This window comes from Colossoma macropomum, unplaced genomic scaffold, assembly GCF_904425465.1.
Source record: "Colossoma macropomum unplaced genomic scaffold, Colossoma_macropomum, whole genome shotgun sequence".
In the NCBI taxonomy this organism is placed as follows: domain Eukaryota; kingdom Metazoa; phylum Chordata; class Actinopteri; order Characiformes; family Serrasalmidae; genus Colossoma; species Colossoma macropomum.
The window spans coordinates 52,621,762-52,693,850 of record NW_023494792.1 but is presented as its reverse complement, the minus strand read 5'-3'; the positions used below and the strand labels follow the sequence as shown (position 1 = coordinate 52,693,850).

The 72,089-nt window shown below is 41.0% G+C and overlaps 1 protein-coding gene across 1 annotated transcript; it reads right to left on the bottom strand.

The window, feature by feature from the left end:
* Nucleotides 1-15,261: 15,261 nt before the first annotated feature.
* Nucleotides 15,262-53,675, bottom strand: hmga2 (high mobility group AT-hook 2). The gene is made up of 5 exons (XM_036577564.1): nt 53,339-53,675; nt 51,348-51,434; nt 46,039-46,089; nt 26,911-26,943; nt 15,262-21,443 (listed from the first exon to the last, which is right to left on the bottom strand). Exons 1-5 carry the CDS (start codon nt 53,453-53,455, stop codon nt 21,408-21,410), a joined length of 324 nt encoding a protein of 107 aa, XP_036433457.1. The 5' UTR covers nt 53,456-53,675; the 3' UTR covers nt 15,262-21,407.
* Between the last annotated feature and the right edge of the window lie 18,414 nt (nt 53,676-72,089).

Below are 72,089 nucleotides of genomic sequence, written 5' to 3'. Positions count from 1 at the left end.
TCTATTAAATGGCGCGAAAGAGAGCTCTCAGTGAAGGCTGGCGACAGACACCCGAGAGAGAGAGAGAGAGAGAGAGAGAAAGAGAGAGAGAGAGAGAGAAAGAAAGAGGGAGAAAACAACCCATTGTTTCGCACCTGTTTCACTTTTCATGTCTATATCTACAGTAGGCCACAAATCTCCTGGCTGACATGGGTGGAGGTGTAGTCCACGGGGGCAGCGCATGTGGTAACATTCACCTCCACATAAAGGCTTCAGCAGAGACCATAACAAAGGCTTCAAAGTCTGGGGGAACAACTCCTCTCTGCAGACGCCGCAGGCGCCCCGGTCATCAGCTTGTTTGACCTTATGCACAAGAACAGCCATGTACAGTGTATTAACTGCTTAACAAAGATAACTAGACATTTACATAACAGCTAGGCTAGACTGCGAGTGTAGAGAGAGCACATCCATTAAAGCAAGTCAAACAAAAATAACAAACAAAAATAAACAACAAAAATAAAAAAAATATTTCAGAATTGATATGTCTCCACCTTTCTCTATATTTGATGAGCCTAAGTAATATAGTTTTCTTGCAAAAAATCACCATGGAGGAGATCAAATGTAGTCACTTGTGTAATTTGCTTCCATATAGCAAGGACAGTTAACACCTTTCACCCTCCTCTTTTTTAGAGTTGCTTAGATGTAAAAGGGGAAATCTACTGCTTTTTTATTTCTGCATAATTCAGTCACTAAGATGTTAGCAAAGTCATTCAGAGTGGTTTGATGTGAAATGATGCATTGTGGAGAAACTGACCAACTTATGAATTCTTTACGGCGCCTGTGATAGGATCCAGGGGTCGCAACATTTACAATGCGAATATAGTTATTTTATTTACGATCCAAAATGACCAAATTTTTCTTTGGGGACTATTTTGCTTTATAATGCCCTGCATGTACCTCCACTCCATGAAAGTTTGAGGCCAATACCTAATCTCAGAACTATTGTAAAACAGTGTCTCAGGCATCAGGCAGCGTATTTGTAACCATTTCATGCAATAACATTCTGTGAGGTAGATTTTAGAAGCATTAAACACTTCACACATCTGGTTCTTATCACCACCACTGTGAACAGTTCTGACTCAGTACGTTTCTCTAGAACAGAGCATTTCACATCAAACCACTCTGAACAAGTTTGTTTAGATCTCAACCATTTAATTATGCAGAAATTTTGAGAAATTGGTGCAATTCCTCTTTTCAGGTACTTAACACATTAATAAATGACAAAACTTTCAACCAATTACCACTTAGCGACTGTCTCTATGTGCTATTTTCTTCACTGAGAGAAGGAAAAACTCCTCAGAACAAACCTGCAGTGAGAATGGAGATGGCAGTAAATTAGTGAGAGTTTTTAGGCCGAGAAATGGTGGAAAGGCGTTACTAAGGAGCATTTATGCTAACTTGGTCATCTACAGAATGGTGCTGTTTTATTTCAAATATGAAAATGTTTTGACTTCACCTGTGTGGAAGACCACACTTACATCCGTGGCCGGGAGTCCAAAAGAGCACAATTGGCCTTGCCTCTCTTTAGGTTGGTAGGATAGCCCTCCCCCCCGCCCCCATCACTCAGTGCAATGCTAGTCAGCGCTGGTGTCTGTTAGCTGACGTAACAGAATTGGCGGTTAGTGTTCTCTACTAAACATGTTTAGCGGTCCAATGATGTTGCATTAGCGCCAGTTTGAAAAGATGCAGTGGCGCTTCACATGACTCGGAGGAAGCCTGTGTTAGCCTTCGCCCTCCTAACGCTGGTGGTATCGTGTGACTGGAGGAGTCCTAACTAGTGGGTGGAATTGGATACAACTAAATTGGGGAGAAAATTGGAAAAAATCTCAAAGAAAAATAAATAAAAAACATTATTAGAAGCCTAACACTGATTGCATGTTGGGGGGTGGTCACAGATTAATTAATTTGCTGTTAATTTATTCATAGCCAGGATAATTATAGGAGACAGTACTATGTATGTTATGTAGAAGCGAAACTATTATAGATCATTGTAATACTGCACAGCACTGTAAAAATCATAGTTTCTCACAGTATAATTAGATATCTTTTTGTAATGGCTAACGAGTGATTGTTTTCCACACCCTTGAAAATCCTAAATAGTTCTTAAAGGGTTCTTTAGTAAACACAGTGGTTATATATATAGAACTGTGAACACTCAAAGAACCATTTGAATGCATGGTGCAAAGGTTTTTTGGCATAGTTAAATGGTTCTTCTCTTTGATTGAAAACCTGTTGTATTTGGTTCTTTAAAGAAAAAAATGTTTGTGGCTTTTAAAATGGTTCTATGAAGCACCAGAGGGGGTTGTGCTATTGTTACAAATCACAGAACCTTTTTATATGGAATCCTTTTGTTTAGATTGTAGCTAAATCAAAGACAGTGTATGTAAAGGGATGTGTTCATTTGTTATAGGTAATCCAGTGAACTTTTCATCTTTAATAATTTGGTTTAATTCAAAACTTGGGTGGGAGATTCTAGGCCTGGTGGGCCGGAGTCCTGCACTTTTTGGTGATTTCCCTGCTCAGACATTCAACTCATCAGTTAATTGCCAGATTATTTGGTGGCTTGAAGGAGGGAAAACAGCAAACTGTGTTCATAGCTTCTAGTTTCCTAACCCTGATCAAACATTATAATGTATTATTAGATATAACTGAATAAAAACAAATACATTCATTTGTAACTAGAATGTGCAAGTATGACAGGCACATACAAAATGTCCATGTGCAATGTGGCCTATATGCAGATATGTCTGCCTTTTCCTTATCATACTCTGAGTCCCTTCAGGAAGAAAACCACTGCACGTTTAGAAACAGGCAGCTTAATTTGCTCGGTCACTTATGATGATTAGTAAAGAATAAATTTCATCTGTTTCTAGAGATACCTCCACTGCATACCACCAACTTTGTTATAGTATTCACGTAGCAGTTGCAAACTCCAGTGAGTGTTAATTCTGATGAACGAGAGCACTAAGCTGCTGCTGGATTAGCAAAAAAACATTATCATCATCTAGGATGTAATTTTCTATTACATAAGGGTCGCAGAAGTCAGCTGCTAAACTAGCAGCATTTCTGTTAAGTAGCAGTTGTAGCAGTTCACAACAGCAAGATAAAACCTAAAATGTGTGATATATACAGTCACATGCCAAAGTTTGGGCACATCTCGTCATATTCCATTTTGTTGGTGTTATGCACTAAAATTTGTAGAAAAATTCTAAATTTAAGTTTGTTCCCTATAGAGGATTTATAAACCATGTATTGGTGAAGTAAACATGATTATACATCTTTGCAGCCTTAGATGAAACCATGTGTGAAGAAAGAAAGAGAGTGATACTTAAGAAGAAAAGAAACATAGTCTTCATGGACAGGTGCTGAAGCTGGTGTGTTTTGAGTCAAAGCGTTCTCTGTAATCGACGGTCGACAAAGTGGAAGTTTATAATTTTCATATAACAGAATAATACACAGAAGCCTCAACAACTAAACATGAAATAAAAATGTTCAGTATTTAGTGTCTCTACCCTTTTATTACAGCTTTCATTGCTTGTTTTTCAAAGAAATCTGCATTTTTTTCACATTTGAAAAGTTCAGTCTTAGAAGTTGGTTGCATTTCTGCTTCTCATGATCAAAGTAATAACAAACATTCAGTGATGTTGAGGTTTGAGGGTGGTCAGTCCTCTCAGAGAAGAATGGATGGAAACACCTGTGGATTTTGTCTGATGGGGACAGTTTTGGTGGTCTGCCATGGCTTGCATGGTTCTTAGAAGTCTCCTTTTCTCTGAATCTTTTGATAAGAAACTTTTCACTTATTTTCCTTGGACTTTCTCTTTGTTTGTGCAAATCTTCTGTCTTATCTCTTCAAAAATATCTCCTGAGACATAAATAACTTGCACTTAATGGCTGTTTTGACTGGAAATTAAATCAGTGAAGGGTGGTCTCTGACTTTTGCAGTGTGCTTGTGTGGTGCAGTTCATGAGACACTGTAATATTACCATAAAGACAGAAGTCCTGTAATGTGTGGTGTTGTTGCTATTAGGTATGGACCGTGTTCAGGCATTCATCGTGAAACCCTAGATCTGTCCGGCTCCTTGCGCAGGGAGCTCCTCGCGTGCAGGACAGCGGAGAACACAGAGCTGAGAGAGATGGAGGCTCCAGCCGTGCGGTCTTGTCTGGCCGCCAAGTGTGTGCTTCGTTAAAATGAGGTCATTTACAAACCCAGAGAGGAAAAGGGTGGGTGGGGGAGGGGGTGGAGGAGGGTGGCAAAATGAAACCAAAATGAGTCACAGAGAGTGTGATCCAGAGAAGTTAGTAAGAGGAAGAGAGGAGGAAGAGAAGGAAATCGTTCCTCGATGACTGTACAAGTGTGGCCAAGTTGTATGTGGTGGCACGCGAGCCCACAGCCGGTGACGGTGGGATGAGTCAGGACTACCCGCGTGACTCAGGGGCAGCATGTCCCAGAGCAAACAAGCCGGCCAGACACACCCTCCAACAGGAGCACTCATACACACACTCAGTGCAAAAATATGAAGTGTGACTCATATACATTTCATAAATAGTCTAATTCATAAACACTTCATTGACATGCAGCCGCTGTGGAGTGCTTTGGAATCACTATCCAAAAGTTTGGAATCACCAATTTTGTCTCAGATACATGCAAATTCTAATATAATGCTAATATTCTGTAACTTCAAATTATTTGTAGGAAGTTGTAAAACAATTCTAGATGTGTCTGGAATGATGAAGGGGGCTTTATTAAGGATGCACGACTGGAATTGGCCAAGATCGGAATCGAACAGGTGATCAGCAATTATTTTCATTTTGGCTGATCTGGGTTGCAAATTTATGAGAAATAACGTGAGCCAGGCTCTCTATGTAAATGGTGCTGTTACAGATATACCAAAACGTCATAGCATAATAGTAGTACAATAGCCTGTCACCTCTTACTTTTGATGTAGCACTGGATTTGATTCATGTTATTTAAAGAAACAGTTTGGCAAACTGTCAAACTCATATGATTTTCCACTTAACCCAAATGGAGTCAATCAGCCAAGAGATGTTTGGTGTCCAAATTTTGCTTCTTTAGTTTAGAACTGGAACTGCTAGGCTAATGTTGCTAACAAACGCTGGAAATCAATTGCCACCCAAACTGTTTCACTAAATGCATGCCATAAATACAAACAATATCATATCCAGGTCTTAATTCAAGTCATGCAGACGAATCAATGTGGTTTACAGCACAGTATGATTCACTATGAACTAAAAAAACAAACAAAAAAAAAAACTTTTCTGTATGACAAATAGAGCTAAAACAAGGTCCAGCCATTTCAGAGAACCAGAATCATTTCTTTCCTGAGCACAATTTGGTATCATTCTGCAAAAGACAACCAATGACAACACAGGGTACTGTAGGTAGAGAAGGTAAGCAAATGTAGTGAGAAAATCAATAAAATGTCCAATTACAATTACACTTTCTGCAAAATGACCCGTATACTTTTGAACTTGAATATACACATGAGGAAATGTGTCAGGATGCTGGACCAACCCATGATTCCCCAGATCCACTTCTTAGTTACAAAAGGCATGATAGTAAATGAGCACAACAGAAATAAAAATAAACAGCGCTTACATCAGATTTACTTTTTGAAGCATCATCTGTAAAAATGTTCTTGGAACAGCCGTAGATTTTAGAATATTCCACTGGAGACCTTCCTTATAACCATCAGGTGAAAATTGATCACCACATATGATGTCTCTGTTGCTAGTTTGTAGTCCATTGACCAAAGCTACAGTTTTCATGTGTCTGCATCAGTACAAAGTCAGGTGTAAACAATCAGACCACCTGTAGATTTCTTTGTTCTTTGGGGGAATGTAACACCTCATTTTGTAGGTTTAGCGTTATTCAATATGCAGCTTCTGATTCTATTACAGTAAGCAGGCTTTAGGTGTTACTGTGCTAATGCTATATACCTGTAAAGAAATCAGAATTAGAATGGCCATAAAAAACCATCACCAGTGCATATCTAGACAAAATACCTGTATAACATCAAGAATGAAGTTATTATCAATTTACCACCCAGAATGCCTTGTAAAAGATAAATAGTAATCAAATCTCATGGCAGATAACATAACAAGAAATTACTATAAGCTAATGTACTATTTGTCAATTAAAGTTGACATGAATTGGAAATCATAGCACTTTTTTGACATATTTGTTAAATATGGTATAAAGCAGGGTCTCTGGTCTAGCTGAGCATTTTCATCCAATGGTGGGTGTAGTGGGAGGTGGAACTGAAACATGATGTTATCAGACAATATTATTTTTTTATCGAAATTCAAAGGACATTTACCGGTGGGCAAAAATCGATACAAGTTGGTCAAAATTTGGACTTTTAAATATATTATATGAAGAATCATGCTTAATATGACCAGGGAAATGAAGTAACAAGGTAAACAAAAGGTAGTTGATGGACTTGAAGTCAACTGGCCAAAACTTCATGACACTTCTATATAACTAAAGAATAACTCGGTTTACATTGTAGTGCATGTAGTTACTGAATAGTAAGCCTAATGCAAAATAAGCCTGTGGTTTTAAGGGGTTAATAACTTCTTGTTGAATACAACTCCCAAAACATCATAAAATACCCTATAGTTTTTAATCCACACTGTATAAGTTATAAACAACCATTACTATCAAGACAAGTTATTCCAAACTTCTGTCTGAGGCACAGAGAAACATTGCCTTCATTCAGTTTTGGTGAAGCTGCTCTGAATCACTGCCCTGCTTTCACTCCCATTAATGTCAGCTGTGTACAGTCCGCAGGCTCATACACAAACACGTCGTCCTCATCTGATTCAGCTGTTGGCTCCACACACCCGCCGTTAGAGCGATATAAACACTCGTGCACACAAACATACACCGCCCACCCCTACATTCATTCAGCCCCATTCATTCCAAACACGCTCTAGCGTACCTGCAGCTGTCTGCAGTGGTGCAACACACCCACGTGGACGGCAGCCCACGCTCAGAGGCTGGGTCCAGGCGGCCCTGTGACACACCAGCGGGGGAAACCCGACACGCTCCGGTCCCTGCCCTGCGGCCGCGGTCACATAGCCTGAGGTTTTTGATGTGCTGTGACTCACTCACACAGTTGGACTCCAAAACAAAGCCACAGCATCAGGTTATGGAGAAGCATTCGGTTCCTACGAGCCGTCACTGCCGTGCTACTGTTTTTAATGAATACCTACAAGTGACTCACTCAGTCTTATCAACTCTAACCATTCATCCCAGCTCAACTTACATGATGATTCACTCTTGTTTCTTGATACGGATACTGAGGATTCTGTAATAAGCAGTGTCACTGTTTCATTGACTCCGTTTTGGAAGCTGTAAGTTGATCTGCTCATGCTGAGGTTATTCTCATGCATTTAGAATGGCTTTAGTCTATTGCGGTATCGAAGCATGAAAGGCGGTGTGAATCAGGACACCGGCCAGCAGGACAAAAGATCTGAGTGTCCTTTTTCAGGGCTTTTTTATTTTTATCCATATTGTTTTAATCTATTCTTTTTTATTTTTCCATTGATCAGGTGACTGGTAAGCAGACATCCTTTTTCCTGTGTGGGACGAGGATGCTTGAGAAGGAGAGAGAGAGCGAGACAAAAGGGAAGGAAGAGTTTTTGTCATTTTATTGTGAAAGATGGGAGGAAATGGATGAGGAAAGAGGAACATCCTCTCTCAGATACCAGTCATTCATCTGTTTCAGCAAAAAAAAAAATCTCATCTTCTTAGATCTCCTACAGATGTCTTCTGGAGCCTTGTTCTAATAGGAGGGACTATATTTTGAATTGTAAATGATGAGATGAGCTGAGATGAACAGGTCAATATGGGCTTTTTGATGCATGTATCCGCTTTGTTTCATGTGTTTGATTTAGTCCCTCTGTAAGTATTTTTATAGCTCGATGCTATGACCCTGCCAAGGGCCAGAATGACTAGCCTTCACCCTTCCCCTGTTGTAGGATAAGGCAGGAGCAAGTTCTGGCCTTCTTCACGGGCAGACACCCACACAAACCCTTCCAAACACTTGTCTGCAGGAAGCGGCCAGACGCGAAGTGGCCTCGGAAGAGGCCGTGACCTCAGTGCTTGGCCCCCCTTTGGACCCCCATCTCTCAGACACTCAGCAGAAGCAGGCAAGCAAAGACCAATGACCCATCAAGCAGCCACTACAAAGCTCTACTCTTAATCAGACTTAAAGACATGGGAAAGGCACTTTCACACTGTTCTCCAAAACGCTCTCTGTCATCACAACATTTCGGGGGGCCCCCAAGAGTTACTGAGACCACTTTCCTCTGCCGGAAAGAGCCGGAATCAATAAAACATCGGGAGGAATTTCATCCTAAGTGCGTGATCTTTCCCTCCTCTGATGGCTCCTCGTGGACCCTCAGTATTTCATCTTTTGCTAGCAAGCTTCAAGCTGCATCGAGGGAGCTTCTTTACCACATTTTTCCTTCTGCTTCAAATTGCTGTAGCACGTGCAGGACTGTGGCACCATCAAACCAGACCTAAAGCACTTCTGACTGTACGTGCGGTTTTAAACTTGGAAATCTCGTTTGTTTGGAAGTGGCTGGAGGAGGTCATGCACGTGTGAGCTGGGCAAAGCGTGTGTCATTCCGCGCTACTTATTGTCTTTTTCTGTCCTCCCTCAAGGAGATACAGAACTCAGACTTCCTGAATGTCCAGAGAGGGATATTGAAGTTAAATATTTACTCAAGAGGCTGGGAAGTGGTTCTAGAGGGGTGTGTGTGCATGTATGTGTGTGTATGTGCATGTGAGTGGAGGAGGTTGTATCCTATTTTTACACCACCAACTTCAGCCCCTGTTTATCATGTAGTGAGGCCCCCTGCTCATTGTTACTGTCAATATCAGTGTAAGTCACTGAGACTGACGATTCTGCACAGGTTTTCCCCTACAAGCCCGTGTGCATTGAAGCCCACTCTCAAGTCCTATAAAACACTGGGAAGGTGACAAAGATGCTGCATGCATCTGAAATCTGGGCCACTGTCTCCACATCTAATGCCAATGTTGCAAAGGCAAAACAAAACCAGACAAGCCTTAGCTACCTAAATGCCTTAGCTTCCTGACCAAAATTCCAACCTTAACCATGACCTGCAGTTGTGCTGAGGAGTTAGACCTGTTTGTTTAATCCTTTTTCGTTTGTACAATACAGCTTATGACTGCAGGAGGGCCTATTTGGATGAAAATGCTAGAATATTATTGATAGAAGAAAATTATTGATCGTTCTAGCTGAATTAGTTTTACTAAAGAAGGTGAGGTAGTGTAGTTTGTAATTTTAGCTGGATTAGTTTTACCAGGGAAGGTTAGGCAGTGTAATTTTTAAGAGATTTGAGGAACCAATTCATGCCAGCTCAGGTATTTCCCCAAATTACTTAATATTACAATGAAGGCTCCAGGTTCAGCGAATTATCGAACGTATTCTTATTTATCAGACAGACATTGCAGATTCATACAGGGTTAAAGTGGAAACTGGAACTCACCTTCCACTCTGTCATGGTAACGCAGTATCAGCAAGGGTCTCTGAGCTAGCCTTTTTTTGCTCAGTGACAGGTGGGAGGGGTAGGTGAAACATGATCACCTTATTCATAATCACTCGAATTATAGTACTTCCTCAGGTTAAACCAATTCAGCTTGATTCGACTTTAGTTTCATAGTAGTTAGTGAATAGTAAGTCTCATGCTGCGTTTACGTTGGATAGTCTATTGTTTTCAGTGAACCCACAACAGAACAACAGAGCTACAACTTTTGCCTTCAATCAAGACAGTAAAATAAACTATTTTTGCTGGTAACACTGTCTGCTTCATGCTGCCATCAGTTGCATACCGCTTTGAAGCATGGTATAACTTTTTTCAATGCAAACATCGGAACACAGCATTGCACTTAATAACTGAATAAGGCCATTGATTAAGGGGTTAACTGACCTGTTCATGCTCCGCTCAAACATTTGGTTTTTCATAGCTACTGCTGTGAGGTTGAACAGGCTTTACAGAACATTGACGAAAATCTTATTCAACTTAATACAAAACTGGAGACAAAGTGAAACTTAGTGTTTTTCACCTTAGCAACCACCTGGGATACCATGACGATGACCAAGCGAACATCTTAGCAACCACCTGTGAAACCATAGCAATGGCTAAGCAACACATTAGCAACCACCTGGGGTATCATGACAATGGCCAAGCAAACATCTTAGCAACTACCTAGGATACCATAGCAACAGCCAAGCAACACTTTAGCAACCACCTGGGATACATTGGCAATGGCCAAGCAACACTTTAGCAACCACCTGGGATATCATGGCACTGGCCAAGCAACACCATAGCAACTACTTAGGGTACCATGACAATGGCCAAACAAACACCTTAGCAACCACCTGGCAAACCATAGCAATGGCCAAGCAACACCTTAACGACTCCCTGGATACCATATAAACAGCCACGCAAATACCTGGGATTCCATAGTAATAGCCTTATAATGCCAACTCAAAGTTTGTTGACAAACTTTTCCCTTCTAGTTGCAAATGATATTTTTTTTGTATGTGAACTGTAAAAGGTAAAATTGATGCATTGGATGTGTTTTTGTTTTGTCATGTAACATTACTATGATGTCAGATTTGTCATTGCCATTTCCAACCAGTCAGTTTTTGACTAGCTATAAAAATACAGCGGAGCTTGGTAGTGTAGCATTTAAATTGGAAACTCAATGTGGTGTAGCAACTCAAAACAAAGATCGGTACAATTTCTCATTTTTTGAATGGCTTTTTTGCTGGCATTCCATTTAGCTCATCCTCTTACCCCGCAACAGAATGCATTTGTGGGCGGAGCATGAATACATCAAATATTTTTCATTTGTATGTTACACTTTAAAGCTGTGGAGGGGGCTAATCTGTTAAAAGTGCTGATAACTAACAAAGAGGACTCCGTGTTCCACTGTTTCACTCTTGTGGGTGGCGGTGGTGCCTATGGTGGCACATGCGCTGCAGCAGCACAGTGCATGAATGCTGAGCCCCAGCCAGCACTCAGCAGCAGCTGCACACAGACACACAGAGCAGGAAGTGTGTTTTATTTGCTCAGCGGAGAGGACGGACATCCTTTAGAGTGGAAGATACAGGAAACGGCCAATTAAGTGCATGTGCAGCTCACCTCAGAGAAAGAGGGAGACTGCATATCCTCTCAGCACAGACATATATTTTCCATCAACATCTTACTTTTTTCTTTCCTGTCAGAATTCTACAAACAATGGCGTGTTTAGAAGAAATGGGTTGCGAGTGCTTCTGTAAATGTTTAACTAACTGCTAAGCTTAATGTTTAATCAGATAATCAGCCATAGTGTGGAGCACGGACTCAATGCACAAAGACATTTCACATAGGATTTCATTCAGCTATCTCTGCAGGTTTATAGCAAAATTAGAATGCTTGAAATCAGCATGCTTTACACGTTTGACAAAGCTGAAGATGAAGGTCAGGGCATGCTGTGATGTGAGTCCTTTTGATGAAATTCAAGAGCCAGCTAGAAGAGCTCTGAGCATACACAGCACAATCAACCCGAACCCCATGATGAAAAACCCGGAATGGATTTATTTCATTTCTTCATAAACTTGAACACTTTGGTTCTCTAGGGTTGCATTTTGCATTGATCAATGGATTGGGTGTAAATATATCTACATACATCTACATCTACTGTTTAAAACTATTTATCTTGGCAATATGTGGTTTTGATGCAAATAAACATGAATATAGTTAAAAGTACCAAAAGTAGTTGATATCTTATGAGCTGGTTTGGCTCCAGATTTCTTGTGCACCCTCCCAGCTACCACATAAATTTGTTAATTTCCATGACTCCGGATTTAACATGAAGCACTGATTATCCAAACCAAGTACTGAATGATGATTACAATTAATATTGAACTTCCTTGAGGAGATACTTGGAAAGGGTTTAACAACCACATTGACATGTAATATTACTACTTATTGTGTTATATTGTATTGCGGCATCGGCACAGAGACATGGGGGGGCCATGATTTCCACCACAAGAAGTGCTCTTCATTAAACACCAAGGCACAAAGGCACATACAAAGCACTGAACTCAGAGGGGAGGTCACCACTAGCCACCAACCTTCACGTGGACCAACCCCCAACACAAAACAACCACAACCCCAGACACAATCAGCCACAAATAATGCACTAACAAACAATGACATTATTCCTTATTCCTTAGTTGTTGGAACAAGTGTCGATGTTTGACCATATTCTATGGCCAAAAACAGTTGTTCAAGTTTATAAAGGGTTTGATAATTACCTGATGAGCTGAATCAAGTGTGTAAGGATGGGTAAAAGGGTAAATGTGTTTATATGAAATTTGAGTATGTACGTCTTATATTAAGTTGTTGCAATGTTTACCAAAATTACTAAGTAGGTTAGGATTGAGGAAAGAACATGAAGGAACAAAATGTTTGACTTTGGCACAGAAAATCATTTTTGTTCAGAAAACAATTTCTTTTTACCACCAGTGGTGCTATAATACAGTGGCCTGATGGGATACATAGTTTTAGTGACATTTTGTCTGAACCAGGCATAGATATAGTGCTCTAAACAACATGCAATTTTGAAATAAAAGTATCAAAAGGTTCTTCGGGTTCTTTTGAGCGATGCTATAGAGGAACCACTTTTATTTCCCTGCCTTTAATGGAGCGTTCTTAAAAAGCAATGGGCCTCATTCACCAATATAGTTTTTTCTTAAATTTGTTCTTGAGAAAATTCCTAAGAAAAACTCTACGTAAGATTTGTGACGTGTTCTTACACTGCAAATTGTTTGCACCTTTGTGCTCTTTGTGTGTAGATTCTGTTCTTACCTAAGAACAAATCACACAAAAAAAAAATCCCATTGGTGAATGTCAGAATCTTTGTGAAAACTGTGTAAGTGGGTTTAAAGAAGAAATTTGTTCTTAAGAATAGTTTGTGAATGTGGCCCAATGTTTGTAAATGAGGTGTGGAGTGTGAAGAAGCTTTAAAGAGTGAAAAACCACATAAGAAGTGAAGGTTCTATATCAACTGTATGTCCAAGCTAGGAAACATTTAGGAACCTTGACTTTGGTTCTTATGAGTGTAATATGTAGTATGTTGCATGCAAAAACTCTGAATTTATCTTTCGGTTCTCTGATGTGTTTAGCTGAATGTGAAGAGGAAAGTGGTTCCAGTCTCTCCTTTATTGCACAGAGATGGTGCCTCTTTTCATGGAAAAGAGGAAGAGGTGGAAAGAGACCACCTAAAAATGTGGTCATGCTATAGTGGTGAACTCCCTCTCCGTCCAGACAGCAAGTTTGTTCCCACCTCCTCCTCCTCTCCTCCCTTCCTGTACCACTCTTCCCTCTTTTCGCTTACCAACCCCCTCAACCCCGGGTCAGTCGGGAGGAATAACTGAGTAGCTGTACGATGTGTGCTGCCACTAACGGCGAACTCCAGAAGGGGGTGGGCTGCGTGCGTACTGGTTGGAAGTTGGAGGGGTAGTGGGGGTTTGAATGAGTGACAGATCTTGTCATTGTGTAGGGAATGGCAGGACTTTGAAGTGGGGCCGCCCTCCCATTCGGAGGGCCCGCAGCAGAGCAAAGGTCAGCAACTCAGGGGTGGGCCCCCAGATAGAGGGAGGTAGAGATGTTTCTGAAATGGGGGGAAGTGGCAGGACAGCAGAAGGGGGAAAAGTGCAGGAACAAGTAATCACATCAGACCCTGTACCTTCTCTTGTTGGCAGGTGGGAGGCTAGGGGTTGGGGGGTCCTCTCTCTTCTGGACATGGAGTCCCTGTGGTCTGCCCTTTAATGACTTCATGAAAGGTAGCCTTGACTTTCAGAAAATAGGAAGTCACCTTCCATTTCAGATCAGCAAGGTCTTTTTTCAAATACACGTCAGTCTTTTTTGTCCAGCCAATAAAATAATCACAGAACCCTGAAGAGGTGGAGTTTACTGTCTCTCATTTGACCAATCAGATCATGCTCATAAATCACTGAAACCAAGATTAAACAAATGGCAGCTGAACAATACGGCCACAACCATGCTTACAAGTGTTTTGGGGTTTAGAATAGAGCTGATAAGACACAACCTTTGGTCCCTTATGCAAATGCCTGCCTAAAAGCAGAAGTGGAAAACAACTTTACTATACTATGTCTTTTTCAGTATTTGTAGTGGTTTTTTTTTGTTTTTTTTTGATTATTTACAATTTTTGAAGATTTTTTTACTTCTTTTTTCTACTTCTAGCTTTTAATCCCACATGTTTAACCCATACTTTACAACACTGAATTCTAATTTTGAGAGTTAAGTAGACTTAAGCATACCTGTCTGAGATTTTTCAACAGAAAAGCAGGTGCTTGCTGCATGCATATTTCCCCTCAAAAATATGAATCACATTAACCATTACTTATATTACTTGTATTTAGGTTATGCATACTGTGTCTATATATACAGCTGTATGCAAAACTTTGGGCACCCCAGTCAGATTATATGTTTTGTTGATTTTCTAAGTTTTGTTGATTTTCTACAGAGAGCACACTTCTGCACATTTTAATGCACAATTACTGCCTGCTGATTTTAATATTAGGAAACAATACACATTTTTGTACAATACAAATGTGCACAAATGGCACATTTTAAATTTGTATGTTAAACTGCATGTTTCAGTATATATTATACACTGTATATGTACAGGTTCTATTGAAGTGGTTCAAACTGGTGGTTAAAAAATATTTCCCTTTTTCCCTTTATAAATACTTTGTGTTGTAGATGTAGTAAATACACCAAACAAGCATACTTACTACCATACACTGAAATCTGTTATTTTTTTAAAATTTTACATAGTCTGAGATTTTTGTCTATTTTTTCTTTGTTGACTGAGCAATACAAAACTATATTTATCGTTTTTGGGGGGGCTGTTTTCTCAATATCAGTTTATCTAATTTTCTAACAAATCTAACAATTGTAAATAGAGAAGTTGATGCGTACAGAAAAATATTTTCAAATCATTTTTTCCCCAAAACCCCCAAAAATATTAATATTGTAAATGGCCTTTCAACAAGTAAATATATATGTTGTACTGGAGAATGAAAAAATATCTCTAGGTTTCTATGAAAGGATTTCTTCACAAATAAAAATAAAAATTCACAGACAACAGTATTCACAAGCACCCATTTTTATTGTGCTGAATAAGGCGGTGAATATCTATAAAGAGAACTTTTTATTAAAATTTTTAACAAGCAAGCAATTTGAAGTGTAATCATAGACAGCAATACTAGGTGAAACAGAGAAAGCCATAAATGTTAGAAAACATTTGAAGTTATATATGAGGCAGAGGAGGAAGAGAAAGCAACTGTGAAGTGCCTCTTTTCAACCTCCCCTGCCCACAGCCCACAGCTAATGAAACTACATAACATTGCATAATGAGAAGAAAATGCTTTAAAACGAGTCAAATGTCCAGTCTGACTGTGACTGAGAGGCAGAGAGGAACAGTCTTATAAAATGTATCCCCCACAAAAATAAACTATACATATATATATGTATATATATATGCACAAAAATAAACTATAGATATAGGTATTTGATACATGTATATCTATAGAAACAGTATTGAATCTAGCATTCATTTGAGCCCAGCTTGGCAGCTTGGACAAAAACGCATTATATAAGAGTGTAAGAGTTAGTTCAACACTGATATTCATTTATATCTAGTTGTTCTCCCTGGACTCAGCCACCTGAATTTAAGCAGATATTAAGTTTGAATAATGAGGTAAAAAGAGGCCCTCTTGGAGGTAGTAATGTGTATTCGATTGTACTAGAACATGTTATCATGATCATGAAGATACAAAGTCAACTTCATTAAGACACCCACAGTTGAAAGCACATGAACAGTGGCTCCCGTGGATACACATTCAAACCAACAAATGAAATCAAGAAAGTACTCAAGAAAAGTTTTGACATTACCTCAGCAATATACAATGTCAGATATGTGCATCACAGTGAATTGCCCTCATCTTTTTTTCCTTAAAGGAGCGAGCATACTTCTCGCAAACAGATGTCAGAGCAAAGTAACGTTAAAACAACCTAAACTGTAAACTGCCTAACATGCAGCAAAAATTCTGCAAATGCAAACAACAAAGCTGCATTTGCCATATTTCAGTGCACGGTACATTTGAACCGTATGTAGTGTAACCTATGGTGTTAATATACTGTCAGTGATGTTTCTGCTCTGTTGAATGGTGTTGTTTCAGGCTATTTCCCTAATTACACTATTTTGCTCAGCTGAACATCGATTCTGCAAGAAGTATGCTCCCTGCTTTAGGATTAGTTGAGCAGTAGATGATACTGCAGATAGAAGCTGGCTTTTTCCTCTGATCTAGAACCATCTTCATCCATCACAACAAGACAGATTTAGAGATAAAGACCAGCTTCTACCAATACAGTGCAGATCCTGCATTAAGCTACGTTCACATAAACTTTAGCTGTTGCATTGACAAAAAATTACAGTTATTACAAGGAGTAGTCTTGCAGAGCTGGACATGATCTCATAACAAGAACTTCAGGAGACAATAGTGAGAAAATTTGGGCTAAAGCTGCATTCGACTTGGCTCAGAAGTGGAAAGCGAGAGTTTGGACCTGCATCAGTTTGAACAAACTGAGAAAAACACCTTCATGAAAGCAAGTATTGTTAGCAAGAAGCTAGCCAGCTAACTTTAGTAATATGAGTGATACGTTACTTCTCAAAACAGTGAATTTTAAGGTCAGTGTTATAGTTGAACCAACATTGACCGATCTAAAGCAAATCTCATTTAAAAGTGAAGACATGGTTCTTCATTACTGTTGACTGTGCGAGCAGCCATGTTGATTTGACATCGTATGCTAAGCTCAGAGATAAGAGCAGCATCCCAACTTTCCGAGTTGAAATTCCCAGTTGAGAGGGCATTTTCTTTTGTTTTTCCTACCCAGAGGCGGGAACTTTGAGCTTCAGTCGAATGCAATGAGAACGTAGACTTATTAGGTTGAGAACAGACTAAACATGAAGTTGCTAAACCAAAATCTAAAACTTTGTGACGGCGGGGGTCAAAGCAGGACAATAAGCCTCTTGTTATCTCATAGATATAACGTAATGGCTCAAAAGTCACCCCAAAAACAAAAATGTGTGCGGAGAACACAGTACGTGTTATACAAAAAAAAAAAATATTGTACCAAGGGAGGAAGTTCAGTTAGTTTTTTGCTAGCTAGCTTGTTTTGCTAGGTAGCTTGTTTTGCTTGTGTTTTCAACTGCACTCCAGAGAATGGATTACAAGAATCTGGGGTCAGTTTAAGAGGGGGTGTACCCTTGTTAGAGGCAAAATCCATTTAGTTTAGTTATCTCCAGACATGGAGTCTCATTACAAGATCACAACCGGACCGCGAGACTGTACAAGTACTTTCTGATGAATGTGCACCAACCTGCAGAGGTACATGACACATTTTTAAACCGTATTTTGCCACTTCATCCACCTTAGTTGTTTCATAAAGCTGTTCAAAATAGAACATGTGAACGTAGCTTTAGTTTCAAGCTGCCAAATGGCAATGTTTCCAGAGTTTCAGTGCCTGCTCTCACACAGATAAGCTACATTTTCAGCCACCACAGATGAAATGCACTGCTGCAGTGTGGCCAGATCTGAATATCGCTGAGCTGCTTAGTAGCATTACAGTGTTTGAGCAAGGTTCAATGTTGGTTTGCAGCTGCCACCCAAAAGGTAGGCGTCCCATGCCGCTGAATTTCTCAATCCAAAAGGCATGGCCACAGTTCCACTAGCTTTCTTTGAGGCTCTACCTCAGGCCCAGTTGAGAATACCAGTTAAAAACGTTTCAAAAGGTTTTTCATGGTGATAGGCTGAAAAAGGTGTAATTTTTTTTTTCATAAAACAAAAAAGCATTACATATACACCTGTTTGAACCATATAATGAGAACAGAAAATCACATTTGTGTAAAAGACACAAAACTCGCTAATCAAGTATATCTCAATATCTACTAATAAAAAAAAAACATATTCATGTATGCAATATACAAAACCCGAACATATATATATTTTTTAACCTGAAAAAAAGTTTCAAGTTTTTTTTTCTTTTTTTTCTTTTTTTTCTATTTTGAAGTCTGTCTTCTCCCCCAGGTGAATTAAAACGAACGCGATTAAAACTGTAGTGTTATGTAAAGCACGGACTCTTGTGCAGTCCTCGTGTTTTATCAGCATTACATCGTTTGAAATCATACGAAAGAGACCAGGCAAAATCATTCATTTTTCAAGACTGGAGGTAGGTATTTGTCAATTGATTATTAGTCCATTTTTATCTCTTTTTTTTGAGGTACATATCTGAATAGTACATAGCTCAGGATAAATCTAGACTAAAAACTCAGAGAACAAAAAAGAAAGAGAGAGGGGGAAAAAAGAGAAACCGGAGCAAGAAAAAAAAAATATCATTTAGAGTCATATAAGCCCTTGATCCTTAGAAACCATTGAGTAAATCAGTACAAAACATATATTCAAGTTAAAAACGTAAAACAGATGTCCCAGTCGCAGAGAAAGAAAAGTGTTACAAATGTCAGGTAAATGAAAAGGTTAAAAATAAGGAAAACAAACAATATCAAAACAGTACTTATTCCCTTAGCTGCTTGATGAGTTCAACACAGAATACAAACACACCTCGGATTTCAGTCGTCACCTGCCCGACTCTCACAGATCGTTCGCAGAGCTTTTTTTTCGCTGTTCCATCACGCAAACATTGGTTACAAACGTTCAGACAAGGTTCTTGTTTATTTTTTGTTACGACATTGGCACTCACTGCCATCCCCCTGCTTTGTAATGAGTAGTTTATAGCAGCGTGTGTCTCACGAGCTGGTTTGCTGGGTGAAGAAATCGGAGGTAGCTTTGAAAACGGTGAGGAGATATTGCATCGGCGACAGTGCGCACGCGCAGTCTTCCAAGGTCATGCTGTCACTGCGGTTCAGGTATCTCGTGTGTCTTGAGGTATAGTATGGTTTTGTTCCTGTGGTTTTTTCGTTTTCTTGAGGTTCAGTTCTGGAGTCAGAATGAGCTGATATACTTCCCTTTAATCGAAATTGTCAGAAATTAAGTTTGTCTTTAAAGCTATGCCTTAACAGAAAAAAAAATCAAAACAAACAAAACAAAAACAGAAAGAAACTCGATAAAACAATTATGTACACGTAAGATGGTTAAGAAGATGCCAGGGTTATGAAAGTATGTACAGTAGATTGCTGCATAAATTGTTCTTTAGTACTGTTGGAGAAACGTGTCTCGCAGAGCATCTAACAATTTACAGGAGAACATAGTGTCTGTTTTTGAAACTCACCACCAAAGACAGAAGGGGACCAAAGATTCAATACCAGAAATGGCTCTCAGAGTTCATCCCCTGCAAATGGCCCTTCGCTAAACACTGCCCCTAAATAACGATTGTCCATTTGTAGCTTAGCAATTGTACGACGAGCTTTCTGAACTTTATTGTATGGTGCAACGTCATGTGTGGGGTTTTGGATACTCTGTTTTATCTGTTTTTTTAACAGGAGAGGTGTATTTTGCAGAATAAACAGTGAGGAATGCATTAAACTTGTCAAAAATCACACACATGTCAAAGGTAAGTGGCTAAGCTAGCTAATTAGCAAGGCTGGCTAGCTAACAAACTCTTTCTGAATTTATTATCATATGTAGCTGAAACAAATTATGAAATTAGTACATTCTAACAAACAATATCAATGTAGCATTTTTTCTGGACTAAACCCTCGATATAAGCACAAAATACCATTGAACTTTATAGGGGGGCAGAGTGACAGCCTAATCACTGTTTGCTACTTAGCTTATTGAAAACTCCATAGTTTGATCTGACGGCCTAAAAGCTTATCAGACGTAGAAACACTATTCCATTACTACTAATTATTATTATTAATAATAATAAAACATGGTGAAAGTGCTTATTTATCTGCATTAAATGCAACCACTATTTAACTTAAATTCATAGATATGTAACCTTGTACTATCTTGAATGATCTATTTTTATTTGACCTTTTAATTTGGGTCAATAAATGGGAGATATTACTAGAAATTGTCTGAAATGAAAATGCAATCGCTCATAGGTGTTTTAGTGTGTATAGAGCAGGGGCCAGGAACCTTGTTAACCAGAAAAAGCACAAAAAAGAAACCCTTTGAGGAATTTTTTGAAAGTGATGCACCAAACCACATATTAGGTGTATCTGGGCATCTATTCCAACTTAGTTTTCCAAACAGCAGCTTGTTTAGGTATTTATTTACAAAATATAGGCCTAGCCATCATATGCTTTTCACTGGCTTGTTATTCTTTTAATTGTATAGGACTTCTTTAGATCACCCAGTTTTAGTACTGCGGTACATTGTCTGTTAGCACTTGTAGTGTAGCACCACGTCAATAAGTGACTGTCCTGAACTGCTCAGACTTTAAGCACCCAGCACCTGCTAAACACCCAGCTTGAAGTTTTCTAGCAAAGGAATATGACTGTTTAAACTATTATTATATCTTTTCATAGCTAACTCTGACAAGTCAATGATATTCTAGCCAATTAACTTAATCAGCTGAACTCAAGTTACAACCACATGATTCTGATATCACAGGTTCCCGCCTCCTGCTATAGGGGAAAGACCTGAGAGCAAAAAAAGCAGAATGGTCCATTTCTCCTGTCTTTGGTGGTGCGACACTGAAGTGAGGGGGTTTCTGCATGCATGTGTGCACTTGCGATGGAGCAGATGTGTCTGTTTGAGGCTCCATCACAAATATAGAAACGGCTGCATGGTCTGACTTTTTGAATGACAAAACCAGACAGTTTTACTTTTTCCTTCTCCAATGTAGCCTGGAATATCAGTCAGACAGCGACCGTGTGTGTGTGTGTGTGTCAAGAGTGACAGCGGCACATCCTATGCAGCCAACCCCTCCACCTCTGTGCTACAGCAGTTTGGAACGCGGAGGTGGGCAAAAGCAACGTGGCTCCAATCGTCATCTGCGCAATGTTTTGCGGGTTTGTTTGTTTGTTATTCCTCCCGGGTTCGTGCTCTGAGGTGTTGTGTGTGCTGATCACAAAAACAAAGCCAAACCAAACAAACAAATGAGAAGAAAACAACAACAAAAAACAAACAAAAACAACAAACAACAAAATAAACGAATGAAAATGATCGACTTAAACGAGAGTGGAAAGTCAACAATAAGTGGTCAAGGCAGTCTTTTCCCTTGGAAAGAGCTGACAGCTGGATGAGGTAGAGGTAAAATGCTGTGGTTGTTTAGTCCTCCTCTGGCGACCCCGCCTCCTCCTCTTCCTACAAGACACAAAAAACGGCCTCCTGTCAGTCACCGCTATCTCAAATACACCACAACAGCACTCTCTGGGGCATTCCCAGCCTAGGCTCTAGAACAGCGGTCAATAGCTCTTGTCCTGGAGATCGACTTTCCTGCAGAGTTTACTTCCAACCTGCATCTAACATGCTGCCTCTCTCCTTTATCTAGACCTAATGCATCTGATCCAGCCGGTCAAGACGTTCATTAGCTGAAGCAGGTGTGGTAGATGTGGAACTAGACTTCACAGGAAGGCAGATCTCCAGGAACAGGGTAAGTGACCACTGCTGCTGGACAGATGAAAACAGTAACTAAGATATGATACATGATGCATCCAAAAATATCCAGACACCTTGTCTAATGAGTGAAATCAGCTACTCTAGAGTGCACCCAGAATGGGACGCTGTGGAGCAGCTACACACGAGCCTAAGGTCACCATAACCAATGTCAAGTGTCGGCTAGAGTAGAATAAAGCCACCCAGTATTGGGCTGTGGAACAGTGGAACTGTGTTCTCCGCAGCGATGGAGCTCCATCCAATATCTTTGGGATACGTTGGAGTGGCTTTTATCATCAAGAATGAACTGTCCAACATCAGTAGCTGACCTTACTAATGCTCAATCAAATCCTCACAGCAGTGTTCCAACATCTAGTGTAAAGCCTTTCCAGAAGAGTAGAAGCTGTTACTTCAGCAAAGGGGGACAAACTCCCTATTCATAGTCCTGATTTCAGAAGAAACATTGGACAGCAGATGTCTATAAACTTTTGGACATGCAGTTGTATGCAAAGGATTGGGTGGCCCTGGTCATATGACGTGTTGTTGATTTTCTACATGAAAATACGTAAAACATAAAATAATCAAAATATAAAATGTGGCCTGTGCGAAAGGTATAGCACATTCTATACTTTATGTTTTATTTTTTTCTAATATATTAAACTCAGGAAATAAAGAGAAACTGTTCAGTAAAAGTTGCAGAAATATGCTATATTTAAGTTCTTTCTCTATAGAGGATGTGACAACTTAGAAAATCAAAACAGCATGTAATTTAACCAAAGGTGTTCAAACTAGTATACATGCCTGGTCTGTGAATTTCAGTTTGCTTAGAACTGATTCAGGCCATGCAAAATTCCTTTAGACTGAAGAAGGAGCCTACCAGGCTTTTGTCTGCTCAGAGCCATACAGATCTTCACTGTTTTGGTTTCCTTGCTTTTTTTTCCCCTGCATTTTTTTCCCTCATATATTCAACATTCCCCAGCTGCTGCTGAGATGACCACCATTGAGAGTGAAAGAGTGAGAAATGGAGGAGAGAGCGAGAGCGGGAGGAGAAAGAAAGGCGACACACGGCTCTGGGCACTTTTCAGAATGAAATGGATTTCATTTTCCACATGGCTTCATTTTATTTAGGGAGGCTAACTGACACAATTTATAACCTTCTTCCTTTCCCAAGTCACCGCACAGCTTCCATTCATAGGAAGGGCCGCGGCAAAAGACGGTCTGCATTATATGAGCCAAGCTCTGTTCAATAGTGCAACAGATACTTCTTGTAGCTGTGAAGAACCAACTCAACACCGAGGAGATAGAAAAGGCAAAAATAACAGGAAAACTCTCAAATTGTGCCCCCCCCAAACACCCCAACACTTCAGACTCCAAGATGTGGCACCACTAAGGAAAGAGACTATATCTGTAACTGTAACCAAATTGCAGCAAGCAAGCATTAAACACCAGCACTCTTTGGGGTGTTGGTGGGGGGTGCATATCACCCACCCCAAAACACAAGATAATTGTGGGGCTTGCAGGATGGTGGTTGAAGAAGCATATAGCTGAGTTGCAAAAGAGCTGGTAGATCAATTATTATGTTGATGTCAATGAGAAAAATTTTAATTGAAGCAAAAACAGACTGTTGTTTTGTTTTGTTTTAATCAGTAATGACAAAAAGAAAGAAGCACTGACCTGCCCTGGAAGCATTTTCAACACTTCTTTACTGTACTGTGATCATTTGTTGACTTAAGCAATAAAAGTTATTATTAATCTTTGTTTGTTCTAATTATCATCATATTTATCATTATTCAGGATTTTCGGTAAATATTTAAAACATGGATCAGTCCAAGAATTTTGGTGACACAATAAAGGCAACAAAACTGAATCTACTGAATATGTATAATATTCCCGTTTATGATATTATGGTATTGTGTTTTAATAATGACATATAAAAAGTTCTATTTTTCACACACAATGTAAAGGAAAGCTGTTGAACTCTAATAGTGCAGAATAATTGAGATACTTGCTACAGCAACGATAGTAATGATGAATGAAGCTTGTAATGATTTCTCACATATTAGTAGAAGATAGTCAATTATGATTTGAATTCAGTGAAAAATTATTGTTGTGCAAGACATTGATATATTTTATCACTTTTGACATTAAACAAATGGAAAAAAGACATACGTGCAGACTTGAACCTGTTGAAACAGAAATTAATCCTGTCAGTATAAATCATAGCACAGCTGTGTAATTAACTATGTAATCATGTAGTAATATCTATGCAACATAAATCAAAGGTATATCAAAACGGCAATAATAACTCAAGACTAATTAAAACACAGTGCTAGTTAAAAACCTCTGGAACAGGTTCTTGCTGGACAGCTCTGTCTTCACTCTGGGACCCTCTCCCATGTAGGCTGGGGAGGATAAGGGAAAGCTTATGACCAGGCATGTTTCTAAAGTCCATTAGGATGTTGTCCTGGATAGGAAGAAAGGTCAAATGGTGGCCTCTGGGTCAGAGCTAAACTCCCTGTTCACCTATAGATTCCTGCAGAGTGTGTGTGCGCCGAGAGAGCGTCAGCAACATTTTACAGGCTGAAGCTCCCGTGCGTTCCCACACAGCAACAAATCAGGCCACAGTTATGCATTCCCACCGCAAATTGGTCCGCACCAGCGAACAGAGGGAAAGAGGGGGAGAGAACTTCTTACCTATTCATTACTTTCCATAGGTGCCTTTCCACACTAGATGGCCTGGCTTTGTGCGATCTGTGCTGGAATTTTTTGATATCCTCCAGCTGAACTCAAAGCTACTTTAGTTCCACTCCCTTTTAGGCCAATGTCCACCAATATAATTTTTTTTTTTTAAATCATCCAGTATTCTCTCAGCCAGCTGTTTTAAATCATGATTAACCTATTAATAATATTATTTTTCTTGCCATTCATTTTCTTAGAATCAGGAATTAGAAATAAATAATTTTTCATTTTGGTAAATTCTGAAAAGAATCAGAATTTTTCTCTTCTTGCCCAAGTCTTCCATGCCTGGTTTGTAAACAGAACAAAACAGAAAAACAGCTAACAACATTCTTATGATACAGCCTTATTAACATTAAATTAAAAAAAAAAAAAAAAAGAACAAACCAGTCACTGTTGTATTTACACATGTTTAATTGGAACAGAATAGCAATTATAAATCAGCTATTATCAGGTTAACAACATTTAAAAAAAAACTCTCTCTGGAAGTTGAAAGCATTTTTGGTTGATTTAGGTCTGGCTCAAATAATTCCAATATTTGAGGATTCAGTTATTATGTTTGTATTTATTTTCTTCGAAATAGTATTTGAAAGCTTTGTCTTTTGTTAACATTTTAGACTCAACAAGAATTCTACAACACTCTTGTGGTTTCCTGACAATTTACAGAGTTTGAGGCTTATTTATCACCGTTTAAATGAAACATTTTATCATAAAACAAGAAAATGGCAATTGCTTGATGACGCATGTAATATTAGGCTATGAAATGTTATGTCATACCCAGGTAATGTTAGCTAAATACAGCTACATACCACCTACACTTATGTCACCCCAATGCCCCTTTTGAAAGATTGAAGTACGGTAAGTTAGTGAAAGACATTAAAATGGCAAACAAAGAGAAACGGCCAAAAGTATTCAGTCACTCAATTAGCTGCAGAGCTGAGAAAAGGAGATAGCAGTCTAGCTAATCAGCTTAACTTATTCCTTTAAAATATGCATGGCCATAAATCTACACAAATTTAGTACAGGACACTGAAATAATTTGCTGAATTGACATTCCTGAACAAGATGTGTATTTGTTTATCAAAGGTATTTTACTCAAGATGGAACTGTATTTGGAACACTAAGTTAGCAATGGAATATGAACTTGGCTCCATTCAGTAAACTAGCAAAACTACACAAACACATCGATGATAAAGATTTTAAAAGATTTACATCTTGAATTTCTGCATTCACTGCTATATAGCTAAGCAGAAATCTAGTCAGACTCATCTGTCTCCTTATCAGACATAACATTAGGGTACATCAGGCTCTCTGCATCTTTAGGGCGTCCATTATAAAAAACAATGTATAATGTATAAAACGTTTTTTTGCAAATCTGAAATGGAATACTTCGATTAAAGCTTCAAATTATGGTTAATTGTAAAATGTAAATCAACTGTACTGCACTCATTTCATAGTATCAAAGGCTGTAAAATGCTGTTCAGCCCTAATTTGATCATTAATTTTCGATTATGTTCCCTGAAAAATGAAGAGCTTCATTTCATTTGAATATAACAAGTTTTGGAGAATAACATCTGATGTATGATGGAAAATGTATTTATTTCCCCATCTAAGGTAGTATTAATCATAATATAACATTGATATTTTCCCACCCCAAGCAACATATGTTCTTGAAAGTAGTCTATAATGCGTTTTGGAATGAAACCCTTCAAATATTGTTCTTTTACATTTTTCATTGTTGCTCCCTGTTAACTGTTTCAAGTCTGTTCCAACACATTTGCCTATCAACAAATATGTTTCCTTGCTTCAACAACTTGATTCAAGCTAATCTGTGCACTGTACATACAGATCCAGACCTTTTGTTAAAGCATGGAAGGAATTTTGTCAAGAGTCATCTCGTCTGAACTAATCCTTCAGGACAGATTGCTTATCCATCTGTGAGGGCACGTAAAGAGGACGAGATGGTAGAAAGCAGGGATTCCACACACAGTAGTAGCAGATTTACACTAGCCTTAAAGATCCACCATGCAGGTCCCTCGTCAGGCAAGAGTTATGCTGTCTCCTCAAAGGCTGGGATCTTTGCGACCTTAAAAATCCAAACCGGGGTGCCTCTCCTATGCATCCACCCTGACACACACACTGGGCCCCCACATCCTTCCCTGATAGACTGTGTACACCTGGATTCTGCATCATAGCAAACGTTTTGAAATATGGACTGCCTTCGATGAGTGAGCCAAGCCCACACAGGCCTGTACAGTCTTCAGCATGATCTTCAGTTGTGGTCTGAGACCACTGTGACCAGTTTGCATGGTTTGTTTTGCACTTTAACAGATGAAGGGCTAACATAATGTGAAAGTTATGGGCTAGTGTGAATGTGTATGGATACTCAAGTTGAAAGTGAAAGTGTTGGTGAAAGAGAGTAAAACATCAGGTTACTTACCTGAGCAGGCTTTTGTTGGACCACTTGCTGTGGCTGTAAGAAAGAGAAAACAAGAACCACAGTTAAATAAGACCTTCATCGTTGTTGCACTTCAGTATAACTACCTACACCACAGAACATTCTGTCACTCGTTGGCGACGAAACTGCACAAATCGATACCAGCCACCCTCAGGACCCTCGCTCACAAAAGCCTCAATGGCCTTCTATGGGGCACCAGCGCGGGCAAAGGGGTAGAAGGTGGACGGGGCCGAAACACAGCAGTGCCTTCACAGCGGGCGAGAGAGGGGGCGAACAAAGCTCAGATTGTGCCCTCCTAGCATTACATCACACCCGCTAAGCACTGCCACCCCACAGGAAGTGCCTCTAAGACCCAAGCCTGACAGCTGAGGAGTCTTCTGCTCCTCCAAGAACCAGACGGGAAAAAAAAGCCCTGAGAGTCCCCTGTGTTTGCAACCCAAACCAGCCACTGCGTAGAGAACACACACACACACATACACACACACACACTATGCTGGATTGTTGGGAACAGCTGGTGTTTTTTTGTGCCAGCTCCTGCTGGAATGCTAGCAGGCTGTAACACAGTAAATGTCAACACCGGATGGACCTGGGAGAAGAGAGTATGTAGCGATAAAGAGAAACTGGGAAGACGATGCACACATTCCGCAACGCAGGGGAGCAGGCGGATACACTCTGAGAACCACCAGCCAATAAGAAACTGATAGCAGCATAAAGAAAGTGTAGTTCAGACACCCGTCTAATTACTTGCATTTATTTACAAATACCTCCAACAAACGGCTAAAAGAAGAGCAATATGTACAGTACTGTGCAAAAGTCACTTATTTAATTTCAAGTCCATTAGCCCAAGTACAAGTTAACCCCCCCACATGGCCCGGGCCCGCCATTGGGACCAAAGTTTGATTACACGCTTCTATAATCTAAGAATAGCTCAACCAGTTTGCACTGAAGTCGCTGTAGTTATTGAATAATAAGCCATAGCATGTAATAAGACTGGGATGTTAAGGGGTTAAGCATATATTAAACAGAAAAGTACATTTTACAGTATTTAGTATGTCCACGCTTTTCCTTAATTACAGCTTTCATTCTTTTTGTAAGACTTGCATTCAGAAGTTGGTTGCAATTTCTGCTTCTCACATTGCAAATAATCTTAAATACATCTACTGACGTTAAGGTCTGGACTGGACTATGTGGCTGTTTTGTTTTCTTTATCTCAGTAATGGCAGCTACACATTCTTTCAGACCCATAGCATCAAGTTGTCCTCTTAGAGTGACCTGTGGTCTAAAGATCTGACTCAAGAGTAGAGCCGGATTTTTCCTCCTATTTCTCAAAGATGAAAACTTCAAGTACTGTTTAATAGATGGGGAAAGTTTTGGTGGTCTACCAGGTCTCACACAGTAGTTTGAAGTCCCATTTTAACAAATGAATAACTTGTACATAATGGTCGTTTTGACTGAAAATGAAATGAAATAAATTAAAGGGTACTCTCTGACCTTTGCACAGTACGCTATACAAAAAATGCTGCTTGACATTCAATTATCTTTGTTATCGCAAGCCATATTGCAAGAGAAGGGAGTAAACCTTCCCAAAAACAAAAGTCAACACAAGAAATATGTTGCATTCAGAGGCTTAAGGACAACTTTCACCTGGCAACCCATTCTATTCAGACTTATCCTGCCTCTCTTTGGTATCCATCCCTACAGGCCTTTGCATGCACTATTTTCCTTACTGACAGGCCAGGCAGACTGTGTCTCTGCCTTTGTGTTGGCTAAAGCTGTGGATTATATGCAAGGCTAACTGCCTATGAAGACTTGTGAGTGATCTAATACCTGCACTGTGCTTTCTCCCAGCAGCATCATGTGCCACTCCTTGAACTGCAGGACACCACTTATTGACCCTAAATGGCAAGGATGTCACAGGACGCCTACGCATCACCAAACACAATAACCTTTCCCAACTGACTTTTCAGGGTGACCTTATTCCTATGATGGTCTTCCACAGATCCGCATTGATAAAATGAACCCACAGCCTCCAAGACATTACTCTTTCATTTGTCCCTGCCTGAATGTTTACCTTAACTGAAAAGAATTCTTTAACTCACAATAAACCTGTCCCCTGAGCCGAACATTGCCAGTTCTATACAAGATTAGAGCGATTCAAAAAAACAGATCAGTCATTAAAATGGAATGGCCTTGGAGCAGAAAAAAGAAAAAGACTTTCACAAGTTTTACACTTTTAACACCTCTCGGAACTTTGCAAAGGCAAAGCTGCATGTGAAGAGTGAGTTCCTTCAGCTCTCTTCCCCATCACTGGCTGTGGAATGGAGCTCAGGACAAACAGCATTTGAAACTAGAGCTCTATAGGTAGAGAGGCCCCCTTTTTCTATGGCTCAGGACATTCCCTCCACCCCTTCCCCTTTCAGATCCCAGCCTCTCTCACCCCTCTCCCCCCACTGGCACAAAAGGGGAAATCTCAGCATTGTCTTTCACAAGGCTGAGGCTCCACTTTGAAGTTGCTTGGAACTGACACTCCGAATCACTTCTGGGTGCTGTGTTAAGACGTGGGCCAGGGCGGGGCCAGCTGACCCCAGCCCCCTATCCCCCCTCTCCGCCACTACCACACACACCGTGTGAGGCCAGTGTTGAAGGTATGTTCCCAGAGAAGCAGGAGATCAGCAGAAGGAGCGCCGGAGGCAGCCACCCCATCGTAGTTGAAATCTGAGCTCCGAGCAGGAATGCACCCTGTCCCCCCTTCCCACTCTTGCCACCCACCTATCATTGGAGAACCTTCCCCAGATTGACTTCCTCTCAAGATAATGCAATACAAATCAATACAACTGCCATTCTTGACCAGACGTGCACATATTGAATGGTGGCGACCTCTACAAAGTGCATGTGTCCGTCTGGCTAAGCCAAGCTACAGATCCCACCACATTAGTGCTTGTGAGTGACATCCTTTGGTAGAATGAATCCTATCAGATGACATCTGAAAAGGAAAATTCTCACATGCTATTTCTGTCACAGCTGTAAATTTGGGGTAATCATTCCGAGATCCACTTACCCACCAAAGTTCCAAATGTCTTAAGTGCACATTTAAGTGGGAGCTTTCCTGAGGTGGCACATCTCGTCATTGAAGAAGTCACACACAAACACCCAGAAAGCACTGGTCAATAAATGGTCAGTGGTGATAAAGTAACACATTTGCCCTTTCACAGCTCTACACCCCCACTGACTGATAATGGGACCTGCCGTTTAACTGGAGGAAACCATGCTCACTGATCAAAGGGGAAATAACATGTGGGAGATAAAAGCTAATTATCTTGTGAGAAAATGTGCTGCTGTCGTTTAACTAGCTTAACTTGTGTTGGCTCTTAATGTGATTGGCAGCCTTTGGTGCTCCTGTGAAAGGACTCTGCAGGTTCAGTCCTGATCACACCTGCCTCTCTGGGAGTGCGTCTATCTGCAAATCTGCAAGCATGTGTAACATAAGACACAAGCTAAAATCATCAGTGGTTAAAATGGTCAAATATGTATGTCTGGGCCTCAAAAACAGGCATCTTGTTAAAAAAAATAAACATTATTCACACAATTGTCTGCTGTTTTTCATTTCTTACATTTTAAACACTTTCACATGGTTCTGAGGATTATACAACAGGCACACAAAAACATCTGAATAAAAATACATTTTATACAAAATCCTGTTTAAAATATGTGGCTTGTTAAAAAGTGGGTATGCCAGACCATTTACACTGTTAAATTTTAACAGCCTTTCCTTTCAGTAGGTGAACATTTGTCTAATGTAAATGCTTGTGTCTGTAAGTGAGCAGAATTGCTTCTCTGAGAGCCAGTAACAGCCATTAAAGTTTAATGTCAACCAGAGAACACTGCAAGCACTCAAATATTATTTCTAGGTACATGAACATTCATCATTCTACACAAAACTATTAGTGTGCATAACAAGTAAGAGTGACTGTTACCTGTATTGCTGTGTAGCATTTAACCCTCAATATACTAGGCCAGTGGAGAACCCACAGGGCATGCTAGGCCTTCATAGAAGGCCTAATGATTTGTGGGAACTAATTTGTTAGCCATCTGGAAGTCCTAGATTCATCAGTGACTGAAAACACAAGCGGGTTTCAGTCATTTGTTAGAAATGGAAAACAGTGGCAGCTCTACGCCAGGGCTCTGCTACAAAGAGTCTCTGTAAAGCTGCTGCATACAAGGTAAAGTATAACTTAACATCTGTTACAAGGTGTAATAAATTTGCAAGCTTCAAATGTCAATGTTTAATCTAAAACAGCCAAAACATGTTCATGTCCACCAGCATGTAGTGCTAACATGCTATTAAAAATCCCATAGGGGCACTAGCAGAAATGAACAATATTGTATCGTTTTCTTTTCTCTTTTTTTTTTTGGCATTTCGAGTTTTAAATCTATTGGCCTAAACTGAAGGCCTAGCTATAACAGTCACAGTTCGCCACTGTACTATCACTGTACACTACCAACTAAACTCTTTTTCTTTTTTTCAAGTTCCTAAATCTAGCCTTAGTACTAGATTTATTGCAAGAATGATATAAATGAAAAAATTGACTTCTGTAGTGGTCTGTGTCGAATCTGTGATCGCGGTTTCATACGCAATATTACTAAAGAACACTAGACTTTTAGCAGTGGTGTGTGAGTAGTGTGAGTTCCCGAGATTTCCCCCAATACCAAATGGCTTGCCACAACCTGCTGCATTGGAAATAAGTGCTACAGTGAATCGTTTCCCAGCCTACAGTGTTACGCATGCCTTGCAACAACCGCCTGGAGGAAGACTGAGACACACACACACCGTGCTCAGGAATGATAACATCAAAGAATGCTATCTTGGGGGAAAAGAGGGAAAAGAAAAGGAAAAGAAAACCATGGCACCGCTGCTCATTCCACGCTAAAGCCTGCCGTGCGGCAGCTTTTCTCTCCGAAACGCTCAGTGGACTCCAACTCCACTGGATGCCCTGCCTCAATGTGGTCAACAATTCCTCCACAGTTCTCTGGGAAGCATTTAGGTTTGCCAAGGAATAAAAGATAACAAGATAAGCAAGCTCTTCGACAGCCAGTTAAGTCTTGTCTGAACTGTCGGCCCCTTTTCAAGTTCTGACAACACAGAGTAATCAGTTTGTCCACCCCCCACCCCCTGCCAACTGATGAGACAGGCGTGAACTTTTTCCAGCCGCGAGTTGCGTGGGTGTTGCTTCACTGGCAAAGAAAACCAACACAGCTCCTTCAGTTGACTGTCTTGGGTCTTCAGAACGAGTAAAGGGGGAAAGGCAAGAAGCGAGCAGAGATCGCCTACTGTTCTTCTGACTTTACCGTGGCTAAAACCGTCAAAAGCTCTTCCCTTTCCTTTGAAGCAGTAGCCCTCTGCTGCAGAATGCCCTGGCTGTGATCCATGCCTCTTGGATTTCAAAGAATTTACGAGTCAATATTCTTGTAAAATCTTGTCTCCCCCTCCGTGTGTTCTCAGGACTTGTTCTTTGGATATGTGACAGCCTGTTGAAATTGCTGCTGCCTTGCAGACACCCACAGCCGGCCTTGTCGAGAGTTCATGTTGCCCTATTTTTTCCTTACAATAACTATAAAATGGGGCATGTGCATAAATATGGAGCAAAAGTTGCACAGAGAGATTATGTAATGTTAGAGGGCGGCTTCTGGCACAAGTACCTGGGACATCAGTCCTGGAGCATGCAGATACAAGTCTGAGCAGTTCCAGAGCAGAGTGTGCTGGGACAGTGGAAAGCCTCACTTCAAGCAGAGGAAAAGGAGGACTCAGCTTCAGAACATGGTCCACTGGTGTGCCATGTGTCATTTACTAAAAGCTGCCCACTTTGAGTAACTCCCTTGTTCCTCTCATTGTTTCATCAGTTCAGAGCTGCTGGAAGAAATTTCTTTTAGGATGTCTCCTCATAAACAAGACATTCGCCATGGTATTGTGTGCTACAGAATATAGAAAACTTTGCTTGTACGTAGCTGTCAAAGATAGAGAGCTTGATATGTTCCTTGCTTTGTCTTCTGACACTTTCAAACCATTTCTTTTTAAAGTTCCTCTGTGATTGTTGATCATCTTCCCAATCGTAAGCAGTAACAAGGTCATGGCTGGTTGTGAAGGGTCGTGACTTTGACCTGGATTTTGCATTTGTGGAATACCCAGAGTCTGACAGACCCAACATTCCCCCAAATACTTAAACCTGACCAAGAAAGATGCCTCCTGCGAGAACCATAGCTTCTGCACTTAAAGCTCTTGCTGACTTCCTAAATTACAAGGAAAGAGGGTTTGATTCACTATGAGTCACTATGTCCTGCAGATCTGTGATGCTGGATTTTGAAACGATGCTGAGTTCTATTCTCTCAAATCTGATTTTCGAATGCCTCAGCACGCTTGAAACAAGCATGAATTATGCATATAAAAGGCATTTTTTCGACAGCTAAGGCCAAGAGACCACTCTTGCCCACAAGCCATTTTCATTTACCTTGCTAGTAAAACAGAGGAGAAAGTCTAGAACACAAGAGCACGGCTCACATTCACTTTAAACTTAAACTGTGAACACATGGTTTGTGTTTGCGAAAAAAAAAGCAGCTTTCGAACATAGTCTCCTTAGGGCTGCTGACAAGAATTCCACAAAGACAGGAAAAATAAAAAACACTCTGCCTGATTTGATGAGGCAAACTTATCCAAGGACTCCCTCACTACAGGCAGACCCCACAGACGAGCCACCCAGTAACTGTGCCCCTCCCCGCCCCCAACGCTCCTGTGAATAAAGGCCACATGTTCTGTTAAACTGGAGGTGGAAGTGGGGAAAAGGAGCCAGACATCTCCGGGGTGCGGGGCCACAGCGTCGGCTTTGTGATCTCTCCTGGAATGTCTCCACTAGTTCGGCTGATCCTGAAAAGATTCTACAGCTAGGACCCCCCCCCCACACACACACACACAGCACCCCACCGCAGTCAACCTCCATCCCCACACCACCACCCCCCCAATTCCTCTCATCTTGGTCTCCCAATCAACCACCCGCCCCTACCAAACAGCGCTATGAATGGCACCTATCAGACCCAGCCTAAAACCCGCGATTAGGGAGAATTTGCCGAAGGGCTCTTTGTAGAGGAGAAAAATGTCTGCCAGAGCGAGGAATGTGGAAAATTCCTGGCAGGACAAGCAGCCTTTTGTTAGGACATTTTCTTTTTTTTGGTGGGGGGTGTTCTGGAGGGAAAGAAAGGCACAGACAAATTGGATCTGCTCCGTTTAGGAGCCTCCGCTGTTTGAAGTGAAATCAGTTCCCAGAGTTTCTCAAAGGAGAGGGGAAGAGAAGGGAGAGGGGTTGGGGGCAGCGCTATAACTCAGGTTTTAGTTCTGTTCCACACAACGTTTGAGTTTGAGATTTTCTTGTTTTGAGGGTCTGCAAGCTGCGCAGTGGGAACTATTTCAATAGTAGCACGTTTTATGGGATGACATAAAGACTAGAAAACACTTTTCACACAAAAACACCCAAAATGTTGATTATAAAAAGTGGTGGAGAATGTGGGTCTCTCTCTTTCTCAAAGGCTGCAGCCACAAACTCCTTATTGTTATTGATAGCTGCTTAAGTTATTCATAGGCATTTATCCACACATACCATATAGGAGACAGTGTATTTCTTGGAACTATAGGATGCAGTTGTGGTTTGGTCCAGGCGTAAGAGCCGAGAGGGAAGGAATCCATACGAAGCTGTCAGCTCCCAGTATAGTAAGCCGAACAATGCAGATGTTGTGGATTAACCTGTATTGCCTGGAATAATGTGCTTCCTGTGTCCTAATGGTAGTGTCAAAAGAACACTAATAACATGAATATCCATTATTTATTCTAAGGATTCTGAAAAACAGCAAAAGATTGGCTGGAAAAAGTTCAGGCAAAACGATTTATCAAAGGGCTGTGCATTTATTCATGCCATGTCCTACATGCAGTATGATCCTATAAACCATGAAATGCAGCATAAGCTGCATTTCTAAAGATGAACCCACCACTCCAAACAGAGACGTAAAGCTCCAGCGTGCAGATTGGCGATGACAGCGCTAGCCAGTGGCTGATGTTCTTCTCTTTAGTGTTTTCCTCCAACACTCTGCATAAATCTACGTCGCCACTGGCAATTCTCTTTGTTGGTGGAAGTCATCTTCTTTTGTTTGCCTGATTACTCTGCACTTCGGTCTCTGGACTCTCAGAAATGTAATGAATGTGAACTCGATCTTTCCACACATTAATCACGCTAGTTAACTGTGGCAAATTGACAGTCCTCATGTGAGTGTGTCTCCATATCCGTTTGGATCAGGGAAGGGGCTGGAGGGGGGTCTCTCTTGCTTTAAATGTCCTCCACAAGAGAGTGTGAAATTGAACACAAACCTCAAATGTGTACAGCTCCATGCTGACCTCATTTCCTTATTTATTTTTTTTAATAGGGAACCCGAGGCTAGTGCCATTCTCAACATATATACATATACATCTTAGTTTCTTTTTAATACCCTAAAAGCTACACTGTGTATGATTTGGAGACCTCTCTAGTGGAAATGTGCAACTGCATGCATCGTGTGGAAGAATAGGTTTGTTTGAATCTCTTCCCTGAATGGATGACTCTGATGATTGCGAACGCATTGAAAGAGTACTCAAAGAGAACTCCGTCAAAACTTGGTGAAGAACGTATCTTCCCAGAATGTGAGTGAATTATCTACTATAGTCATTATCTCTTCATCAGTATAATATTGTTTTTGCATTGGGAGACCTAAACGTCACATTTGACCTTCTTTTTGAGACTACGCATGTGACGTTAACGTGTAAAGTCATATGACATGACCTGACAAACTGACACATCTGACTCATCTAATGTTTAAATTATTATTTCAGGCTTTACAGGGTGATTTGCAGTGCACGGACACTATAATTGTGTGTGGTTTTTTCCTCCTGACTCCTGACTTTAACAAACAAATCTTACAGTCTAAATAGCATCTGCTATTGGTCAGGGTTTAGAGCACTGGATAAAGGCAAGCTATTTCAATATATGCTTCTATGGAAACGTTCTGAACCTGTCCAGGCTCTCAGTGAAAGACATCAGTGAAGGAATTCACAACTGCAGCCCTGTGTCGGCCCAGCCTTCCCACCCCCTCCACCCTGACAGGAAACGGAGGCAGCGCATGTGGGGCCAGAGCCTGATAGAGGCCTTGGCTTGCGTAGAGGCCTTACCATCAATAATACGCGCCACATACCTTTCCCTGCTCTTACAAACACACCCGCCACCCCCTGCCATCTCTTTCCCTTCCCCTCTTCCTCTTTCTCATGTCAACACCTCTCTGAACGGCGGCGGTTAAAGCTCGATTAGGTGAGTGCCTTTGTGTTGCTCACAGATAATAAAATGGCTGTGGAACGCATCTGATGTTGTCTTATGTAAAATTGTGACAGTTGTGCTTGGTAAGCTCACATTTGCTGGTCAGTGTTGGGGTTGTTACACAAAACAGCACTTCTAAGTACTTCTCCCAAACTGTAATGGGATTAATTTACTCATTACATCCTGGAAAAGTAATCTAGTTACTAATTACTTTTGCATTACTTTAAAACCAGTTGGAAAGTACAGGGGAAAACCCAGTAGTCCTTTTAGTACTGTAATTAGAAAGATATCACCGATCATTTAAAAGGTCACTATCCCTGCCTTTACTCTGAACACACAGCCAGTTATACTAGACCAAATTTATTAACGGATGCTTCTAATTGAGCTGGCAGCAATATTTCAAAAATAGCTACCTAGTAATAAAATCTTTATGAACAAATGTAAAGCTTGCAGAGCTGTCTGACCTGTTTAATTAAGGGTGGGGCTCTCTCTTCTTCATCACCAGGATTTTTATCCATCACTTATCATATTAGCGTGATTAGCTGCCTACAGCAGCGGTAAGTTTATGCGCTCATGCTGCTCATATTCACAGCTGAAGTTGCGCAGTCAGCGGACGCAGGTAATGCACATGCCTGCAAATTACATACAAGGAAAGACAGATTACAAAAAGAAGTGAAATTTTTGTTTTAAATGCATCATGCATAATAATTCTTGCTAGAAATATAAGAGTAACACAAGTAACAAATTCTTATTAACTCCCTAAATGGCCAGGGCCCACTGGCAGGCCCAGAGTTTTATTACACACTTCTATAATCTAAGAATAGCTCAGCCAGTTTGCATTGAAAAGTCAGGAACTAATGTATTATTAACTGTAATCTGTTACACATGGTGTATTACATAGTAGCACCATATTACCACTTAAATGGTAGAAAATAAACATGATTTTCTGGTTAGAAACCTGTAAGATTACTTTGTTTTTGGTGCAGTTTTGAATCTTTTAAGCCCCCATTCATGTTTTGTGAGGGAAGCCATCCTGTATGTTTAAAGCTGCACAGCGTTATCAGTTTAACAGTCATGACAGCAGGTGGGAAAAAAGATCTACTTTGCACTGCTACAGGATGTTCTAAAGCCAGACAACATATCAAAAGTGATTCAGAAAATAGAGTAATGCTACACGTTAAAAGAAAACTTGTTAAAGGAAAGCAGAATGTGAGACAAATATAATTACTTTTCTGCATCTTAAAGCCACAGATGGCGTGTTTCCAGACATTTGAATCATTTGACTTCATTAATGATCTTGATAGATAGGAACTATCAGCGAAATACTATCCTCAATCGTCTCAAGCAGACTTTCTGCTTTATCTCCGTCTCTCTCTTGTGCCTTCTAAGCCTCCCTCCTTCTCCTGTACATGCCTCTTTCTCAACATAAACCTTGAAGTTCCTAGTAAGAGTGCTGATTTAGTTGCTAACTTAGAACATGAATATTAAAATCTCTACCAGAAGCTGCCACAGGAAAGGGGCACAGAAGCTCAAGCAGGTCAGCGGTCCAGGGATAGATGGTGGGCAGTAGAAATTCATTGATGTGAGCCCTGCACACTCTTGTTGGAGGAGCCCAGGCCTGGATGCACTGTACACCCCTGTTGGCAGGAATTTAGGCTCTGGAGCCACAGCAGGAAGTGGGGAGCAAAAGAAGGAAAGATGGGGAGGAGGAGAGGAGAAAGGAAAAGAGCAAGAGGGAGGAAGGGGGAAGGGCTGAGGGAATGTGGGGAATGAAGTAGAGATGTCCAGTGTCTCTGACTTGTGACAGGAGTGGGTCCAAGCCACAAAGTAAACCAAGGATTTTTTTTTTTTTGCCATGGCACCCCACCAAGGAACTACTGGCTGTAGGAACCCATCTTGCCCACAAACATAATAATAATGCTAATAAAACATTTGAGGCATGTTGCAAAAATCTCCTTAAAATAATTAGTACAGCCTGGCCAATAGATATCAAAGAAGGCCAACTTGCCTGACCATGTGGCGCAAAACAAGCAGCGAGCTTTAATCACATAGTGGAGTGCTTCCATTATTTCTCTGGCCTCCTGTGAAGAATGACCAAAGAGAGAAGAGCACCATGGGCCAAAAAAGGCCATTTAAACATAGTCGACTCTGTGTAGTAAACAAAGCGTGTGTGACTCAACACACCATCCCACTGTGACATCCTTTGCACATTGGTGTTTGTTTATGTTTGTTAATAAGGTTAACAGCACACCGCGCTGTTCCTTCCCATTCAGTGTGCGAGTGCAAACATGAAAAGAGCCTGAAAGTAAAAAGAGAGAGAAAGACAGAGGGAGAGAGAGAGAGAGAGAGAGAGAGAGAAAGAGAAAGAGAGAGAGAGAGCACGCAGAGCATCCGCCAAGCCACTGATTCACACTCTGAGTCATAGAGCAGCGGAGGCACTCGGCTGACTGCAAGATCTGCTGGCCAGAAAGCCCGGGGGGCCAAGTTCAATATTTTGCCTGAGAGTCTTGCTGAAGCTATAAAAAGGTTTTGATGTTTGACACCGAATTCCCATCACAATACCCTCCTCCAGCCTTTACACATGCACAAAAAAGAGGGAAGAAGAAGAAGAAGAAAAAAAAGGAAAGAAAGGAAAAAAAATCTTTTCACACTTTGGCAGAGGCTGAGGGTTTTCCGAGCCTCCCCACCGCAGTCCGAGACTGTTGGATGATTCCCAATCACAGCGCTCATCCCCCCCTTCTCCACCTCCCCCTCCTTCCCCACTGCCAGACTCTCCCTCCTGTTTCCCTGAGCTCCGATTCCGCTCCTCACCACCTGCCAACATTGTTTGTCCCATGGCCAAGAGCAGCACAGCCTTGTGTGAGAGGAGAGTACTTCCTCTACACCCCCCTGCCTGGCCACCCGCACCCCACACCCCCTCTACTCATTCATTTACTCATTCTGCTGCCTTTTCCAAAGGCGTAGGGCCGGAGTCTCGCTAGCGTTAAGTCAGTAGTGACTAATACCCCCCCAAACCACACACTGAACTAGCAGTGACTCCTAGAGCTTTAATCGGGCCTGAGATTTTTAACTGAACGCCAGTATATTTTGAGTCCAACCTGACCTGACCCACAGTACAACTTTTTAACTCAAGTATGGACAAAATAGATTCTGTCCAAAACTGACTCAAGTCCAACTACCACCAACCTGAGACGTATCATTCCTAAAGATACCACCTGTTGTCACCTTGTAGTATTGGCCTTGTGGACCTCAGTGTCAGCAATGCAAGTGACTCCAGCTGGCCAGAATTACAAACTGTTGAACGTAATAAAAGCAAAAAGCAAGAATAAAATAGGGATAAGCACAAGCCAAAATCCTTGGATCCAACTTCCAAGCTGGAAGACGGTCTATGAAAAGCCAGAACGGGAAAACTGTACTGAACAAAACATTTGAGAAACAATGTCCAAATCAAAGCATTTCAAGCTCTACTGACTTCCTTGAAAGTGAGCAAGAAATGAAACCATGGGTTAAAAGCTATAGGTGATGTCGCTTTGGTCATAGCATACACCGCCCACACTCAGGGGCTGACCCAAGGGCCTCTGACCCAAGGGCCGATCCGGTCCAACAAACGCTGTTGAGGAAACCAACCGAGGGAAGTGGAGCGAAGCACCTGGGAAGTGAGCAAGCACCATGAATCAGGATCCTGTCTTCCACCTCATATCAAAGGAATTCTTGGCACTAAAGCACGTGGATGTCTTTGCCTCACGCCCCTTTCCTTGCACCGTTTGTCCTGGCCTTCTGCCTGTTGCAGTGTCCCTTGTGGAACAACTTCTATGGGAAGACACAGCGAGGCATAAATCTATTGTCTTTGCCAGCATTCCTGTTTCTTTCCATGGCAACAAATAGGCAGGGTTGCCGGCTGAGGAGCTGAGTGCTGAAAAACCTGACTCGATTGCTGGCGCGAGAAAGGGGTTGAACTGCACAGAAAGTGGATAAAGAGCTTCTTCTCTCTCCACTGTAGTCCGGCTTGCTTGGTGAAGAACCAAATGCATAAAACTCGGTGGACACCAGCCAGTTGGCAGCGCGAAAGGGGAACTGCTGTGCACAACTGATTAATGCTAGCTGTTTGAGGACAAAGATTCCCCCTTCCAGTCTCCCCCACCCTGCCAACAGCAAAGCTCGTCCGCTTGGCACGGCAGACCTTGTCCATCTCAGCACCTGTGCAGGGTGCACACTGGGAAAAGGAAGAGGGTGACCATAAATCAGGTCTTTGGGCTGCTTAAAGAGATCTACCTAGCAGCCCTGGTGCTGGGATAGAGGACTTACTGAATGCCATCCATAGCAGGTGTCCCTGCAGGATGGATTTTTACCAATTAAGGAGCTAAACAATAAAAAAAACACCAAACATCTCAGATTCTACATGCTCCTAAATGTCAGGCCCAAAAAATTCAACCTGAAAAGGGAAAAGACATCTGCTGTATCCTTGTAACTCAGGATCATGAAGGGAAAAGGTAGTTGTTAACACCACTTTCTGGAGACAGAAAGAAAAAGGGATGGACATGTGTTGTTCAACAAGAGAGAATCCCTCCATGTCAGCATTCTTTGCAGGATCAACCTGCCAAGGTCTTTGCCAGAGACATTTCTCTTTTTCTTATCACTCTGGGGGAGGACAATTCCAATTGCAGTGAAGAACATCTCTAGATATCATCCACACCACCTGTGGAAAATGACGTCAGTTATTCAAGGACTAAAAACACCAATAGACGTTCATCAAGTTCACTGTTTGTGTCCGAAACCATTGAAGTTTATTCACACTAACCTTTTTGCACACACTTTTTTTAGTTCCTACATTCTTTTGAAGTGCTGTAGTGATATTATTATGTGCATTGTTTTAGGCAAATAATTGTGAAAAATCATAATGACTTGATGTTAAATTTTCGTTCTATATCCAGATGACCAGTCCAGGACTTTACCTCTGGCATATCTCCACCCTTTTGAAACAAGGATATTTCATGTTTAAGGTTTCAGGGAGAAGCAGCTATAGAGGCTTAAACAGTGGTCCAAACAAAATTAAGCATGTTACAAAGGGAGGACAGTGGACAGCAAAAAAACAGCTGGTAGGGGTCCCTTTATGATTTTCCATTTCAAAATGTTTTTAACTTTCTGGCGAGACTTGTTACATGCGCACTCTCTGTTTCCTCTGGGGATAGATATGGATAAACACTACTTTCTTTCCCTCCCGGTGGCCAGAGTCACCTTCTTCCATTAACCATTTAGGGGGGTTGGGGATGGTTGGTGGGGGGTGAGGCGAAGGAAAACATTCCAGTGGCCCCTTGTAGCCAAAAAGGATATGCTATAATTAGTTCCAGGAGGGCGAGCGGTAGCTGAATGAAGAAAGCTGGCTTGTTTATCCAGGAAAGGAACGGCAAGGCTCTTGACAAGTCCACCCTGTATACGCAGAGGCGGCCGTGTGGCTATGGTAGACTCCTGGGCCACGCCAATTCATCTGTGACAAACTAAAGCTACCAAACAGACCATAACCTAGGCTTTCAAGGGCACACAAAGTCACCCATACATGAGGACGGGCCTGCGGACACGCATTTGCTCAGTTCATTCATAGAAAAAAGAGAAGGAAAAAAAACAAAAAAACAAACTCGGTGCTCTGCCCCTGACCGCACTGGTTGAGTTAATGGGCGATTCCTGGTGTGCGTCACGGCGCTTGGATAAATGGCACCCATCCGCAAATGCAGGCCTTGGACTTGCAGAGCTGTCGGTGAGGAAACTGTCATGCTCCTACAGCACGCTGCCTCTCTGACTCACTCTCATTCATAAACTCACTGCCGACACATCAGAGAACCTTCCACAGCACAGCTCACTCTGTGTCACAGGAGGTTTTAAAAGTCCTACAACACTGGCCTGTCTCAATGGAGGACAACTCCTCTACTACTTCCTTACTGCAAAAGAGTATGTCTTGGCAGATGAATACATCTTGAATCTGGTCAATGTAGCTAATATATAGACTATTTATAATAGTCTACTATTTATAATAGACTATTATAAGACTATTTAACTTATTTCTAATATTTTTTACCTTTATTACACATTTTATCTAGTGAAAATATGTTATTCCATTCAGGTTTTTTTGCTCAAAACAAGCAAAATTATTTGTCGAAACAAGCAAGTTCACAACAGAACAAGACAACAAAAAGAAGCATTTGGAAGTTGAATTATCTTATAACACTCTTTTAACAATCTCAAAATGTGAAATATTAACTAGATTTAAGATGTTTTACCTTGACAAGAAATCAGTTTTAGCATACACCATAGTTCAGCACATAATATATACTTATACATAATACACACTTCTGTGCCAAAGTTTGAACACCGCCAGTCAAATCACATGTATCATTGATTTTCTAAGTGAAAATGAGTTAACACATCATCTACAGGGAGCAAACTCAAATGTGACATCTTTCTGCTAATTTTACTATTTATTTGCTACATTTAACATATTGGGGAAAAACATTTTTGCACAGGACACATTTTATCTTTTATTTATTTTTCCAATATCTTAAATTCACCAAACAAACAGCAAATGTGCACTTACGCATTTAATGTGCAAGTCTGTCGCTCTCTTTGATATGGGGTCAGATGCATCACCCTTCCACAACCCACCTCTGGTCACTGACTAACTTTTGCCCAGACTGAACTTTATTTGACCTCTGTTTCATAATGTTGCAGTTTACAGGTAAAACCCACTGTCAGCAAAGGCCGCTCTTGTAATTTAGAGTAGAAAGTCATCGCTTTGTGGTTGCAGTCGATCAGTTTCTTTGCAGGTTTGGTTTCAATTCTGGCGTATCAATTTCTGCACCTCTTTTCTGTTCTCTGTGAGAGAAACAGCATTTGTAATGCACTCCATTCTCTGTTTGTCCAAGACAGTGACATCAGTGTGTGGGTGGACAGAGCATATGTGTGCGAGTAGGCGATGTACTGCGTAGGTGTGTGTACCTGCGGCACGCAGGCACCATGAAAGAGCAGCCGAACGCGCCTCTGGGCATCGGCCCAGAAAAACAGCGCAATAAATGGGATCTTCTTTATCAGCCCAGTCCAAAGAGTCCAGCAACAGTCAGCAGCAACAGCTAGAGTTATATCCTCATAATGCACCCCCAGCCTCGCCATGCGCCCATTCTGCTGTTGGGTGGAGGAGAGCAGTCGTAACCCCCTACAAGCACATCTCACAGCCAAGCACCTTCATCTTTTCAACTCATATTAAAGTTATGACACATGCACAGACTTTCAAATACTAAGAAGTGCTTTACAATGCTAGTTAAAATGGGGGTGGCCAGACACATGAAAGCGAAGGGTGTTTTGGATCTGCTCAGCTCACATGTGACCCAAATCGCATTCCTGGATGATACAGTAAGCCGGGTCATGTTTTCCTCCAATACAAATGCACTCATTTCTCTGTAGAATAGATCATTCCAACTCACTAGTCCAAGTTTCTGTAATAGATATGAATGCAAGCAGGGATGTAACTGCTCAATTGTCCACAAATGACTGCAATGCTGCAGCAGGGAGAGAAATTGTAATACTTGTTTAATGGTTTAATCTTCATTTAACAGTGACCTCATAACATGACAAATGCAAACATGTCTCTAGGCTGACATGAAATAATCAGCAATGGATCCCATGATAGTCGCCAGTGGACGAAATACTTCTTAAGGCACACTCGACCCCATTCTACTTGATGCGACTGGTGAGAAGATACATCGCGCATTACACTCATCCTGCTGACACAGCAGTTCCCACTTGCTCAACACAAGTTTGTAACAAACAAATCATTTCATTGATAACTTGGTAGATGTGATTTTCAAACTCACTACATCCTGCAACGTCATAACATCAGGCCATAGCCTATAACTGACAACAGTGTAGTCATCACTCTACCAATTAAAACGATTCCGCCCTACAGTGATAAAAAATAATAGTGAGATTGTGTACACTTCAATGACAAACCAAGATTCACATAAACACGACTAACACTGCATATAAAGCATGTGTCCACTCACCACAGGTACAACTTTTGCACAATGAAGATAACATGTTGAGGAAAAACATTACAGCAAACTTAAAACCTAAACCTAATCATCCTAGGCTAAAGTATTCTACCACAACCAGTGTGAAAAGTGTTCATGGACAATTTATGTCTTCAGTCATGTATGATGACTTGTTGCATTGAGGTAGACATTTGCTTTGACATTTTGACTATAGCCCATTTCAGCTTTTGTAGTAAAAGAGCAAAAAACCAAACTCACAGACCACCGTCGACGACTTTTTAAAGTTTGTTTTTGGCTTTGGAAATGAATAGCAAATGACGTACTCTACTCTCTTGGGGATGGGAAAAGCATATAATCGCAGGTGGAGCAGCAAATTCAAACACTGGTGTACTGATAAAGAACTGAAGAACATTTCTTGAGGCAATGGCGGATAGCATACCTTGCACATCCATGGTCAATTGGATGTGGAGAGCATAATGATTTAAATAATATAATATAATGACAGCATAATATAATATAATGACGGCCATAATATAATGACAGCAGTCACAGAACACAAATTTATCTTAGAAAAATGCAGCTTAATAAATGATTTTTTCCTATCTGATTGTGTGGGCTGTGATCAATATGGGTAGGCCCAGGCCTACCAAACATGTTTCTACACACTTCTGAATCTTTCAAGTTAGTTTGGTGGTCTGCTGGCCTGAGGAGAAAAACCACAAGGACACACAAAGAGAGCGAGAGAGGGAAAGAGAGGGAGCGCTCAGCCTACAGAAAATTCCCATTCCCTCATATCTGCGACTGTTTTCCTGGTGGCACTTTTAACTGCCCGCGGCTCTCCCTACAGGGCCATCAATCAAACATGTCACTTACGGGCTGATAAACACACACGGTTTTTAAGCTATCTATGGAATTACTGAAGTGTAGCTGTGGTCAGCGTGAAGTCTAAACATTTTCTTTAACTGATAACACAAACATTTGCACAATCTCGTTAAGCACACAGCGACGAGCAAGCAAGCAGCGGTGAGGCTGAGTAGAAAGTCTGCGGTGCTTTCCCAGGCACAGCCTTAAGCCTAGCCCTGGATTAAATTGCAGTGATTGATGGCGATTCCCCATTGAAGAAAATCCTTTTAGTCCATGACTAGGTCTAATCTGGGCCCCTGAACATGCCCATAGTGTATTTAAAACCGCATGATCAATATAGCTGCCAGCGTCCATTGAAATCTAATGATAACCAAGAAGTTTATATTACATTTAATGTGTTGTTCAAAACAAACTATAATAACTAGAGAAATAGGTATGCTGTGATTCTGAGTACGGAATCAGCTGTGATATTTATAAACTATTATGAACTATTCATGAAAAGTCTTCGCTCAGACTTTGTGAAGGCTGTTTTTGGTTGGTACACTCGTAAAAATAAAGGTGCTAAAAGTTCTAAATAACCTTTCAATGGATTGTTCTTTAAAAAAGACCATTTTTGTAAATCAGATGAGCATAATAGCATAAAGATTTGTCCCTGAACCATCCATTTCGGCCAAGAACCATTCAGAAAGAGTGTAACCAAACACAATTCTTGGTTTAATTTTTATTGTTAGTGAGCTCATTTGATATGAGCACAACTTTTTTGGCAATTGCTCTCTGATTACTGTTGTCTGCTGTACAGTTAAATTAGAGATGGTAAAAGAAGAGCCTACCCATTTCCTTGGTCTTCCTCTGGGTCTCTTCTCCCCTGTGGTCTCAGCTTTCTGTGAACATCAACAAATACGAATTAGCGCCATTCATTTTTATCAAGTACCAATATGCATAACATGCCAGAAACCAAGTTTAGCTTGACGTTCCACATTGTACTGAACATTTTACAGAAGGACAGTGAATAGGGGGCTTCTTGTCTTTTAGCCGAGCAGCACCAACTGGTGCTTGGCTGTGTAAGGTATATCCAGGCCTCTGACAAGGAGCTGTCTATGTTGCTGTGAGTGCACAGAGGTTTTTTCCCAGCCTGGGCAGCATAATATTTCACTGGAGGAATTTTATGCCATTCACGTGTAAATGAGAGGACCATTATCAGCAGGCCCACGGTCCAGATAAGGAGCGTGACGGACAGTTATGGGGTTTGGATCACACTATGGACCACTCAGTAATGGCCAGGCACTGATATGGAATATCTAGGATTTCTGAGATTTCTTTCATCAGTTTAAAGTTGATATAAGCATGAGGTTTAATTGTCTCATCTCGTTTTGCCTCAGATGTTCGACCTAAGCTTGTGAGAAATTTCAGCAGGAGAAAGAAATATTTAGCTTGTGTTTATAGGATGTACTGAAATGCAACACTGAATACCTACCGCTCTCGTGTTGTTTTTTAAGGCTGAATAATCTAATTTGAGTTTCATACTACAACAGAAAACTATAGAGCCGCACCCTTCTGACTTTGTGGATTGGATAAATGATATTGGTAGCAGCTTCTATGATGTGAAAGTCTTCCACTCTGTTAGCTGAGCTGAAACTGTTCTTTGGAGCCAGAAGGCTCTTACCCTGTTAGGTGACTTGTAAAGCTGCGAATATGTGCCCTGCTGTCGCAGTTGAAGACAATTAACAAGACAAGACGCATGTCAATAATTGATAGGATATAAAGTGCTCTCGCTGGCTGCAGCCTTTTGTCATTCACAGCCCTGCAAGAAACCTTATCCAAATCATCAAACATCTATGAATTCTGCGAACGACTGAGGAAGGACAGGTGTCAAAGATGGCGCACCGATGTGAGCAGTACACCAAATCTGGAAAGGTACAAACCAATACTGAAGGTACTCAGGGCTTACTTATGTAGATTTCTTAAAGCTACATCATGTAAGTTTCTCTCTGGTGGAAATGCATCACTGCACGCAACATGTGGAAGATATTTTGTGAAATAAAAGAATCTGAGGATTGTGAGCACATTAAAAAGAGTATTTAAGGAGAACTTTGTCAACACTTGTTATCATCATCATATCTTCATCAGTATACTGTTGATTTTGCATTTGAGATCTAAACATTGAGCTGGAGCTTCTTTTTGAGCCTGTGTGTGCGCGATGTTAACATGTAAAGACGTATAACGTGACCTGAAAAACTCCTGCGAAATTCAACCCGACACCTAAATTACTATTTCAGGCTTTACACGGTCACTCATAGCAGTGCATGGACACCATATTTTAGTTGACTAAGTTATGCTACTTCTTTCAATTTGAACAAAGGAATCTTATACAGTGCTGCTTTAAATACATTCCACAGTGGTGGCCACTTTCTGTGGTCAGACCAGAACAGTATCACTCTGTTCATGAAGCTTACAACATGACTGAATGAAATAAGAGGAGGTTCAACTCTGAATCTTTTAAAAGTGGCAACATTTTATACATTCCTCCTAGTCTATCGGACAGCGTGAACAAATAGTGTAAAGAGTGATCAATGTTGTATGTGACGGGTTCAGCCCTGCGTGCTTCGGTATTCTTTCTCTGACTGTGTAAGGGTAGCATTATGGCGACTCGCGTTACCGCTCCTCCAACAACCGCAGTTTGTTTTAAATACCCCAAGGACGCTTTATCCCAGTCCTCAGCAAAGGCCCAGCCGCGCAGGCGAAACATTAACCTGAGTGTCACGGGAATCACCATGGCTGAGCTTCGAGAGAGGAGACAGCCTCCTCGGGCTCATCCCTGGTCTGACTGCAACTGCCAATCACCTTAACGCTTCACTTCACATCTGACCGCTTCGCTAACTCATACAACTTGCATGCTTTAGACATGGCATATCAAATTCTGAAGCCAGAGGATGGCTAGTCTCATTTTATGATTTATCATTTATCATCAGCTGTTAACTGTATTCTTCAGTTCGAACCTTAACCCAAGAAGGTAGTCATTGGGTCACCAACAGGCCTTAGGCCTCTCTTTGCCTTTTTTGTTCGTCCCTCCATGCGTCCGTCCCTGTCTGTCTTTCTGCATGTGTCTCTCTCTGGCCAATCTGTGTCTCCTTACCCAGCTCTTGGTTTGGGATGCTGCATTTTTAATCAGGATATTTAATGGTCTGTAAACCTACCCCTTGATCAATTAATCATAGCTGCTTCTGCGTGTCTCGTCCAGCCCTGCAGCCCAGCCTTGTGCCTACTTCATGCGCACGCCTAGCGGCCAGCTTCGAGCAGATCTCTACGCACTCACTCACCCCACTCTGACACGAGGACACAATGGCATGCGTTTGTGAAGGAGAGGGACTATTGCTCATTAAGGGTGCAGAGGTTGTTGGGGGGAGAGGCAGAGCGAGCTGGACTTGCCCTGCCAGACCCCATTTTGTGAAGGGAGGGTTTAAAATTAGCCCCCGAGTCCATTGTATCAAGTTCAACAATGACCGCTCTATGGAAAATATTCCAGCTCTTCATTAGGGGCCAATGTATTGAGCAGATGATCAGAGTGTGTGGTAACTGCTGGCTTTCTGAACGTGGATAAGACTGTGTTAACAACCAGCCAGGTCATCCTTCCAGATTTAGCCTGGCCTGTTCATATGATACAGTCTATATTTTGGAGCAGTACTTTGGTAATTAAGAGCTGTGAATGGCAGGGCTACTGGAGGAAGGCAACTGCGTTTTAGACAAATGCAAAGATGGATTCAAGTCTTTATAAAAGACTAGATTCAAATCATAATTAGACTATTAAAAATAAAGTTGCAAAAAGGGTTCTTTGGAGTAATGTCATAAAGGAACCATTCTTGGTTCCCTCAAGAACCTTTCAATTGAGTGGTATCAGCTGCATTTTTTAAAGGTACATCCATTGGGGTTCTTAAGGGAATCAAACATGGTTCTTCTACAGCATCCAAAGAATCCTTTTAGGTGACTTTATACTTAAAGTCTTTAAGAAGCAGTTGAAGAACTATTTTTGATTCGAATCGTTCTAAAGGTCTGGAGGGCAAATTGTAAATAAACTCGTTAAACTAATAGTGCCAAAAAGGAATCTCTGGAGCGCCATCATAGCACCATTATTGTTTCCCTAAATAACGTTTCAGTTTGGTGGGTTCAATTGAGAACCATCTATTGAAAGGTTCTAAATGGAATCAAAACTGGTTCTTCTTTAGCATCACTCCAAAGAATCTTTTTGGTACTCTTATTTTTAAATAGTAGTAATTTGGATTCAAATCTTTCTGAAAGATTAACAGTCTCAAACAAGTTTTAACTATGTTGCAGTGGCACAAATACGTCCATAGTGAAATCTTCAAAGAATCAATGGCTTGATCATACACAGAGTTTCATATAGAAGATCACTGGGTGCTCATGTCAGTCTATGTTCCTTTACACATATCAGGCCCTTAACTACGCTTAAGAATCCCCCAGGTTGAGTCTCTCCTCTGTTTGGTTTAGCCAGCAGAGTTTGGGCAACAGTTTGGGGGTCAGAGCGAGGAGCAGTGCTTTTAAACCCGGGGACGAACACTTCAGTTCAATCATTAAAGCGGTAGGAGCCGATGAGGATGATTGATTCGGGGTGGGAGAGCAAACCTTGTGAAAAGTGTTCCTAGTCAGGCGCCTTGGCGATTTCGACTCCTTTCATCTTAGCAGATTTATCTACGCACTGTTTATCATAACAACGCCAAATGAGATGAAACAGGATTATGGTGGCAGAAAAGTGCTTGGGCTTTTCAAAAGCGGGCCCGTGACTGTTTACAGTGGTACCTTAATGCGGAAGAGAGCAAGCCGAGCTGTCAGCGAGTCATTAACAGAGGCTGATCCCACCACCCCACCCCTCTCCTACCACCAGCAGATAAATGAAGACATCCAAACTCCCCCCATGGCTTGCAGATGAGAATCACACACTAATACTTTTAAACCAAAGATTGCAGTTGATGTCGGGGGGGAACTTCCCACTTACAACAGTCCAGATCAGACCACACAGGCAAAAAAAGAGGGAAATGTTAATGACTTCATCAGTGGCTGCCCTAGAGAGCTGATTCTGCTTTTAGAGGTCTTGGTGCGATTTTAACACCAAGTGACTTTAAAAATGATTGATTAAAAATAAAGGTGACAAAGCGTTCTTTGGATTGATGCCACAGAAGAACCACTTTTGGATTCCCTAAAGGACCTTTCAGTGGAAAGTTCTTTAAAAAAACGTAACTGAACCCACTCAACTGAAAGTGGTTCCGTGGCATCCAAAGAAGCCTGCTTGGCACTGTTATTTTTAAGATCATAGGCCTTTTTGGTAACACTTTACTGAAGGGCAACCTTTATAAGGCTATACAATTCCAACATAATCCCTTTATGGCACCTGACATAAACATGTACAGACATTTATAAAGGCTTATTCCAACAAGCATTGAAATAACACTTGCTGAGGTGAAACTGCATCAGAATTGACAAAGGCCTGTATTATTATTGACGCTTGTTAGAATATGCCTTTGTAAATGTAGGCTTATGTCAGTTGAAAGGCTCATGAAGGTGTCATGCAGCCTTATAAATGCTGCCCTTCAGTAAAGCGTTTTTTAAAATGATATCAAGTCATAAACTGTGGCACTGGAGACGCAACAGCAAACTGGGTGTATATTCATGTTTACATGTATGTATGAAATGTATGTCTGGTGGGGTGCATCAGGTACGTAGGGCTGCATGATGAAACATGCAAAGGTGGACGCAGCTCACTGCACACTGGACTGAGTCCTCTGCCCACCTGTAAACATGCCACTGAAGCTTTCCAACTGAGACGTTCCCATACCACACACATACATGAACAGCTTGTTAACATTTCCCACATGCCTTTAAACTTCAGTTGCGAGTACTGTCTGATTTACAAAAGCCCTTACAAAAGTCAAGTCATTCATTCTTCTTTATCAATAAAGCCAAGTGAGGCACATCAGGACACAGCACGCACGAAAACATGAATGCACGAGAGGAAAAAACAGCGTGTTGTGTTTTCACACTTAACCGGCGGTGAATGAGGTGCCACAGGAGCTGATGCATGTGTGTTTTGCGAGGCTGTGGAGGTGTGCAGCAGTAGTCTGCTTCTCACCTTCTGCGCTGCTTTGGAGGGGCCCTTGTTCTTGCTTCCTTTGGGGCGGCCCCTCGGTCGTTTGGGGACAGGCTCGCCCGTGGGTTCCTGAGGAGAAGAGAAGGTGAACGCAGGACTGTGAGGACAGGAAACAAAGCCACCCCCAACAACAAGCACCCTGCTCTCCCCTGCCCACTACTCAACCCAACCCAACCCAGGCCAGGCCAGGCCAGGCCAGGCCAGGCCAGAGAAGACATGGCCCTTTTTTTTTTCAACAATGCACTCATTTAACCAGAGCTCTCCTATTTATGAATCAAGACCAAAGAGACGGACAAAGGTTTTGCACACGTGTCTGAAGAGGGGGTTGTATGCGTGAGTGTAGTCAAAGTTCATTTATGAATAAATAAGAATAACCAGTAAGTAATAATATGGGATTGTTTCTCATATAAATACATTAGCAGTCCAAAAGACAATAGTATTATACACGAAGTGTTTAGAATTAACTTCATATTTAATTTAATAATTGACTTAATTGACTTGCTTTCAGCTAGGCTTGGTGGCAATGGACAAATGTGCAGAACATATTTATTTTTTCACCTTGTTTATATACTTATTTTGCCTAGTGATCATGTTTTCTATTTATAAGAGAAAATTAGGTAACACTTTATTTGAACGGTCCACTTTAGATGCTTTGTAGATACTTAATTTACTTTCAAGTTACAATCAACTAAATATCTACTAAATTGACAATAATTTTCTTTAACTCTAGACATGGCTCTAATCCTAACCCTACCTAACTCTAGACATGGCTCTAACCCTAACCTTACCCTCAACCCAAAACCTAAATCCAACCCTAACCCTGGTGCAAATCCTAACCCTAAACCCACCACTGTTTTGAATCAACTGCGCTTCAACAGACAGTTTGTTAACAATTTGAACATCTGTAGACAATCTATAGGGGACTATAGTGGACTGTCCAAATAAAGTGAGACCGAAAATTGTATTCTGCACATTTATCCAAGCCTAGTTGAAAGCATGTCAATTAAGTCAATTATTAACTTAAATATTAAGTAAATTGTTATTTTCCATTTCCAAATTCAACTAAATATGATACTACACATAGTAGTCTGTTCAATATCATTGCTGCAGATCATCCACGATGCTCACGTCTGTATTACAGATTAAATCTAAGTATAATAAGAAATGCTATTGTCTCTGCATTTGCATTGTTTTAATTGGTCGAGTTTTTTCACGCGCTCGTTTCTGCACTGTCGGCTCCTCATCCTTCCACCATCTCGTGCAGGCGGTTTGCAATCACGAGTGAAAGCCTGATTCACTCTGTTCTTCCTTACGACGGTCAGTCGAGTCTTTTTAAGCCGGCGTTTCTCCCAGCGTTGCTAGTACGAACCCAGACTGCATGTTCAGCCTCTCTGCGCTGGCAGAGCTTAGCGGGCTTCAGCTCCTATCAGCGGCGAACGCGCGTTCAACAGGTCTGCTGAAGCCGTTACGGAGCGAGAGGTCGCGCTTTGGTCACAGGGGTCGCAGGCGCTGCAGTAACGAAGTTACTCAAAATCCACACAGTTTGCTAAAAAAAGACCCGGTAGGAAACACGCAGCTCGCCCCGCACCGCCATCCCGCGCGCCGTTCCCCCAGCGCCGCGCACGAGCTCGTCGGTTTATTCGCAGCGGCGCTGCACTGCTGAACGGCGGCAGCGTGCGCGAGCGCGACAGGAGCTCACGTCTGCACGTTTTGGGCGTTTTTTTTTCGGAAAGTACCGCGCGTGCATAAAGCTTTTAAAAAAAAAGAAAAGTTAAAATGGCTCTAAACGGCAACCGGCGCGCGCTAACCGAAAGCCTATACGTCGCGCGGCGTGCACTTTCCTCGTGAATGCATTGCAAGCCGAGACGCGCTTTGCACGTAAGAACGCTACGAATCCAGGCGCGTGTAAACAGACGCGCGCAGACCGCGTGCAGCAGAAATCAAACCCCGAAAAAAGCTCGAGCTCCACTGACCTGCTGCGGCTTCCTCGGTCTGCCGGGTCCCCTCTTGGGAGGCTCTGCAGGGCCGGGCTGCTCCTGAGAGCCAGAAGCCTCTTCGCTGCCGCCGCCTTCCTCTCCGCGCGCGCTCATCTCGTGACCTGGGAGCGAAGCGGGTGCAAGAAATCCCCTCGTGCGCCGTCCGTCCGTTCCCCGCAGCACGGGCTATGACTCGCGCAGCACCGGACGTCCTGCTGGCGGAATACGAGAGAGGAGGAGGTGGAGGAGGAGGAGGAGGAGGAGGTGGTGGTGGTGAAGGAGGAGGAGGAAGGTGGTGAGGGGGTGTGCTGTGGGTGAAAAAAAAAAACAAAAAACAAAAGATAATTTAGGAAAGAAAAAAAAGTTCAGGTGAGGTGGGATGCAAAGTGAGTGAAGAAAGCACGTGCTGCCCGGTTGAGCAGGCTAGCCTATTTGGCACAGAGGAGGAAAAAAGAATGAGTGAGTGTGTGTGTGTGTGTGAGAGAGAGAGAGAGAGAGAGAGAGAGAGAGAGAGAGAGAGACAGAGAGAGAGCGTCCTGTTGAGAAGTGGGTTGGATGGGGGTGGATTTAGTAGTAAAAATCAGCTCGTAATCGATGGCGATTTCAGTGCAGAGCGTGAGCCCTAACGAAAGATTCCTCTCGGAGGCTCGGGCGCGCGCTCGGACGGACAGACGGACAGAGGCTTCAGCCAGCGGTCTGCAGGGCTCAGACGGTCTGTACACTGACTCATTAGAGGAAAATAAATAAATACAAATAAATAAAGCGCGCAAGAAACTCTGCCCTCGCTGCCCACATGGAAATAAGCGCAGTGAGTGGACGAGGCTGAGCTGTGGATGTATTTATACATTAAACACCAGAAGAAAGAGACCAAAATCACTTTTCCCCGTGGGTGGATAACATGGAGAGGAGAGGGGGGAGACAGGGGGCACAAAGAGGTGCAAAAAGAGAGAGAGAGAGAGAGAGAGAGAAGAACTGGACGGCTGCCATAGAAAACATGAGAAATTCTGCGGCGCTAAGAGGAGAGAGCACAGCGAGCCAAACTCACGTGTCTTGCACCATTCTTGTTAGTGGAGCCCGTCCAGCGGGGTTAAAGAGACACGGAGAGAAAAAGCCACTTTCACAATTACCGCGCTCCTTTACACCGCCTGCTCATAGCGCTCTGGACTACAGAGGGTCCACTTGAGTGACCGTTTTCATACAACTCGTTCCAGAAACGTACACAGTTAAAATATATTCCAATAATTCTGTCTGTAATATTAGGCTTATCGTTTTGAAGTGCACTGAAAAAAGTGTTGGGTTTTTTTCTTCGATGTCATTTTCAGATCAATAAAAAATATTACATAGGAGCATTTCAGTTTACAGTACTTAAAAATATATATAATAATAATCGCGTTGATTTAATGTTTTATTCTAATTGAAGTGATGTACCTGTTTGAATCCAGCGAGCTCAACACTTCACATCATTTATATCACATATCAGTATATGTTTTTTTAACTAAAGCCGGACAACTTTATCACGCTTTAAATTAATCTTCATTTCCACTGGACCGTATAGAGTCTCGTGCCTTGCAGCCCTAAAATTCCAAAGCCATCAAACAATATAAACTGTTCTATATGAAAAACAGCGAAGCGTTTTTCTTCCTATATAAACTGCCCGCATGGCTAACACAGTCAGATGTATCAGAGTAGTTCTGTCTGCTGGGTATGTTTTATATACTGTGGCCCAATTAGCTGTAATTAATGCTGCTGTGCTTTAACTCCAGTCTGTTCTTCCCTATACGGAATGCGAGAGCGCGCAGGCCGCGTGATGGCGGCTGCAAGCGCGCCCCCGTTCCCGCGCCTGCGCACGGGCCTCCAGCTCCAGCAGGCCTCCGAGCTTTGAAGTTTCCGCCCATCGACATGCAGTGAGATCAATTACACAAGAACAACAGCGGCCAGGAGGAAAAAAACGGCCTTTACGTGCAGCCGCTTTCCCACGATCTGCCCGCGAGGAGCGACACACCGCGCAACCGCCAGCACGAGCAGGCGGCCGGGCTGGACTTGAACCGTATGAGCGTGGAATAAGCTGGAATGGGTTGTCTAAATATTACAGAATATAATGAAATGTATGAATTAACTGGTTAAATCACTCAAACAAAAGTTTATCACCAAGCCAATCAACTAAGTGTGTGTATGTGTGTGTGTGTTGAGCCCTGTGAGGGGGGGCAGTTTTTTACTTGAACAAATAAAATAGCCAAAGACTTCCTTTTGGTTCCCAAGCTTAAAGGGGCCATATCACTGAATATGAAATTTCACCATAAAAAAGTAGAATGTAAACTTAATTCAAAATGAAACCTATACCATTCACTCCCCGATCCATACAGTCCATATATGGACACTAAACTGCAAAAACAGTCCATTTATTGTTTGTGTGATGTCACAACAAACAGCACATTTACATATATCTGCCTAGTCAGCAGTTTTGCTCCACCATTTCGCTTTGAAGTTATAAGGAGTGTTGCAGCCTGGTCTGCTTTTTGAATGAGGAATAATACAATTAGAGTGCAGCTCATTTACATAACTCAGTCTTAAAGGAACAGTAACAAAAACAGTCTGTTTAATTGTAATGGATAAAGAGAGGCTTTAAAATGGTCATGTAAAAATGTGAAGTACGGGCTCTCTAAAGTTAGGGCTGGGTTTGGTAGTAATATACTCAAATGTATTCAGTGTTCAAAGTCAATGGATACTTTTACTCACCGGGCATTTAAAACTCATTTAAACTAGTCATCTATCTACATCATGGGATAACTTGCTATGAGAACACCAAAGTCTGGACCTTGAGAGTTTTGGAAGATTTAACAGCCCACTATGTTTAGCTTTGTATGAGACGCTGCAGAGCGACTTTGACTCAAGATGTACAGGAATGCAACACACATTCTATAGGCTGTGATATAGCTATGACAGCGAACGTTTACAATTAAAAGATTACACTTGCAAAATTCAAACACCATTACTCATTCTTTTACTTAGACCAGTCTTACTATTCCTAGCTCAGTCAGCATGCTGTATCCTCACCACAGTGGCTGCTCAGTTTAGGATACAGGCTATAGTTGGCTTTATTAGCAATCAGATGAGAACTTAGTGCTAGTCAATTGAAATAGTATCTAGGTTTTACTATGTATTTTTAGCTAAGAATAAATTGTAAATAAATTGGTTAAATAAATAAACTAAATGAATTTCAACAGTGTAACTGGAGTCAAATCAGTTTATGGAACAGTAATAGCAGTTTATGTCAGAATGCAGGAATGAGAAGTGAGCAAATGACAGTAAAAGGTACATAAATATATAAGGGATGGGTGAAAGTGGTGAAAGACATAAAGGAGATGAGAAATCAGCAGTTGGTTAGGGCACATATTCAGCCGTTAGTTTACTTATTATATGTATGTAGTATATGGCTGCTGTCGAGACAAAACCTTGTAACTCCGTTTTTCAGTTTTTTGACATAATTTGAAAATACCTGTTGACCTTTATATTGTGTATTAATTTCATGATGAATGGACCAAAAGAAACGGCTCAAAATTACTTAAAAAAGTCTGGTTCCATTGACTTACATTAAGGTAAATCAGCAGCGATATATACATATATTCTATATATTCTCTATTTATATTCTCTCTCTCTCTCTCTCTCTAACCTACATTATATACATATGTATATGTATATGGGTATATATATATATATATATATATATATATATATATGTATGTATCTGCCTTCAGCTTTTTTTTCTCTCAAAAACAATAACATTAAGCGAACTAAGAGACAATCATCTGTCTCCTGCCCTTCCTATCAGTCCCCTTGTCCACTCAGTGACTGCATTAACAATGAGAAACAAAACTACTAAATAACAAAATGCGTTGTACTAAACTGGACACAGGGTGGGTGGTGGTGGTGGTTGGTGGAGGGGGCAGTGTTACTTTACTCTCCACTCCAGTTGCTGCTCTCCACGTTTCTGAATGGCTTTCTCTTTCTGAGGAGCAGTGGGAACAAGTTTGTCCACTTCGCGTTAGACGTTCAGGCTTGTGCTGAGAGAGAGAGAGAGAGAGAGAGAGAGAGAGAGAGTGTGTGAGAGAGAGAGAGAGAGAAGAGGGGGTCATTTTTTGTCGTTGGTATTCAGTTCATTCATAAAAAACAGCCCTTGGACCCCCCAAAAGAAGGTGGAGCTGAAAGGAATGTGGCCGCTCTCTCTTCTCTCTCTCTCTCTCTCTCTCTCTCGATCGACTCCGCCCCCGCAGACAGAGCGGCGTCGCGAGCGCGAGCGCGTGAAACGAGTCCAATCAATAGGCATAGGCTGCAGCGCGAGTGTGGAAAAGCACGAGCACCAAGATCCATTACACCTTCAGTATAAAGCACAGTGACTCGGGCAAAAACAGTGCGTTTCACTTCAAAGTGACAAAACTATGAATCATTCTGCTTCCATCAGTCAGAGGAAGAGCAGCAGAGGCGTGAAGAGAAGCCGGCTGCAGTGTCTGTTTAACAGGGGGCTGAGTGGTCCTGCATTTGTCTGAGTGATTATTTTTTTCAGCTTTTTTTTCCTCCTGCAACCCAAATCAGTGCAAATGTGAAGAGGGGGAACAAAGCACTCAGTGGGTGTAAAAAGAAGGAGCATGTGCATCTCAAAGGACATTCTTTGGGTTGAACACAGACCCCCCCCAACCCCCCCTCGCTCTTTCTCTCTTTTTTCTCTCAGGACAGAGTAGGGGAGTGCTCTGGGGCAAATTGTGGGAGAACTTGTCCACCATGGCACACTAAAAAGATTTGAGACCAACCACAGCTCCTCGCCACCCGATGTCAATTTTTTAACCGTTTCACCCCCGGCCAGCCGTGCCTTTACAGCAGCCCCCCGCCATATGAGATACATTTATGGAAACAGTCTGCCAGGACCCTATAGCCACACATCAGACACAAACTGTTCCAGCCCTTTCCCTTCGCTTCAGTCTCTCAGCTCCAGAAGCACGGCTAGAAAGAAGAAAAACAAAAGGAAACACGGGCAGAGGTACTGATCGGAGACTGTAGATCAGCCACATAATGTAATATTTGATGTTGTTTTGAATGCAGTATTTGTTTGATGTTTTATTTTGGCTACTAGCCAGGGTTGCCACTCTTAAACGGTTCCTAAATGAGTCTTGAACATGTGATTCTAGCAAACTAGTTTTGCTGTAAGTGCTACAGAATCTTTTAAAAACGTTAAAAAGGTTCTTCTACATTCACACATTGCATTGATAAAATGCCTCCTCAAAAAGTCTCTTTAGGGAACTAAATGTGGTTCTTCTGCAATACTTCTTTTTTGGTTGTATTTGTATTTGCAACCCTTATTTTAAAGATTAATTTTGGACTGTTTTAACAGAACAACTGTCATATTTTTTACTGACATATGTTAATCTTTAAAAATGTTTTAAAAAGTATCTATTCTCACTTTATAATGTAGAGCTGCTTCTCTATTGTTGTCACACAGTACTCTGCAAAATTCAGAGACCCCTGGATCCCCCCCGGATCTTTAATTTTCTGCCAAAACAGCCATTAAGTACAAGTTATTCACAACATATATTTAACAGAAAATTACACAGAAGCCCCAATAATTAAATATAATAACAGTTCTTCAGTATTTAGTGTGTCCATTCTCCCTTCATTACAGCTTCTGTTCTTTTCTATAGACTCGCTTTCAGTTTCTCAGAGAAATCTGCAGGGATACTTTTTAACACCTCCAAAGTTTGGTCTTAGATGTTGGTTGCATTTTCTGCTTCTCGCAATCCCAATAACAAATTTAGACTCCTCAGTCCAAAAACTTTACTCCATGTCTCATGTCCAGTTCTACTACGAATTTTTGTCTGTTTCTTTTTCTCAGTAAGAGCTTCTTGACAGCTACACGTCTCTCAGGCCCATAGTGTTGAGTTGTCTTCTCACAGTGGAAGGATGGACAGAAACACCTGTTGATTCGGTGGCATTTTATTTTGAGTGGTCCTTTCAGGTCCTTTCAGACTCTCAGGAATATGTTAAAGACATATGAGAGTTGGATTAGGATTTGGGTTGAGGTTAAGGTTAGGGTTAGGATTAGGGCCAGGGTGAGGGTTTGGTTTTGGGTAAGGTTGGGTGAGGTTAGGTTTTGCGTAATGGAAGTAACATATTAACAACACATCTACTGAATGTCAGTAATGTATCAACAGAACATCTACAAGATATTTACTTCAGTGTATTCAGATGCTTCACTACGGCTACTTCACTGATATGTTGTTTATGTGTTACTGATAATCTGTTAAGAGTTTATTAATCGTCTACAAAGGACCACTTAAGTGTAACTGTGGATTTGTTCAGATCTGAAGCAAGAGTGGAGCTTGATTTGTTTTATCTCTCACATCATCCGCAGATAACAGCTTTAAGTACTGTTTATCTGATGGAGACAGCTTTGGTGGTCTACCAGGTCTTGCACAGTTGTTAACTCTAGTTTTGGAACCTCAAATGACTTTTTTCCACTTATTTTCCTTCGACTCTCTCCTTCCTTATGAAAGTGGAATATCTTATATGTAATGTTCTCAGAAATATCTCTTCTAAAAAATGAGGGGTGATGTCTGACTTTTGCACAGTACTGTACATTGTCAGTGTGATCTAAGAACAAAGTTCACTGGCAGTCTAGACTAACTGGTCAGTACCAGAATGACTTTTTTAAGCATTTAAATTTATTTGCGAATTGTTTGTGAATTTGGTTTCTTTGGTCAATGTACTGCCTCTTGGCTTTTCCAGCATCGAGGTGGTACAGTCGTCCCCATCTTTGCTTAGGAAATTAGCAAATTAAATATAGAAGCTGAAGGGGGAAGAAAATGCATCCAGATGGTTGACCACACGCCGGCCTTGGGTGGGGGAAGTGGCACTGTGACTCTGCTGACCACACAGTGTTACTGTCTGTTAAGTAACAAGGCAATGGGGCTATCTAGAGCCAGTTGCACTCTCGGAGGGGTGGGACCAGGGAGTGTTAGAGGTCACTTTATACCAGAGACGCAAATTATCATCCTGAGCTGCTTTTCCTGTTGACTCCCTTCTGGGGTGACACGGACATCTGGCCCACTCTCAGCGGGAGAGAACTCACTCTCACTCCCTCGCTGGCTGGAGAGGAGCGGCCCGGTGAGCAGCAGGGAGAGCTGCTCGATTCATAGTCGGCAGGCTCTCATGTGTCTAATGGAGCTGAGGAGGTGAAGGTGAAGGGAGCTGGTCTGAGTGCAAATTAACCTCCGTGAGCTCATCCTGTAATTTGGGAAGCATTCCAAGAGAGGAAGCGGGATGATGTGCCATTCTAGGGTCAGCACACATGCACACACACACACACACACACACACACCAATGGCTCCATGTCAGAAAGGTTCTTCTCATCTTCTCACCAAGACATGGGAATCATACCCTTCTCAGGCTCTCAGAAACAAGAGAGCGTTGCAGTGTGGGTGTAGATGTCTTAGTTAGAATTACTGTGAATATTGTAGTATAATGTTTCCATACACTCTTAAAAATAAAAGTGACTAAATTTTTCTTGGCTTGGATGCAAGATTCTAGAAAAAAAAATTGGTTTAGAACTTGCACTATCTGGTGCTTCTTTACACCTTGAAAAAGATCTTCACGTTTGCTCACCATTTTTAAAAGATAGCCTCTTTCTGCTGAGCCTCTGTTGACCATTCCACCAATTGAATAATGAAATCACCGGATTAGTAATCGATAATCAGGTAAAACATTTTTCCCTGCAAATCTGTTATCAGATTAATGAGGACACCGTGAGCTCTCTGTGTATGAAATGCTGTGACTGCTAGCGAGCAATGAGGCATGAAAGGAAATGACTAAAAACAATTCACGCCTCTCTGTAAAGACAGACGTACCAAAATAAAATAGGCATCACAATTGCAGCTTTTTTGATATTCAAAAATCTGCCACAAACAGCACTAACCACAACAAAAACAATTTTATATTATCTCAGTACCTTTAGTCAGAGTACATAATTGTACCATATATTGACTTCACACATCCCGTCTCGTCTCCAGGCTTTTTATTTTATTGTTCTGTTTTAAAACATAAGGTTATAAAGAGGTACAAATATGTACTTTTCATCTGAAGAAAACTTTTTTAAGGCACACAGCTGGACCTTAAAACCACTGGTGTACATTTCTATTCTATGTACCTTGATCAACAAAAAATGTACCTGCACAGCACCTTTATTTCTGACAGCGTAGTTCATCCGAGGGACCTCTAAAACAGGTGGAAATTTATGGTTGTTGTGAAAAGAGCTTAAAGAACCTTCCACTGAAAGGTTCTTCAAGGAACCAAAAGTGGTTCATCTATGACATTGCTCCAAAGAACATTTTTGACACCTTTATTCTTAAAAATGTAATCAGCTAATGACAACTCATTGCTCCATTAATGGGAACCTTACACTTTAAGTGGGCAGTTCTCCATTACTTGATGTTCTTGGGTCAAGTTTCTCCATACTTGACCAGCCTATTTGGGGTCTAGATGCATGAATCTAAATAAAGCTCAATTGACGTGAAATCAGCCCTCATAAACTCCTGTTCCCAGGCTTCAGAGGGTCTGACCTAGGCCAGCACAACCTTCACAGAAGCTTGTGTTTGTGAACAAATACAGCACACAATGGCCCGCAGCAGTGTGGTTGTGGGGTTTCCTAGCCAGGTGAGGGGTCAAGCCGCAGGTAAAACTAGCGTGCTATCAGCCTTGTAGGCTCCATCAACCTTCCCATTGTGTGCTCTGCTGATATGCTGGAGTCTGCAGCGGGGGGAGGGCCCGGGGCCTCAGGTTCATACCATGATGTCATTTGATTGATTGCTGTGTTTGGAGTAGAAGAGCCTAACCAATATTTACTATAGCAGAGGGTTGAGATCCAAGTACGAGAGTACACTGAAGTAAATGTAGGATATGGGATATAGCACATCACAGTAACAGATCTCCATATGCCTGAAATGGAAACTTCATACTAGAAGCAAAAAATCACTCTTCACTTTAATACATTAATATAACAAGATTTTATTGTAACATTTTGTACATGTTCACACAATGTAAAGGGTGGTTGGCATTTTCCAATGTGGAAAGAATAAGAATTGAAGGGGGTGGGGGGATACACGTCTGTGCAAAAGTTTAGGCACCTCCGGTCAAATTATGATTTTTAGAATAAGTACACATCCTCTCCAGAGAACATAAACTGCAGGCAATGCACATTTTTATGATGCACTATTCAATGCTTAATTAACATAATAGAAAAAACACATAAAACACAAAAAAGCTATGACACTTTTTATATTTAATGTTTTTTTTCCAATATGTTTAATTCAGCGAAAAAGAAATAGAAATTATGCAGTAAAATTTACAGAAAGTTGCCATATTTAGGTCTGTTCCCTGTAGAGAATGTTTTAACTTATTTTTACTTTGAAAATCTACAAAAGTTGAGTGTTCAAACTTTTGCATGAGATGTTATGACTTTACAGGCAAACTATATTTGCTGGTCTGTTGGAATACGACTTAAATATGACAACATCTCAGTGTCACACTTAATAAAATAATGGGATTGTGTTACAATTAATAGTTAAATATTAAATATTAACAAATAGCTCTCTTTATAATGAATGCATTTTCTAAACGTGTGGCTCCTGAAACTGATGAGAGGACATTTTTTATTAGAGGAGACGTATAGAGGTCAGTGCCGACTGCCCCTTATTTCCATGCAGTTTCCAATTAGGTTTGGCCGCATTTGCCTCCATCCACTCTCTCATTTAGCCCCATGTTATTCTAATTTAGCTGGGTAAAATGGGCTGTTGTCCGATGGGCCAGAAGCAGGTCAGACTAATTGTGCAGTGGCTCTTGACCCCAGAGAAGGTCAGATGTAAGACTGGACTTTTAAGAGAGAGCTATATGTGGGGCATTCTTCAGTGAAGCAGTCATAAGGGGAAGCGGATGTCATGCTGGCATGTGAGGATAAGACACCCGATGTGTTCGGAGTTTTCTCAGACGTCATGTATATCTCAGTTAAACCGTCTGACCCCCTGCTAAAAAACACTGCTTCATTATCACTGGCCGGGTTTATTAGCAGGCTTACTAAGCAGATGTGAGTATGTGCAATGAACAGTATAAGACTGTACGTTAATACCAGCTAAAGGAAAATTGTGACTTCAGCAATGACATAAGCATACAGTATATGGTTCATGATTTTGTGAAGTGTGTAGTAAGTCCACTGAATTCTATGCTGAGAAATGTTTTATTGCTCATCACTAAAACTCTCTAAATGTTTCTGAGTAATTCTAGGGACCAGTAATTCTACAAAACAGCAACATACACTAAGGTATATTAATAAGGAATAATTAATTAAATCATAAATGTAAACAAAGTCAGTCAGGCTGGTCTGATGTGAAATGCTCCATTCTAGAGAAGAATTCTTTGCAGTGGTGGTGATAGGAACCAGGATACCTGAAGAGCTTAGTACATCTAAAAGCTACACCACAGAAAGGTTATGAATACGCAGCATGGTGCCTGAAACATTGTTTTACTGTAGTTCTGAGGTAAGCTTTTGCCCTAAAACTTATTTTTTAACAGATACCTGGTGGAGAGAGAAATGTAGGGTGTTTTAAAGCAAAACAGTTGTAAAAGAAAACATATATTTTCAGATTTATTACTATTTCACCATTATCAATATGAAACTCAAGATGTGTAGGTTTTGTTAATAGTAAATAAGTTGGCTATATTTGTGTTGCAGACCTTGTTATGTCTGGTTCCACCACCACTGTGAAGAAACTCTGAGTCTATTAGTTTGTCTGCAATTACACATTTCACATTAAACCACTCAGAATAACTTTCTTTATATCTCAACGATTGAATTATGCAGACATATTGGAAAAAATGCAATTATCTATAAGCATAAGAACACTAAATGATTACGAATAAGCAGCCACACAGGGTATTTTTTGTTTATATAATAATTTATAGTAATTACTGAATAATACGTCTTAAGATTAATATGATTTATAATAATATGCCTGCAGTTTTTTTTTTTTCTAGAACAGCTTTAATTTCTTAACATCCAAAGTTTCATTAGTAACAGTAGAAATGCACGTGCGTCAGTGCTGTTTCTGTGCAGTAGTGTTGCCAGCACTGGCAAATCTCACTGTGTTTATTTCTTGTGATGGAGGTATTCAGGAAACCGCTGGTAGAAAAACCTACTGACCTTTGACCCTTGTGCTGCCAGAGACCCGAGGGCTAGAATTCAGCCTCCACACCCTTTCAGGGTCAAAGTGTTTGTAGCACAAAGGATTTACCTCCCAAGTCCAAGAGAAGCTGCTGTGTAACAAGAATAGCCGCTAGCTTTCTTAACTTCTGCAGCTAGAAATGTTCATTCATTGTCAAATCATTATTACTTGCGAAAATAATTAGCAAGAGAAAAACTACATAACTATGGAAAATTATAAAAATACATCACTATATACCTTTCTTTAACGGCTCTATTAACAGCAGAACGAAAACAGGACTGAAGTTATTTGGAGTTATTTGTCACTTTTTACTTCATGGATTGTTTTTTAGTTTTTCACTTTTCATTTGTGTCTTTATGCTCACCGCTGTAGATACACTGTCACTGCACTTATTTATGCACACTTCTTTATATACTAAACCACTGATATTTGTGTGTAGTACTCTCTTCTTGTACTACAGTAGCAATGTTAACTTTAGTCCTAAATATTTGTCCCCACGCACAAGCATATTTATTCATAATACATAACATTCATACTGAAATGGCACACATCGTCACTGTTGGCGCAGAGCCTCACATCTCTAAAATAAGTTTTCCTTCAATGTCAATCTTTCAAGGTTAATGTAAAAAGATTTCATTAGTTAAAAGTCATTTTGCACCATTTCTATTGGTCTACTGATCATGAATTTTGAAGAATTGTAAAGAGCAGCTGGCATTTATGAGTTTTGCTCCAACAGTGATGACATGCTTAATTATTTAAATATTTATTTCTAAAATATAGTTTGTATATCATGCTTTTGGAACAAAACCTTCAGTTTTTGACATAACTTGTAAATGCCTGTTGTCCTTTACATTGTGTGTTACTTTCGTTATGACTGGACCAAAAGAAATGACCCAAAATGACAAAAAAAAGTCTGGTTCCATTGACTTACATTAAAATAAAGTATGCTTTCTCCTATAAAGTTACTATTTTGGGGATACAAGGTTTTGATCCGATGGCAGCAATATATAGATTGCTATATGTCGTCCTCTTCTCTAGATATATATTTTGTTATAGTGAGTTATGTAGGGTATATAGAGATATAGAGTAATTACTTGAGCCTCACCACAAGCGTTTGAAGCGTTTTGGATGACCTTGGTATATTTCTCATATAACCAATAAAAACTTTTATTTTGATTTTGAGCTCACCATTGTTGACAATGCAAACTACACTCTTCTCTTCACATTTTACAGTTTGCCTGATCAAGATCGCTCATGAATCCTCCATCCTTTTTCATGATTTACAAAGATCATTTAAATGTAGAAATCCTGCATGTAGCTTCTCTGATATACTGGAATGCAGTTCACACTAGCTTAGCCAAGTAAATCAACACCTCTCAATGAACTCATTTTAAAACCTATTCACACTTTCTTTTAGAAAATGCTCTGGATGAAAATCAGTGAGCTCCTTTTGAAATGATGCCCTTCCCACATAATTCAGCCCCACGTGGGTAATATTTCCCACAGTGTATTTGTAAGGCTGTTGCTAGAGTATAAATTAAGACTGGGAGACTACCTGGCGGGTTTGTGCGGGCTTCTCTGTGCCAGCTCTGTGTGTTAGTGCTCTGGTGGGAAGCTGGCAAGCCAAAGGCTCCATCTGCTGGCATAAATGAGAGGATGATGCTTACTTATCAGAGACCAAACGAAGATCACACCATCTGAACATCTGATTGATACCTCTGTCTTAACTCTGTGCACCATTTCTGAGGGTTTTCCCTCAATCAGGCTGAGAGAGAATGTCCTTATTGTTTGGGTCATATTTGAATCCACATACATGCCTGAAAGTGATGAAGGTAGAAGATGCAAACTGCTCACAGAAAACAGAGAACAGTACAAAATTGCATTTTATCATTTACTTTACAATTGGTTCACACTTAAAATGCCTTGGTACCACTGTGTAACTACGATGCCCCACAACATTTTTAAAGGGGGTTTAAAAATTGAATATCATAAAAATGTAGCTGTAGTGAAAATACACTCCCACTCTATTTGTTTTTCTTCAAAGTGAACATCAGAAAAGTCTCTAAAGGAAAGATTTAAGAAGTCATTTCTTAGAGTTTCAATCTTACATTTTGTCCTTCACAGTCAAGAAGACACAAAAAAGCATTCTTTGGAGTGATATCCCAGAAGAACCATTTTTTATTTCCTAAAAAGTCTCTCCTTTGAATGGTTCCAATCAAAGTTCTTAATGAACCATCCAATGAAAGGTTCTTTAGGGTTCTTCCATGGCATTGCTCCAAAGAACCCTGAGTGTATTCTTTTTTTTTCACTCAAAAAGAGCCTACTACACATGAGGCTGTTTGCTTACATTGTGAGCGATTACTAAAAGGAGGACACATCAGCAGCTGCTGCTGGGTTGCTCTCCGTGGTCCTTGGACTTCAAAGAGAAATGGCTAGGTGTCTCTCTCGCTCTCATGCCCCATGCTTGTCTCCACCAGCGGATGTTTAAATTTATACTAATCCCCATTAAGAGCACCAGGGTCAGCACCATCACTCGCTTAGCCCTTGATTTTTTTCACAATTGCAACAAAAGTGTGTCTGGCAGTTCTGCAGCAGAAGCTATGTGCACCTCTGATACAGTCTGTATACTGGCTGATGATCCTTTTGCAAGATATGAAGTATAATTTAAGTGCCTCATAGTGGAAACTGGCATCAGCAAAGTACATGGCAAAACTCAGAGACCCTTCATTTGCTTAATTTCCAGTCGAAATGGACAAAAAGAACAAGTCATTCATTTGTCAGCATCAAGAAAAAAGGTAACATTAACATATTTAACAGAAAATATAAATATAAATAACAGAAGCTTCAAAATCTACAAAATAGAATTTTTTCAGTGTTTAGTGTGTCCACTCTTTGCCTTTATTACAGCTTCCATTCAGAAGACTCACTTTCAGTTTTTCAAAGAAATCTACAGGCATATTTTTTCACACCTCCAAAGTTCAGTCTTAGTAGTTGGTTGCATTTTCTGCTTCTAATTCAGTCTGTGGAGGTCTGGGCTCTGGGGTGGTCAGATCACAGCAGCTTCCTTGATTGATTTTCAAATTTTATTCTTGTTTATTTTCTTTGCTAAGTGTGATGCTGAGATTTAGAAATGTGCCATCACTGTTTGTGGCACTTGGGCCGCAACAAATCGTCAGTCATTTAAAAACATAGACACTCAAAATTGCAAGCTACACAATAAAATAGTTAAACGATAATGTCTACTACACTTCTTTAATGGATCATAGAAGATTAACTCTTCCTGTTGCAGCCTGTGCAACAATGTAGGTAAGTACACACACCTGCCTAGTTGGTGTTTTGTTTCCTGGGGCTGGAATTGGCTTTCAGTTTCATGTTGAGGATAGAGGGGATCTTGACATGTAGTGTGTTGCTGGGTTTGTCATCTGTGTCTGCTGAAGTACTAAATTGTTTAGATTTGTGTTTTAAATAGCTTTAAGGCAGAATTGTTGGAATCAGAGCTCGTTCTCTGCTCACTGTTTACTGTTTTTAGGCAAACATGCCCCTGTGCAACATTGAATCAGAGAGAGGTTGGACAGCTGTTCCACTGATCACCAGTAGCAAAACAACTCTCCTCTTAAAGGTGCAAAAACCCACCCTACAGCAAGGTGGAAAGCAATGACATTGCAGAAATTTTGGGGTGACATCTGGGGTGGCTAATCATATTTCAGGAAGGCACTGGCCACTCTGGTCACCCCTTTAAAACAGTGCATGGTTCAGATGCAAGGAATGCTATACTGTGAAGTGAATTGTTTTGTCTGAGTGACGAAGAAGAGCAGCTGGTGGTTCCAGAGTCTTTGAGAAAGGCCGTGTTGCAGATGGGCCATACAGTACCATGGGTGGGTCATTTGGGACAGCAGTAGACCCTGAGTAGGATAGCTAGCAGATTTCATTGGATAGAGCTTTATCAAAATGTGACAGACTATTGTAAGGCCCATTCCCATTTCACCCCTCGGCCCATCACTTAGCCCTACACCTGCGTTTGGCACGTTCACGTCTAGGGGTAGGGTGTCCCGATTTTTGTTGAGATAGATGGGTAGGGTGAAGTGTTAGGGCTTCATGGCCCTCCAAACGGAGGTTTATCAGAGGCACACTCCAAATGGAGTGTTAGGAGGAACGCAAGCGGCCAAAGAAACCCACAAATTTGGTAAAAATTACGATACTTGTATTACCTTAAAGTCTTTTCAATGTATTATGGTCCTTTTCTTCAGAACAAGCTTAAAAAATCATTAGTAGTATGCTGGTGTCTCGGTAGCCAGCTAGCTACATTTCCCGTTCCACCTTAAATGGTTAAATGGCAGCAGTGACATTCTGGCGGCTCTGGTTGCATCATTTAAGGTGGAATGGAAAAATTCGAATGAGAACCTGGAGAATAGTTGATTTCAGCTTCAAATCACCAAAGAATTAGGGGTGGGCGATAATAAATTATTGTCACAAACCCCCCTCTTTGAAGGTATATTATGCCCTAAATTTAACTAAAGCCCATTGCCATGGAAATAATTGGGCAATTAGAAATGAGCAGAGCAGGACACTGTTACATTCTAGTTACTGGTGACCACACAACACATTACTCAGAAGCCTTTACACTCTGGAATATGAAGACAGGACAGATCGCCAACTGTTCAGTTGTTTGCAAGGGTGGGAGTCCCTAGGGAGATTATTACAGAACAGGGCACCAACATCAACTCTAGATTTATGAAGCGAGTTTACTCACTTGTAGGAAAGAGGGGCATTAGAACCACACTATACCATCCACGGATGGATGGAATGGTTGTATGCTTCAACTAAACTTTGAAGAACATGCAGCAAAAGTTAATCAGTGACACAGGTTTCTGATTGGGAACAGTGGCTTACCTACCTCTTGTTTCTCGGCAGGGAGGTCCCCGGGCTTTGACAGGCTACTCGCCATTTATTCTACTCTATGGCCCACTAGTACAAGGGCCCCTGGATATGCTCCATGAGACTTGGGAAGGAAGTCAGTCAGGTCAACAGATTAATGTAGTGAGTTAAGTGCTGAAGATGAGAGATAATTTAGAACAACTCTTCTCGGATGAACTTGGTGGAACATTCACCAGGCTCCATCTGTCAGATTTGCTACTGGGTACCAGCTAAGCTGATACCTGCATTGAAATATTGGGTCCAATTTATGTTGGAAATGGGGTCATTATTCCATCCTGCAGTGATTGGAACTGCCCAGTGGTCCTGGTTCCAAATAAGGATGGCAGTCTCCATTTTTCCATAGGCATTTCTAAGCTGAACTCTCAGTATTCCCCTACACCGTGCCATGAGTCAATAAACTGGTAGCAAGGATGGAAAATGCCAAGTACCTGAGCATGCTAGGACACTGGCAAATTCCCCTGGAAACAGGTTTCAGGGCTCCTAGTGGCCTGTACCATTTTATGTTTATGCTCTCACAATCAGAAATGGCTTCTTGACCATTCTTGGTGGTCTACCAGGTCTGGCATGGTTGTTAAGAGTCTCATTTTCTCTATGTCTTTAAATTCTTTAAACTGCACAATGCATGCTTAATGGGGGTTTGACTGAAAAGCAAATAAATGAAGTGGTCTTTGACTTTTGCAGAGTACTGTAAAAAAGCCTCTAAGCACTGGACATGGGCTTTTGCCATCAACTTCTGCTGAAACTTGCAGTTTCGAGACCCAACTCACTTCTGAGCACTTACTTGGTTGTAAAAATGTTCACAAAACCGGAACATATGTCTCTGTTCTTGTTCTTTATATCCTTCAGGAATGTAAAAATGTTGTAGTACAATAAAAAAAAGATTTTCCTTTCACCAGGCTTAATACATTGGACTGTTAGAAGAAGCACCACCAGAAGCGGAGGCTGATATAGTGGCCATTATCTACTGCTGTAAATCAAAGACTGCATTCTGCGGAATGGTGTTTATTTTACTTCCACAGAGTGACTGTAAAGAAATTCCTTTTCTCTGCATGCTGTTCTATCACATGGCGACAGCAGACCCGACTTGCTAAGTGCAGACACATGTAAAGTTTATGAATGGAGCGAGTTATGGTCAGAACAAAATGGCTGTTCTTCTGTTGGCTGCATCGAATGCAGCAGCGTGCAGCAAACCGCAGATTTGTGAGTTTTTCCTCGAAGGAGAATGTTTTTCCAGAAGAGGAAATATTTTCAGAGGTACGACATCCCTGTCACACACACACACACACACACACACACAAACATAAACATGTGTACACACACTCTCTCTCTCTCTGCCCCATCTCTTTAACGTTCACGGTCACATACCACACACATACACGCACCCCTTAGTGTAGCCCTAGTAAAGTCTGCTCTGTTCTTCAATTAACTCACTCTCACTGACAAATTTATGGAAGCTTGGCCTCAGAGACAGGAAGTGTTCAAAAGAGAGTGAATGGCCCACTGCACATTCTTGACCACCCCAAAAACATCTCAAGTGAGTCTGCCAGTGTGAGGCTGAACTGCCAAAGTGTGGAACAGATCCTCATCTGGTCAGAGAGAGAGAGAGAGAGAGAGAGAGATAGTAGCAGTAGCAACAGCAAGGCTTTACATTTTCCAAAGCAAACTAAGGACAACTTCTTAAGTCAGAAATGATACCTGATTGCAGAAATAAGCTGAAACTACATTAATTACAAAATTAGCCAAATATATAACTCATATTAGGAAAAAAGTTCAATGCATTTTTGTTTTAAATATTTCACTGATAGAGGAATAAAAAAAATACAGAAGAGTCCATCAGTATTGTTGACAATATGAAATACTCATTTCTTCTTCAATATTTGCAAAAAATAAAACTGTATTCAGCCCAAGTTACATTTTATAAAAGGCAGTATTCAGAAAACAGTTACCTTTTTTTTTTTTAAATAGAACACTAACAGGTGTCTATATATATAAATATATATATATATATATATATATATATATATATATATATATAATTTTTTTTCTTTTTTAATGAGATTGTTGTAGAACACTAACTGGTTCAAGTATATCACTGCTGTCGTAAGAAAACCTCATATCTACATTTTTGTTGTTTTTCAGTTTTTGTCATAATTTGAAAATGCCCGTTGTCCTTTTTATTAAATTTTATTAAATTTCATGATGAATGGACCAAAACAAACAAAGCATTTTGGAGATAAGACATTTTCATCCGACAACAGCGATATATATATATATATATATATATATATGTATATATATATATATATATATATGTGTGTGTGTGTGTGTATACATATTCCATTCATGGAATTCATCTTGGAATTTATGTATAAATGTGTGTGTGTGTGTGTGTGTGTGTATGTTTATAATTATATATACACGCCACCTTTCAAGAAACACCATCAATGCTTGTTTACTAACTACTTTAAAATTGGCACACAGCATGTAAAAGACTGACTATGAAGGAAAATTGCTTCTTTACAAAGAATAAAGTTTCTACTAAAGCGTGAGAATTG

Excerpts from the sequence above, each read along its gene's own strand:
- hmga2 (XM_036577564.1), bottom strand. The coding sequence starts at position 53,455 with ATGAGCGCGCGCGGAGAGGAAGGCGGCGGCAGCGAAGAGGCTTCTGGC. Across the intron at positions 51,435-53,338 it reads GACCGAGGAAGCCGCAGCAG|GAACCCACGGGCGAGCCTGT; the intron begins GTCAGTGGAGCT and ends TCTTCTCCTCAG. Across the intron at positions 26,944-46,038 it reads GAGGAAGACCAAGGAAATGG|CCACAGCAAGTGGTCCAACA; the intron begins GTAGGCTCTTCT and ends TCTTTCTTACAG.